This window comes from Lotus japonicus, chromosome 6, assembly GCF_012489685.1.
Source record: "Lotus japonicus ecotype B-129 chromosome 6, LjGifu_v1.2".
In the NCBI taxonomy this organism is placed as follows: domain Eukaryota; kingdom Viridiplantae; phylum Streptophyta; class Magnoliopsida; order Fabales; family Fabaceae; genus Lotus; species Lotus japonicus.
The window spans coordinates 8032521-8083409 of record NC_080046.1 but is presented as its reverse complement, the minus strand read 5'-3'; the positions used below and the strand labels follow the sequence as shown (position 1 = coordinate 8083409).

The 50889-nt window shown below is 37.4% G+C and overlaps 4 protein-coding genes across 5 annotated transcripts; 2 read left to right on the top strand and 2 right to left on the bottom strand.

Annotated features, from left to right (window-relative positions):
* Positions 1 to 10080: 10080 nt before the first annotated feature.
* LOC130724826 (uncharacterized) lies at positions 10081 to 11271 on the bottom strand. Its single transcript, XM_057576098.1, has one exon. It carries the CDS (start codon positions 11269 to 11271, stop codon positions 10081 to 10083), a length of 1191 nt encoding a protein of 396 aa, XP_057432081.1.
* Positions 11272 to 14283: 3012 nt separating this feature from the next.
* Positions 14284 to 17565, top strand: LOC130726681 (uncharacterized). The gene is made up of 4 exons (XM_057577981.1): positions 14284 to 15394; positions 15497 to 15595; positions 16226 to 16860; positions 16966 to 17565. Exons 1-4 carry the CDS (start codon positions 14413 to 14415, stop codon positions 17476 to 17478), a joined length of 2229 nt encoding a protein of 742 aa, XP_057433964.1. The 5' UTR covers positions 14284 to 14412; the 3' UTR covers positions 17479 to 17565.
* Positions 17566 to 22097: 4532 nt separating this feature from the next.
* LOC130722500 (receptor-like kinase TMK4) lies at positions 22098 to 26174 on the top strand. Its single transcript, XM_057573244.1, has 2 exons — positions 22098 to 24511; positions 25402 to 26174. Exons 1-2 carry the CDS (start codon positions 22246 to 22248, stop codon positions 25914 to 25916), a joined length of 2781 nt encoding a protein of 926 aa, XP_057429227.1. The 5' UTR covers positions 22098 to 22245; the 3' UTR covers positions 25917 to 26174.
* A 3436-nt stretch (positions 26175 to 29610) lies between these two features.
* Positions 29611 to 43275, bottom strand: LOC130722236 (bifunctional aspartokinase/homoserine dehydrogenase 2, chloroplastic-like). 2 transcript variants are annotated; one of them, XM_057572908.1, is made up of 18 exons: positions 43070 to 43275; positions 41309 to 41370; positions 40818 to 41198; positions 37766 to 37854; positions 37379 to 37682; positions 36846 to 36898; positions 36547 to 36761; positions 36011 to 36098; positions 35808 to 35921; positions 34817 to 34927; positions 34391 to 34585; positions 33612 to 33694; positions 33033 to 33258; positions 31432 to 31577; positions 31112 to 31247; positions 30824 to 30907; positions 30634 to 30726; positions 29611 to 30118 (listed from the first exon to the last, which is right to left on the bottom strand). In XM_057572908.1, the coding sequence occupies exons 1-18, from the start codon at positions 43210 to 43212 to the stop codon at positions 29873 to 29875; spliced, it is 2769 nt and encodes a 922-aa protein (XP_057428891.1). In that variant the 5' UTR covers positions 43213 to 43275; the 3' UTR covers positions 29611 to 29872. The 2 variants fall into 2 exon arrangements, with proteins under 2 accessions (XP_057428891.1, XP_057428892.1); XM_057572909.1 differs by having other exon boundaries at positions 34817 to 34915.
* Between the last annotated feature and the right edge of the window lie 7614 nt (positions 43276 to 50889).

The window sequence follows — 50889 nt, the reverse complement described above, 5'->3', positions numbered from 1 at the left end:
ATTCCCAAGAGAGAGCCTCATTAAAACCTTGCTAGGAAAAACCCAAAGGGATAAAAACCTAGTAAGGAAAAAGAGTACCACAATCTTGGAAAAGTCATTTCACAACAAGATTCAAACTAAAATAGCCCCTACAAACATAAAAAGCTAACATAGCGTATCTGGGAGAAGTAGTGCAACAAACATCAGACAAGAAGAGCACCATAGTACATCAGCAACAACAACAAAACCGCCCCAACAAGCTTATTATTTTCGGACTTCAGCAACAGCAGCAGCACCAGCAATGGTATTATTTTCGCATTTCAGCAACAGGCATCAGCAACAGCAACAGCGCCAGCCAGCACCAGCAGCAACAGCAACAGCAGCAGCAACAGAAACAGCAACAGCCAACAGCAACAGCAACAGCACCAGGAATTTTAACAGCAACAGTAAAACAGAAACAGCAGCAATAGTGATAACAGCCAACCCAAACAGCAAAAACAGCAACAGCGTTGGTTACGTCAACAGCTACATCAATTACAAAAATTCCATTTGTGACACATCCAGCAATCTATAACTCAACATCAATTTCAGCACCCCAAGAATCTACAGCAACTACCAAATGCACCAATTTGCTCATCAGCTTTTAGTAGATTTCCTGCAGCAAAAAGAAAACTAAAACAGTGAATTGCACCAATGTATCTAGCACCCTGAGAATAGCCAAACCGGTTCCATACAAAAGCAACCTTGTTTGGCCAACTCATCTGCCTCCGCATTCCCTTCCCGTAATATATGATTCACTCCAATGCACTTGACCGGTGGCATCAAGTAATCAATCATGTTCAACTCATTTGTCAGCTTCCAAGGTCGCTGCTTTTCCCCTCTCACCCAACCAACTGCAAGAATAGAATCACTCTCCACTTCCACTGAAAGAATCATGTATTGCTGACAAAACAGGAGAGCATACAGAATGGCCAACACCTCAGCCTCATCCGCTCTCTGAACCTCAACTTTCCTTGAGAACTTACCTATCACACTTCCCCCACTATTCCTTAAAATTCCTCCAATTCTAGCACTACCAGATTGAAAAGACCCATCAACATTAAACTTTAAATTCATACCGTGAGGGGGTTTCCAAGGTACCACTTGACGAACCACAACCTTCCCTTGAATATCAATTTTTGTAAAACCTCTAGCAAATTGATCTGCCCCATATGGACACTCCTTCCACCATGCTTTTAGCCAGGTGAACAACAGAAATATATGAGACTCCCATGCTTCCTCTGCATCAAAAACTTTGTCATTAAAAATCACATTATTTCTAGCCAACCATAATACCCAACAAAGCGCATAGGGAATCAAATCCCACAAAACTCTTGAGGTTGTTCTCCGCATTGATACCCAAGCTTCCAACAGATCCGGAATCGATTCTGGCATCACCCCCCAGACTCCTTCCCTAAATAACACTGCTGTCCATAAAGGCCAAACCTTAGGACAATACATAAAAAGATGTGGCACAGTCTCAGGTGCAATCATGCAAAAAACACACTGCACCCCCCCCCCTCCAAAACTACACCACGACGCTGCAAATTCTCTTTGGTAGCAATTCTGTTCTTCTGGACCTGCCACAAAAATAAAGCAATTTTTGAAGGTAAAATAGGCCTTAATACTTTAGGAATTGACCAACCATCCTCTGTGAACCATCGTGCCTCAACTACAGAGCATAGAGATTTAACAGTAAACATCCCCATATTATCATGCTTCCATATCATGATGTCTGCTTCTGCTCGGGCTCCCTGCTTTGGAACCAACTGATTCAGGACACACTGTAACTCTTCATACTGTTGACGTTCCCAGCCAAAAAATTCCCTCAAAAAAACTATATTCCATACCCACTGAGACCCTGTAACCACCCCACACTCCCTGATCGTAGCTCTCTTGTTCGCTGCTAGAGCAAATAAACGAGGGAACACAAGCCTGAAAGGACCTGAGGCCGCCCAATGATCTATCCAGAATAAAACACCTGCCCCCCTTCCAACTTGACAAGCTAAACCATCTCTGAACACACTCCCAACCAGCCCACTTTCGCACCAAACTGCACACACATCAGCTAGAGGGATAGACATATTTGTAGATGCTAAAATATCCAAATTAAAAGATATTAATTCCGTAGGCAACCCATATTTCCCACAGAGCACCCTCCGCCACAAGGCATTCTTTTCCCTCCCAAAACGCCATATCCATTTCAATAACATTGCTTTATTTTTCCACTCTAAAAACCCCACCCCAAGACCACCATATCGAGATCCCTTACACAAATCCTCCCATGCTATCCACATAATTTTACTTTCGCCTGAAACACCTCCTGTTGAAAGATTTTTACCACAACTGCTTTCAAATCTCTTTCAAGATTCAATTGTAGTATAGTAAAGGGTTTTGTCGTATCTACAAGGAGGTGTAATATTTATGCCGTTCAATAGCTAACAGACTCAAATGATGGTTAACAGAGATATTAGGGGTTTGTTTAAGAACATGAAAATATAAAGAAAGCAGGTAAAGTAGTTGGATTCACCAAGGTAGATAGTTTTGCTGGGATTAGAGTTTCGTTGTTTGACCTCTATGTATTCTATTGATTCACATACAAATATCGTTCTATGAAATTGATTCCTCCCACCATTTCTTATCTTACTACCCAGTCCCCCGGTGTAGAAGATTATCAACTCCCTATATTAACCTTCAATCCCTTGATCGATTAACAATAGTGAGTAGCATTAAGCATAGATGTTTGAATAGACTAATGATCTAACCCTATCCCTAGACCTTAGAATCATTAGATGATTTTACCTAATTCAGATTTAAATAGTTAGTTCCCACCATCCTATTAAATCTAAATTCATGTTCTAGGTGATCAATCCAAAACAAGCATGAAGCACAAGGTAAAAATCAATGAATCATGGAAAAGAAACATATGATTAACTCTAGTTCAGACTCAAGAACGTGTGAGTTCCCTACACAAGTTTGAATCAATCAAAATACCCAAGGGGATCAAACCTAAGATGTAGCATGAAGCAAAAGAGAAAACCATTGATTCTTTAGCATAGAAACATGAAATTTGCATGAAAGGAAATCAAATAGATCACATGAGAATCAAAACAACTAGTTCTAATCCCAACAAATGAGAAATTAGCTATCCATTTCCATGGATAGCTTTACAATCATAAAAGAGAAGAAGAACGATGAAAAACCGAATACGTGACGGTTCCCCGGCGATGAAATCGGCTCCGAAGCCTTCTCTCTAGTCTCCTATACCTCCCTTGATGCTCTCCTTCGAGTTCTATCTTTCCCTAAGTGGTGGGTTTCAGTTATGATCCAAGAAGTTCTTGTCTGTTCTGATTTAAATTTTCCTTTTAAAATGGCAAATCTGGCACGACCGCTCAGCCCCTTTTCTTGCCGCTCAGCGCCCTGTTACTTTAGGGATGAGTTTTCTTTAACCGCCTTGAAGACGCTCAGCCCCTTTCATGGCCGCTCAGCCCTTTTCTGACAGGATAAAAGGAGCTCAGCTGGTTTTTAAAGGGCTTAGCTGATTTTTCCCAAACCTTCCAAAACTCTTTATCTTTTCACCAAATCTTCATCTCTTCACTAGATTCATGTCCCTACAACAACAATTGAGATTGGATCTCCATTTAAACACATTCTAATCAAAAGAGAGTCAATTTGCAAGATAATTTCCATAAATCACATAGATAAGTGCCTTAATAACAATGGAAAACTACGTAAAATTGGCACTTATCAACTCCCCCCAACTTAGCACTTTGTTTGTCCTCAAACAAAAGGTAATGACTTAAATCAAACAAGCATGACTTAAACTTTTTCAAAGCTCAATTTGCAAGATCTCACAAAGATTGAATCAATGATCCAAAACAGAAACATGATGCCCGCAAGAGAATGCATGACATTAATACAACTACTTATGCAACCTGAAACTCAATAGGCATGCAGTCAATTACTCTTGATCAGGGAACCACTCAATTGAGTCAGGATATCGCATGTAAATCAGGCAAGGTCTGTGTTTCGCTCATGTACATCACTGAATCACATAAGTCAAGATTGTTACTTGTCTCCTCAATCATCAAAACTACATGTGAAATCAAGGATCACTAAGGTCTTTACAGGGTTGTAATGAGGCTAGGCTTCAAAGAGTTTTGTTTTTCAGGATATGCAAAGAAACTCAACAAGGCAAGAGAGAAATCACACTTTACATTCATGATATTCACTCCCCTCAACTTGCTTTAAACCAACTCCCATTCACCATTCAGGCTCAAAGGGGTAACAAATGGACTTCAATTGAAATAGGAAGGCTATTTAGCTAAGTAGCTATATATACATAACAAAATATGCCTTGATCCTTTCCTATCAATTCCATGCAGCCAATGAAATCAGAGACTCAAACAAAATCAACCATGCAAAGAAGTGATGCTCTCTCATCTCACAGTGTATAGGAACACTCCCTCACAGGCTAAAAAGTTTCAAATAACCCTGATTTTCAAGTAATTTTCTTGTTATGCTTCAAGAATTCCAAGTGAACAATGCAATCATATCTAGTCATGACATCAATGAGTGCAAACACAACTTCTATCATAGAATCACTAAAATCAATTCATTTTAAGTACAGATCAAGGGATTCTCACAATAGTCATGCTAGTATTGAAAACAGTCAAAGAAACATGAAATCTAGGGCACAAGTGCTATCTATAGAAAAAAACTATACTATTAAAAAGAAACTGAAAACAATGTAAAGTGGACTCCCTCATGATGTGAATGCTTTGAATCCAAGATCACTACTCAAATCCTTGATGTCTCACTACCTCCTTGAGAAATGGACTGTCCTCAGGCCAAACTGTATGATTTTATTGTTAATCTGCCTTACAGTCACTTGAAACATGTTAGAATACAAGAGAGAAATGAGAAAATAAAAGTGTTATAATAGTTAAAACTCAAATTCATATGAAAATAGACTTCAAGATCTTTCCAAAGAGTGGTCATTTGCTTAAATCCGATAAGAAATGAAGAAGTTATGTACATTTGAAGTAAAGCATGTATTGCTGTTTCAGGGGTGGCGCTGAGCGCCCAAACCTAGCGCTGAGCGCTAAAATGGCAGTGAATCCATTATGCTTTGCAAAATTCAGGGCGCTAAGCACCCCAAATAACACGCTAAGCGTGTTTTGGACAGAAATAAGACCTGCATAATGGTGTTGCAGTTGAAAACTCTGGTTTTTCACAAGTGTTATATCCAATGCTTGTTCTAGACTAAGTTTTCACTCCTCACCTTCACTAGTACCCTCTAAACACTCATTTAAACTTGCTCAAATCTTTTTCAAACCAATTTTTCAATCACAAATCCAAAATCAAAAGATCAAATTAACAATTTTCACAAGAACTCAAAACTCTCTTAAATCACAAGTGGGTAGGTCAAATTTTGAGTTTTGAATTTTCAGAGCATGCCAATTGATTCTTTCACATCCATTCATCATATGAAACATGTCTAAGCCTTAAAAATCAACACTCAAGCTCAATTCATCAGTGATTTACAATCCAAGCTTCAAAGTCAAGTTTCATGCATTTCCACAACTCAATAGGCCAAATTTTGATTTAAACAATTTTAACACATGCCATTTGGTTCAAACACATTTATATACCCTATGAAACTTGTGCATAACTTAAGATTATAAATTGAAGCACATTTCGCACAAAAGTCACTCTAAGCTTCATTTAGGGTCAAATTTTACTTATTTCACAACTCAATACCTTATATTTTGAACTTCTTACATTTCCTTCATGCTAGGCCTCAAAACCATATATTAACATTATTTAAAACTTGTTGAGAGCTTTTAGATACACAATTGAAGCGCATGACATCATAACTCACTCCATGGACATGACAAGCACAAATAGACCTTCATTTTTGCAATTCCATCACACCATCAAGAAGTTCACTAAAACTTATCCTAAAACTTGAAAAACGACATTCAAAACACATTATGAGATGGTTCACAAGCAATAGGAAGAAACTTTGCACAGTTTATGAAGAAAATACCATAGTGGGACTTGTTTTTCACTTAAGACCACACAACCACATACCTCAGATTTTACAATTCATACAAACCTTGCATACCATCAATCCATATGCATGATAAACACTTAGTTGAACCTGTAGCAACCCCCAAACTCAAATTTTGAACAGAAATTTCACATGATCCAAATTCCATTCAAATTTCATGCATTTTCACAAGTCACCTCCTCAAATTCAAAGTTTATCATTTTCGTTGCTTCCAAAGCTTATGAACACACTCAATATATCTATCAAAACTTGTGAAGCACGTTAAAGCACACAATGAATCAAAGCTTCACAAAATCACATTACCACTTACTAAAACACATAAAAACATAAATATAACAAAAGCAATAAAAACACTAGGTTGCCTCCCAGGAAGCGCTTGTTTAACGTCATTAGCTTGACGCAAGCACTATCATGGTGACCACAAACAAGGATTATAGTATAACCCCTTCCCTTTTTTAGGCCTTTTGACTTGGATTTCACCTAGTTTTCTAACAAAGTTTTTCCAAGCCATCAGAAACTCATTCTTTTTCTTTCTTTTCTCAATCAAACTCAATTCACCTACATTCAACTCACATGCCAAGGTATTTACATGCATATGAATGAATGCAAATTTAAAGTTCTTTGAAGAATTTGATGGAACTTGTTCATCAAACCTATCACCAAATACAGAGTCTATATGCTCAACATTAATAATTTCATCATTGCATTGGTGATGTGATATGCTATCAAAATCTTCAACGCTTACCTCATCCTCATCATGTTTTACCTGTGGAGGGCTTGAAGGAATCGGTAAATGGTGAAAGGTTGGATCTATTTCTTCTTTTTTTGATTTTTCTTCTTCTTCCTCACTTTCTTCCACTTGTGCTTCAACCATTGCTCTTCCATGTTCAGCTACCATATTAGCTAGCTTTCCCAATTGATCCTCCAAGTTCTTGATGGAAGTCTCAGTATTCCTTTGATTAATCATTGACAATTGCATGAATTGCACCAAGGTATCCTCAAGCTTAGAAATCCTATCCTCTTCGGAGGGATAGTATGTTTGAGACGGTTGATACATTTTGAGAAGGTAGTGATTCAGAAGCTTCTTGTAGCTTCTCCTCTTGAACTAGCTAACTAACACAAGAGATTAGTAGCAACAAGGAAAATTAAACTGAAAACAAAGACTATACACTATATTCACGATCATTCAAGAATGAAAACTATTGCAATGCAATAAGTAATGACACACCTCCCCGGCAATGGCGCCATTTTGTTGAAAGATTTTTACCACAACTGCTTTCAAATCTCTTTCAAGATTCAATTGTAGTATAGTAAAGGGTTTTGTCGTATCCACAAGGAGGTGTAATATTTATGCCGTTCAATAGCTAACAGACTCAAATGATGGTTAACAGAGATATTAGGGGTTTGTTTAAGAACATGAAAATATAAAGAAAGCAGGTAAAGTAGTTGGATTCACCAAGGTAGATAGTTTTGCTGGGATTAGAGTTTCGTTGTTTGACCTCTATGTATTCTATTGATTCACATACAAATATCGTTCTATGAAATTGATTCCTCCCACCATTTCTTATCTTACTACCCAGTCCCCCGGTGTAGAAGATTATCAACTCCCTATATTAACCTTCAATCCCTTGATCGATTAACAATAGTGAGTAGCATTAAGCATAGATGTTTGAATAGACTAATGATCTAACCCTATCCCTAGACCTTAGAATCATTAGATGATTTTACCTAATTCAGATTTAAATAGTTAGTTCCCACCATCCTATTAAATCTAAATTCATGTTCTAGGTGATCAATCCAAAACAAGCATGAAGCACAAGGTAAAAATCAATGAATCATGGAAAAGAAACATATGATTAACTCTAGTTCAGACTCAAGAACGTGTGAGTTCCCTACACAAGTTTGAATCAATCAAAATACCCAAGGGGATCAAACCTAAGATGTAGCATGAAGCAAAAGAGAAAACCATTGATTCTTTAGCATAGAAACATGAAATTTGCATGAAAGGAAATCAAATAGATCACATGAGAATCAAAACAACTAGTTCTAATCCCAACAAATGAAAAATTAGCTATCCATTTCCATGGATAGCTTTACAATCATAAAAGAGAAGAAGAACGATGAAAACCGAATACTTGACGGTTCCCCGGCGATGAAATCGGCTCCGAAGCCTTCTCTCTAGTCTCCTATACCTCCCTTGATGCTCTCCTTCGAGTTCTATCTTTCCCTAAGTGGTGGGTTTCAGTTATGATCCAAGAAGTTCTTGTCTGTTCTGATTTAAATTTTCCTTTTAAAATGGCAAATCTGGCACGACCGCTCTGCCCCTTTTCTTGCCGCTCAGCGCCCTGTTACTTTAGGGATGGGTTTTCTTTAACCGCCTTGAAGACGCTCAGCCCCTTTCTTGGCCGCTCAGCCCTTTTCTGACAGGATAAAAGGAGCTCAGCTGGTTTTTAAAGGGCTCAGCTGATTTTTCCCAAACCTTCCAAAACTCTTTATCTTTTCACCAAATCTTCATCTCTTCACTAGATTCATGTCCCTACAACAACAATTGAGATTGGATCTCCATTTAAACACATTCTAATCAAAAGAGAGTCAATTTGCAAGATAATTTCCATAAATCACATAGATAAGTGCCTTAATAACAATGGAAAACTACGTAAAATTGGCACTTATCACCTCCCCACAGGAAACGACGCAGAATCCTCTCTATTCTCACTATAATCCCCTTTGGTGCTCTATAAAGTGCCATGTAATACAAGGGGATGGCATTCAAAACAGATTTAACAAGTACTAACCTGCCGCTTAGTGACAAATAGCGTGAATTCCAAGTGCCAAGCTTGGCCGCCAATCTATCCAGAACTGGGTTCCAAAACGACAATCTCCTAGGACTACCTCCTAGAGGCGAACCAAGGTACATAAAAGGTAATGATCCAACCTTGAAATTCCACCAATTTGCTGCTAATTGTACCGGTGTTGGGGGCGCTTTCACTCCATAAACTTCTGATTTTCTGAAATTTATTTTTAAACCTGAAACAAACAAAAAAGTTTCTACCACCAAAGCCAACTCCTCATACTGGTTCTGATCGCAATCTGTAAAAAGCAATGAATCATCAGCAAACTGTAAATGATTGAGACGAAGCCCTGGAGCTATTTCCACCCCACATGGGATATCCCTCCCTACTAGCTGATTTAACATGCAAGACATCCCATTTGCTACGATGTTAAAAAGAAGAGGAGAAAGAGGATCACCCTACCTCAAGCCCTTTTCTATTGAGAAGAAATCAGACGGTGAACCATTTACCAAAACCGCCAAAGTAGCTGAAGAAATACAACAGTGCATCCACCTAATCCATCTTTCCCCAAACCCCATCTCTTGTAAGAGGTCCAACAGAAAACCCCATTCAACACTATCATAAGCCTTTGCAAAATCAATTTTAAATAACAAACCTCCTTGCGGCCTCGAACTCATAGAATGGACAATCTCATTTGCAATCAAAGAACAATCAGCAATCTGGCGCCCTGCTATGAAAGCAAACTGATTCTGACTTAGCAGCCTGGGAAGGATTGAACTCAGACGTACAGATAACACCTTAGATAACAGTTTGTACACACTGCCAATCAAGCTGATGGGTCTGTAATCATAAATATGTTCCTGATGATCACCTTTTGGAATAAGCGCAATGAAAGTCGAGTTCAAGCCCTTAACAAGATGCCTTGTATGGTGAAAATCATTAAAAAATTTAATCAAATCTTCCTTCACTAGATTCCATAATTTTTTAAAAAAATCCATGCTAAATCCATCAGGTCCAGGAGCTCTATTTCCATCACAGTTTTTTATAGCCTCCCATATCTCATCAAGTGAAAAATCAGCTTCTAAGAATTGATTTTCTGATTCAGACACCTTTTTCAAGTTCTGATTCTGAAAACAAGGTCTAGTAATAGCTGTCATCCTGAAAAAATTCTGAAAGTGATCCCGCATAGCCTCTTTAATTTCCCTTGGGGTAGTTAAGTCTCTTCCCTGATAACTTAACTGGGTGATATTTTTTTTTTACTATTCTTGCTTTACAGATGCGATGAAAGTACTTTGTATTCCGATCACCCTCCTTCAACCACCGCACCCTTGATTTCTGACGCCAAGTTCTTTCCTCCTCGCGGTATGCTTTCCATAAAACTTCCAAAATCTCCCTCCTCTCCTTAGACAAAGCCTCCGCCCCCCCTTGCTCCTCCATTTCCCCCATCACTTCCTGCAATTTATTCTCTAAGCACATAATTTTTTCCACCCCCCACACCCCTTTCCCCTTGCGCCACTCTCTTATTTTCCCCTTCAGACCCTTTAATTTTTGCTGCAAAATATATCCCGACCAACCTTGGTAAACTGCAGACCTCCACCAGGTTTCGACCACCTCATAAAATCCATCATCATCCACCCAATGATTAAAATAGTGGAAAGGTTTAGGGCCAGAGTCAGGTTCACCAAACACCAAACCTACTGCTCTATGATCTGAAACATTCCATGCATACACAGATTGTGAAATATTCGAAAAAGATAACATCACCTCGTCCGACACAAGCCATCTGTCCAATCGACTCCATAGGCCATCGTTACGACTTGAGTACCACGTGAACTTGCCATTTAGCAGGGGCAGGTCTGATAAGTTGGTTTCAGTGACAAATTGTTGAAAAACCACATCGCCTACATCAAGAACTCCTCCTGAAGACCTCTCCGATCCTAGTAAAACAGCGTTAAAATCGCCCCCAAGAAACACCATTCCTGTATGACTTAGTACGTGTACTTTCAAAGCCTCAAAACATAGTCTACGTTCCGCCAAAGAATGGGGGCCATAAACATTCCCCACCAGAATTGGGTGCTCATAATTTGGTATTTTTACAGACAAAAAAATAAAATTAGTGTCTGTCACCACTGACTGAACTTGAAAGCTGCTTTCCTTCCACAGACACATGAGGCCACCTGCTGCTCCCACTGACTGAACCTCGACATGATTCATCTGCAAACTTTGAGTCCACTGTTCAACTGTCCGTTTCCTCTGTTCATTCAATTTTGTTTCTTGTAATAGAATCAATTCTGGTTTCAATTGCTGAAGTGCTTTTTTGACAGCCTCTCTTTTCATAGTTCCACCTAGCCCACGCACATTCCATGTGAGCCAAGGCCCCGGCATATCAATTGAGGTGGGGGTGATTTTCACGGATTTGAGCTTCTAAACCTCTCAACATCAAAGCTTCTGATCCGCGTGGTTTTAGTCCCAACTCCTTTCCGATCAACCATTCTCTCTGCGAACGCGTTGTCACCCCATCTTCACCTGGAATTGGCTCGAGAAAACCTTTCGGCAATGCTATGGGTTTATTCTTACTCCCTTTTGGACGACCCCTCTGCGAACTTTTTTGAGATGAATTTGTATTTGGAGAATTGAGGGGGGTTGGAGCGCTTGATACTGTAGGTATGATCGACAAGGATTTCTTTGGCGTCTGTGGTTCCTTGCTCTCACGTAACAGCACCTTACTTGATGAGGGGGAAGAAACTCGCCGAACAATTTGATGAGAAGAGGTTCTGATAAAAGTTTCACGTGTTACGTGATTTTCATCTTCTAGTGCAGAAGTTGGCGTGTTTGTGTTGGCTGTACAAAGTCCCAATAAGTTGTTTTTGCTGCTTAGGAAGGGAGCCAAACATGACCTTCTTGTTTGTTGTTGCTGAATATGTTGTGGGTCCCAATAAGTTGCATAAAAAGGCCAACTATAATTCTGACCCAAATCCTGTGAGTTAAAAGAGTATCCTGTAACAGAAAATTTGTTATTAATATTGGTAACAGAATTTTGAAAATCATTAATACAGATTTGATTTTCTTTTAACAGGATTCCTTCTGAATTTAAGTTGCTCCTCCATCCCTCTAACTCCTTCAGCGTATAACCTGATGCCAATAAAACCTGTAACTCCTCCTTGACCTTCTCTTCTGAATTGAATGGAGCATTGATGTCTTTTGAATTTAAATTCACGGTTGTTCCTCCTTGCTGTTCTGTTTCCAGCCGCTGCTGCTCAGCCACTGCCACCGCCGATGAAGAAAGTTGAACGTTCCCCTTCGCCTCGCCAACATCTTGTTGAGAAAATTGCTCTTCATCGTCCAGTTCTGCACCCATACCTGCGTACCTTGTTTGAAGCCCTTCCAATTTGTCTTGCCTATAGAATTCATCTTCTTCATCTGTTTCAACTTTTTGAGCAGATTCAAAGTCTTTTTCTGGCGAAAGTTGAGGGTCAATTGCTTCAAAAGCGTCTCTATCACCATCATCCACAGGATCCTCTTCTGAACTCAGATCGTCCTCCGAATTATATATCTTCACCGGCGTAGACGGCATGCCCTCAACCATTCCATAATCATAAGCAACCTCATCCTTCTCTATCAGGATAATGCTCGAAGTGTCATCCACATCTACTGTCATAGTAAAGCATTGCAGTAACGGGTGGTGCATTCGGATTAGTATACGTGCGAAATCAAACCGATGATGCAATTTTGTTGTTGTATCCTGGTTAACATAAGTTCCCAATCTATTACCCACTGCTGCAAAAAAAGTCTCAGACCATAGCCCCATCGGAACTTGCCATAAACGAACCCATACCATATGTTCCACACCAAAAGTGGACTTGGTGCATGGTTTTAAGTCCCGTAATTTCTGTTCGAGGAAGAATCTGCACTCTGTTAACGTATCCTCCATCTCTGCCTTATTTTCAAATTCTAACAGGACTTCATTGGCTCCAAGCGGAATGAAGCGAAAATTGTACATACCAATCTGTGCAAGTTCATCTTGTATAATGTCAATTGGCTTTGTTTCTAGTGTGCGAGCATGAGCACAGCGTTGATACCATATATCTTTTAATTCAACAGCCGTCAAACGCAATTGACATCCTCCTATGGTGCGTGCAGCCTCCTCTGTTTCACCAACATCAACCTTCTTGGCCTGTGTTTCTCCATGCTCAACATTCTGGACCTGTTCTTCATTATCCTGGTTGATTTGCTTCAACTTAGGCCGCCAAACTTTGCGTTTTTTCTGCAGTAGCTGATCTCTATCCTTCGTGGGGGCTTTCCGTATGTTGGCACCTTTCACCACAAGATAATTTCCATCAAGTTGCATCCCATTGAACCTGCGTATAGCCTCCCTTGCCTCATCGTCAGTTTGAAATCGGACAAATCCGTATCGAAAACGGCGCTGGAATTTCGTTTTGAATTGGATGAAAACGTCTCTCACCCTCCCCACCTTGCCGAAGATTGTTCGCAGCTTCTAAAGAGTGATTCGATCACTCAAGCCGTCCACAAACACTGATACGATCTCCCCTCCTACCTTTTGACCGTGATGCACCCTGTTTTTAGTTTCCTGTGTGACTCTGGAATTGAATTGACCCTTTCCCACCCTTGGCCGAAGATGATGAACGGGATGCTCTGTCACCTGCTGCTGCAATCTTGCATCCACCAGGTTCTGTCTAAGGTGTTCAGTCCACCACGGCCGTGCCATCCACCGGGCTCCTCTGAAGTTGGATTCATTCCTCCACCATTGTTGTCCTACATCCCGTCCTCTGAAATTGGAGTCAGTCCTCCCCCATTGTTGTACAGCACCCTGATGCAAATCTTGTCCCAGCGTTGCCGTCAGTGACCGCTGCTGCGGCCGGCGCCACCGTAACAGTGTTTGCCAACCACTCTCTCTCTCTCTCATTACCGTAACGGTCTCTCTCTCTCGGCTCTGCTAATTAAGTGATTTCATAATCAGTTATTCATCGCTTGGTACAAACTACCGCAATGAGAGAATTAGTTTCTTGCTTTGAGATACCTAAGACCATGTACAATGGTCTGTTGAAACTGATGTTGAATGTTGTTGAAACATGTTTAGCCCTTGCATTGGTCTGTTGAATGTTGTTGAAGTTGGGAAAATGTTGAAACCGTTCAACATTGTTGAGAGGAGCATCCGGAGCCACGTGGCAGCTCCGGATTGGAGAACGCTAGGCGCGTGCAGGACACGCGCCGACAACGCGCGTGGCGTGTCAGTGGGAGAGGAGAGAGAAGACCGAGTGGGTGAGGATGGGACGCGTGGCAGCGTCCCATTGGCCAGCCGGATTTTTTTTTTTAAAAAACTTTAAACTGAATTATCTTGTTGAAATTTTTTTTTTTTTTTTTTTTACCAAAATTCATAACTTTTTTTTCTCTATAAATAGAGACTTGGTTTGATAGATTTGGACACAGAAAAAAAAACCAAGTTTTTCCCCATCTTTATTATCTCTCTCACCATCTTATTATCCTTCTATTAGCATTTGTTTTGAAATGGATCCCAACAATCACCATTACAACACCCAGAATTCTTCAAGCTACCCAATTTCCAACCAAAATCCCAACAACTATGAAGATCCAAATCAATTTTCTTACCCACGTCCTCAAAATCCCACCAATTATCAAGTCCCACATCAATTCTCCAACCAACGTCCTCAAAATCCAAACTATTTTCAAGTCCCACATCAATTCTCCAACCAACATCCTCAAAATCCAAACTATTATCCAGATCCAAATCAGTATTCGAACCAGTCATCATTTGTTCCAAACTTTCATCCATCTTATGGATCTGTGAGATATCCATCTCAAACACCCCAGTCTAGTGGTTATATGCCAATGGTTAGTGCAAATTTTCCTAGTGTTGATGGACCGGAATTTCCGGAATTTTCAACACAAGTCAATCTTGGTGACGGGTCAGCTGATAATGAAGTCAATGAAGTCACTCCTAAGAGCAAAAAAACGCATGCACCCGCATGGAACACTGCACAAAATATGGTGCTAATTAGTGGGTGGATTAACTGTGGAACAAGCAGTGTTGTGGGGAAAAACCAGAAAGGAGAAACATTTTGGAGAGATATTGCTGAGTATTGTAATGAGCATTGCTCATTCGATCCTCCGCGTGATGGAATTGCATGTCGAAACCGTTGGAATTATATGAACAAAATACTGGGTAAATGGATTGGCGCTTATGATGCCGCTAAGCGTCAACAAGGAAGCGGTTGGTCGGATAATGATGTTTTGGCAAAAGCGCAGGAATTATTCGCATGTGGGAAGAATGTTCAATTTACTTTGATGGAAGAATGGATCGCTCTCCGTGATCTACCACGTTTTTGTAGTCAAGTAGGAGGAAATGGTGGCTCAGCAAGTAGTGGATCTAAGAGATCTCACGACAGTGATGCATGTGGCTCAACCACTATAGGATCAATTCCTCGTCCAATAGGTAGGGAGGCAGCTAAAAGAAAGAATAAAAAGAAAAGTAAAGAACCTGTCGTTGAGGAGAAGGGGAAAGTTTGGGTTGAATACAAAGATTTGAAGGCTCAAGAGATTGCACGAATTGATAAGCTAACAATGGTGCAAGAACAAACTAACCAATTGATGAAAACCAATTTGTATCTCAAGCTAAGTTCTGAAGAGGATCTCGATGACCGTAAGAAAGAGCTGTTGAGTAAGTTGGCCCAAGACCTATTTGGTAATTAATTTCAATCGAGTATTTGTCTGTATTCGGTCAAACCCGCCAGTGGTGTCAAGTCTGTGGTGTTTGCTTTAACCATTTGTCAGTGTTGTCGTCAAGTATGTTGTGTTTGCTTTAATAATTTGTCAGTGATGGCAAGTCTGTAATGTTCGGCTTTAATGTATGAGTTATTGTGTTTGAATATGTTCCACTCAATTCGAATCTACTCCTTTTCCGATTATTAACTCTAGTGGGTAACTTGTTTCGAATCTGTCAGTGGTGTCAAGTCGGTGGGGTTTGCTTTAATAATTTGCCAGTGGTGTCAAGTCGGTGGGGTTTGCTTTAATAATTTGCCAGTGGTGTCAAGTCTGCAGTGTTCGGCTTTAGTGTATGGGTTATTGGGTTTGAATATGCTCCACTCAATTCGAATCTAGTCCTTTTCCGATTATTAACTCTAGTGGGTAACTTGTTTTGAATCCGTCAGTGTCCACCATTCAATTTACTTATATATATGGATTCATAGATCAATTTATGTACTAATATCCAAAACCTCTTACTTTCTACTTCGAATTTCACAACAAATGGATCCTTTTGATCCTTTTGAGAATCCTTGTGAAAATCCTTTTGATATTGCAACATACCTTCAAAATTCTCAACTTGAAGAAGCTTTTATACTCAACCAATTAGGGTTGGGTCCAAACCAAAATTTGGAAGATAGTGCACCTCGTAGAAAGTATGTCCGTAGAGATCATGCAGCAGCAAACCGAAGGCTAATTGACGACTACTTTGTCAATGAGCCTACATATGACGATTCAATGTTTCGTCGTCGGTACCGGATGCAAAAACACGTTTTCCTTCGAATCGTTGGGGACCTTTCAAGTAGTGATAACTACTTCACCCAGCGAGTTGATGCAGCCAAGAAAGAAGGTATATCACCCTTAGCAAAATGTACCACAGCAATGCGAATGTTAGCATATGGTGTGGCAGCAGATGCAGTCGATGAGTACATCAAAATAGGAGGTACTACAGCACTGGAGTGTTTACGTAGATTCTGTAATGGAATCATACGATTGTATGAGCACGAGTACCTGAGAGCACCAACTCAAGAGGACCTGCAAAGAATACTACAGGTTAGTGAACAAAGGGGGTTCCCAGGCATGATCGGGAGTATTGACTGCATGCACTGGGAGTGGAAAAATTGTCCTAAAGCATGGGAAGGTCAATTTACTAGAGGGGATAAGGGAACCACTACAGTTATTCTTGAAGCAGTTGCATCTCATGATCTATGGATCTGGCATGCCTTTTTTGGATGTCCGGGAACGTTGAACGACATAAACGTTCTAGATCGATCACCAGTGTTTGATGATGTGGAACAGGGAAAGGCTCCAACTGTGAGTTTCATTGTGAATCAACGTCCCTATAATATGGCATACTATCTAGCTGATGGTATCTACCCTTCTTATCCAACTTTCGTCAAATCGATCAGACTTCCTCAAAGTGAACCGGATAAGTTGTTTGCACAAGTTCAGGAGAGATGTCGGAAGGACATCGAACGTGCATTTGGAGTTCTTCAAGCTCGTTTTAAAATCATCCGTGAACCAGCTCGTTTGTGGGACATAGCTGATTTGGGTATCATTATGAGGTCATGCATCATATTACATAATATGATTGTTGAGGATGAACGAGATACATTTGCTCAACGTTGGACCGATTTTGAGCAATCTGGAGAAGGTGGATCTAGTACACCGCAACCATACTCGACCGAGGTGTTACCCGCTTTTGCAAATCATGTGCGTGCTAGATCCGAGTTGCGTGATTCGAACGTTCATCACGAACTGCAAGCAGATCTAGTGAAGCACATATGGACAAAGTTTGCAAATGCTTCGTGATGGAAGATGATTTGTATCGTACTAATTACGTTATTTGTGTGTTGTGTGCTTAGTTTGTTGTCTTGCATTTTAAGTTAAGAAAATAAAATAAATTATTGTGTGCTTCGTTTATCGTCTTCCATTTTTTAGTTAAGGAAATAAAATAAATTATTATCTATATTAAAAAAAATTAATTCGTTAAGTGTTTATTATTTAATTTAATTTAAAATAATAATTGTAATTTTATGTAAATAAAAAAAACAAAAACATAAAATTAAATAAAAATATGAAATAAAAAGTGGTGGGGTAGGGTGAGTGGTGGGGTAGGGTGTTGAGAGAGAAAACCATTGGAGTGGGTATTTGTTGAAAGTGTGTTGAATTGGAGAGAGAAGATGATGTGGAGTGTTGGGAAGATAAAAAGTGGTGTTGAATGGGAAAAACTTGTTTACACCATTGTACATGGTCTAACAAGCTAAAAAATATAAAATAGTTGATTAAGAATGTAAATAAGAATCTTAGACAACGCGCTAGTGGAGGGTCTCTTTCTAGTCTGAACTGAAGTGTCAAAGGGAAGAAGAAATCTAGTAAGCAACAGTTGGCATTCGTGGGGCCACAAGCCTGTCGAAGCCACGTTTACATTTATTCGGTCGTTGCCTTCAAAACTGATTCAAATCCAGCAGTTTTCTCCAATTACTACTCTGGAGGTGGGGCCTTCACTCGCACAGTTCATTTCCCACGGTTTTCTTCCTTTTCCATAATCATGTCATCACCAAAATGCACCAAACAATTAACAAACACACAGAAATTGTGTACTAAAATAACATTACTATACCTTTCAAATTAAAGAAAAGAAAAATATCACTAGTAATCATGAGTGTTGACAGCCCGATTCCTCCCATGCATTATCCCACCTATTCAGTTTGTTTATTTTAGCTCTAATATCTATTCAAGATACAGAAGCTCTCTCTCTCTCTCTATATATATATATATATATATATATATATATATATATATAATTGCACTTTTGGTCCCCACGAATAACAAATGTGCATTTTTTGTCCTAAACGTTTGAAAATAGCAGAATCAGTCACACACGTTTGTCTCCGTTAGCGTTTTTGGTCCCTCCGAAAATTCTAACAAAAGTTACTTATTGCATCCCCATTTTACTATTCTCACCCCTCACTAGGACCAGAAATGCACATTTATCATTTGTGGGGACCAAAAGTGCAATTAAGTTTAAAAAATAAAAAAACCAAGAAACCCATCAACCACTTCTTTTTATTCTTCTTCTCCCAATTCCCATCTCTCCTTATGCTATGTTACCTGTCCATACCCAGGTGTAGTTTCATCATTAACTTCCAATGAGAACCTGTAAGAAAAAATAAGTATAAGTTTGAAAACTAACACTGCGTATCTCACATGTTTGTGCATGATGAGTACTTGCAGGCCCTGGCAATAAAGACTTGCAACCATGTGTGTGAATGGATAAAAGATGTGGAAAATGAAATATTTTTGCTAGGAGCTAGCCCTTTTTCATGGTGATTCCCATACAAATATTGTAAGCATGTACAATAATTTTAATTTAATACAATGATGCCAACAAGAAGTGGAAACCATTGTGGATCATTAAAAGGAAATATTTCTCTAATCATTTAAGAACTTGATGGAGAAGAAGAAGTGGTTGGTGGGTTTCTTGGTTTTTTTATTTTTTAGACTTAATTGCATTTTTGGTCCCCCACGAATGATAAATGTGCATTTATAGTCCCAGTGAGGGTGAGAATAGTAAAATGGGGTGTAATAAGCAACTTCTGTTAGAATTTTAACGAAGGGGACAAAAAAGGCTAACGGAAACAAACGTGTGGGACTGATTCTGCTATTTTCAAACGTTTAGGACAAAAAATGCACATTTATCATTCGTGGGGGACCAAAAATGCAATTAAGCCATATATATATATATAAATCAAGGGAGATCAATGCATTTTACAAGTTAGAGGGAAGGTCAGTATAATAATGTTAAACTACTGGGAAGGTGAGTGAAATATCCCAAAAAAATTATAATTACATTGAAATATAATGAGTTTCAAAATAATCATACTAGAAAGTCTCCTATTTGTTGTTTGTCGCTTGAATGGACGTTTAAGCTTTAAGAGTTTTTTCGAGTAGAAAAACGGGAACCCTCTTTACATACAAGGCCTTATTTATAGACTAAATAATCTAACTATTTACAACAGTCAACTAACTATGTTACATCACATGTTTTTAACATGTCTTCAATGTTTCCTGAAGTTTCCATACGTTTTTTGGCTCGTTCTTCTTTTCACATGTATGGTATGTATATTATTATTTTCCCGCTTCAAGCAATTCAAATTCAAATATCTTTGACTCGTTTTTTAAGAAAATAAAAAAATGACTGTCTTAATTCGTAAACTCATGTATTTAAACTAAGTTATACATTGGATCGAAGTCCATAAATTATGCTCTCAATTCAACCCTAAGATATTTTGGCCACTCTTCTGAGTACAGTTTATTTCACATGACTTAACCAAATTCTATATTTCTTAGTCTTTACTATTTCTCAAATTTAGATTGAAATAATCATCTTTAAAATCTTTCGATCTCAAATCAAGATTTGGTGAAATTTTATGCTAACACTAGTTCACTCTCTCTTTCCTCCTCCATTTTTGCCTCATCACCTATACTAGCTAGAAGGCTGAATAGCTTCAAAGCCATCGTTTGTACTCTATCTCATATTCCACTTTCCATCGGAGTTCGATCACACCCAAGCCACACATAAAACCAAAACTTAACAAAGGTTATGATTTTTTTTTTTGATCTTGTATGTGCTATTTTCACAATGGATCTAGAGAAATTTCGATACACTAACTGTTTTTTATATTTTTATATATACATGAAAAAAATTTAATTTTAATTTTAGTGTATGTAAACATAAATCTTATAACAACCATCCTATTTATACTTTATGATGACATTATATTTACGAATTTTAAATATATTAACATTTATGGTGAAATGTCAAATAAAATATAAAATGTAAAATATTTTATAGTCAATCATATTTTTAACATATTCATTCTGAAAAAACAGAAATCAAAGCAAACATAATAACATATTCTTGAAATCTTAAAATTGAAAATGGAAAAAATATTATATTGTGCAAATAAATCCTCTGTCAAATGAGCTGACGGTTCACGCCCATGATTACACATCTAATAAAGACGAATAATGTTACTCACACACCTCTCTTTTGAGGTGTGTGAGGTGGAATGATGAGAAAGATAGGAAGAAAAGAAAAAGTAAGGGAGAGAAAATATGAGATGTGATAGATGGTAAGAGGAGAGAGATAGAAACAAAAAGAGGTGGAAATGAAGTGTTTTAAAAATGAGGTGTGTATATATCATTACTCAATAAAGACACCTTTATTAATGTTTAAAATAATGCATAATAAATATTTAGATTTTCTTTATCTAAACATTCTGACCTCATTTAACGGCGAATTCTCTGGTGCCCCAACTTTTTTTATGGGTATGGTACTTGAGTGATGTGGAATACTCAAATATCTACATCTCTAATAATTATTGTTATTATTGTTATTAATATTAATAAGAAATAAAATTTAATTTAATTATACAAAAGCCCCTGAAACTTATGGTGTAAAATTTTAGCCCCATAACATCTTAACATTTGGGTTTCTATCTCTTCCCCAAACACGCATCTGAAACCTGCAGAAACCATAATTCGATTCTAGATCTCCTTCTTCCATTCCCAAACAGCAAAATCAACATCAACTCTCGCCTCCACAGCCCTACCTCGCCTCGCAATAACACCCAACCCCTACGTACCAACTCCTCGTATGGATGCAGCGTGCTTCAACTGGCTTCCCCGTTCCCTCTTCGACGAGATCTCGCGCGGCGATTTCTTCCGAGAGGTTCGTTCATGAAAAAAAAAATCACTTTTGTTCCTCATTTTTATCCGCCTGATTCTTTTCTCTGTGTTGCGGCTGTGGCGGCGATCGTGCGGAAGCATGGGTAGTCTGATGTGATTGATGTCTCGGTGTTGCATATCCCTGTCTAGAAGGCAGCTATTGCACTTGTTCCGTCTTTCTTTGTGTCTTATTTCCTGCTGATTTTGGTTCTGAAGGGTGGGTTTTAGGGTTTGAATGGTTGAAGGGGCTTTTGGGTTTTCATAGATTCTGGTTTATGGGATTTTAGTGTGAAGGGTTTCTCAGTTCTGTTCTGTTTTAGGTTTGGAAGAAAGAAGAAGATGAAGAAGATTGAAAAATTGAAAACGAGTGAGACTTGTGTGTTGTGGTTCTTGTAAAGAGTTCTGGAGAATATGAAGATATTTTTGATACAATTAAGGAGAATATGAAGATGAACAACACTTAGTGATTGAAATTAAAAGAAGCACGTCATTACAGAAAAAACTGGGGTCTTTACATAATTAGTTAAAGATTAAGGATATATTAGAACACAAAATAAATGTATCTAAGGTGTCTTCATATTATTGGTACAAATCACTCCTATACATACACTCATTTAAAATTTTGGGTACTAGAGCATGCACCTCATTTAACAACCCATTTTAAAAAATCAAAAAGACAAAAAAAAGACCATAACTGCCACATGGAGTTAGCTTAGTTTTGTTGTCAACCAAACCCTGTCTTCTTCTTCTTCTTTCCATTCTTTCTTCATTCATTCACTTCTCTAACAAACTCTCTCTGTGTTCTGTTGTGTTGTGTAACTGTGTTCCTCATTCCCCCAAATCTAAATGAAAACCCTACTTTCTCTCTCTACCCTCCTCCTATGGTTCTCTCTCCTCTCCCCCACCACCACCGCAGACGACGGCGCGTTCATGTCAAACCTTGCAAAAGCGCTGACTCCAACTCCCTCAGGGTGGTCGTCGTCGAGCTCATTCTGCGACTGGTCCGGCGTGAAATGCGACTCCGGCCGCGTCACCGTCATCGACCTCCGCTCCAACTCACTCACCGGAACACTCCCTACCGATCTGAACTCGCTCACTCAGCTCAACACGCTCTCTCTCAGAAACAATCTCCTCACCGGCGCGTTTCCCTCACTCGCCAACCTCACACTCCTCAAAACTGTTTACCTCGACACCAACAACTTCACCTCCGTCCCTGATGGTTGCTTCTTCGGTCTCACGAGCTTGCAGCAGCTCAGCATGACCGACAACATCAACCTCAAGCCATGGACGATTCCTGCTGAGTTGACTCAGTCCACCAACCTCGTTGAACTGGATCTCGGAAATGCCAACCTCGTTGGTTCGTTACCGGACATTTTCAGCTCCTTGGTCAGCTTGCAGAGTCTCCGCCTCTCCTACAACAACCTCACCGGCGAGTTGCCGCAATCGTTATCCGGATCCGGGGTTCAGTTCGTGTGGCTCAACAACCAGAACGATGGGTTTGGGTTTACTGGTTCGATTGACGTGCTTGGTTCAATGACCCATTTGACTCAGGTGTGGCTACAGAAGAATCAGTTCACTGGTGCGATTCCTGATCTCACGAACTGCACTGGTTTGTTTGATCTGCAGCTCCGGGATAACAAGCTGACAGGTGTGGTTCCGTCTTCGTTGATGGGTCTTGCTAGCTTGAAGAATGTTTCGTTGGATAACAACAAGCTTCAGGGTCCTTTTCCTTCGTTTGGGAAAGGAGTGAAGAACACTCTTGATGGGATTAACAGCTTCTGTCAATCTAGTCCTGGACCTTGTGACCCACGGGTTACGACTTTGCTTGATGTTGCTGCGGGTTTTGGGTATCCGTATCGGTTGGCGAGTTCATGGGGTGGGAATGATCCTTGTAAGGATTGGAGCTTTGTGGTGTGTGCTGGGGGGAAGATTGTTACGGTGAATTTGGAGAAGCAGAACTTGACAGGGATTATTTCACCTGCATTTGCCAAGTTAACTGATCTGAGGAAATTGTATCTTGGTGGTAACAATTTGAGTGGCTCCATACCTGGAAGCTTGACGGGTTTAGCTCAGCTCGAGGTTCTGGATGTGTCTGATAACAATCTCTCTGGAGAGATTCCCGAGTTCCCGGGTGACAAGGTGAAGTTCAATTATGCAGGGAATGTTTTGCTTAGGAGTTCTGGAGGCAGTGGTGGTGGTGCAGGCGGTGGAACCACTCCCTCCGCTGATGCACCAAGTGGAAGTCGGTCTGGAAAGGCAAGTGGGTCTTCCCTCTCACCGGCGTGGATCGCGGGTATTGCCATTATTGCAGTGTTCTTTGTTGCGGTTGTGTTGTTTGTGTTTTGTAAGTGTTATGCCAGAAACCGGCATGGGAAATTCGGTAGGGTTGATAATCTTGAAAATGGAAAAGGCAACGTGAAAATTGATATGGTGAGTGTCTCGAATTCCAATGGATATGGCGGAGGTGGGGTTGCGAGTGAGTTACAGAGCCAGGCCAGTGAGCCTAGTGACCGTCAATTTTTTGAGGGTGGAAATGTTACTATTTCAATCCAAGTTCTCCGGCAAGTTACCGATAATTTCAGCCAAGATAACATTTTAGGGAGGGGAGGATTTGGAGTTGTTTATAAAGGGGAATTGCATGACGGAACTCAAATTGCTGTGAAGAGGATGGAATCTGGTCCAATGGGAAGTAAGGGAATGAATGAGTTCCAAGCAGAGATTGCGGTGCTGACTAAAGTTAGGCATAGACATTTGGTTGCTCTGTTAGGATACTGCGTGAATGGCAATGAAAGGCTTTTGGTGTATGAGTACATGCCACAAGGGACTTTAACACAACATCTGTTTGATTGGGGTGAAAATGGCTGTGCTCCTTTGACTTGGAAGCAAAGGGTAGCAATAGCTTTGGATGTTGCAAGGGGAGTGGAATACTTGCACAGCTTAGCTCAGCAGAGCTTCATTCACAGGGACTTGAAGCCCTCAAACATCCTATTGGGTGATGACATGAGAGCAAAGGTTGCAGATTTTGGGTTGGTTAAAAATGCACCTGATGGAAAGTATTCGGTCGAGACACGTTTAGCTGGAACATTTGGATATCTGGCACCTGAATATGCAGGTATTGAAAGCCTTTGATCATAAACTTGTCTTAATTTTAAAGCTCTTATCTATTTCCTTATTGCATTGCACCTTAATATAATTGGTTCCGATTCCTATCTGTTTTTGAACTAGCTGTGTTGTTTTCTATTCTTCTGTTGCAGTTAGTTATGCATTGTTATTTTTCCTGCAAAATTTGTCGTTTCCTTATAAATCTCCATGGTGGATTGTTTCATGGAACATAATGAGTTTTGCCATTTATTGATAGACTACAAGTTAATGCGGTCAATTGTCCTTTTTGATTTCTGGTTGCTTTAAATCTTGGATTACTGTGTGAGATTTTGCTATATCTTATATAAAGAAAGTATTTAAGACAACCTATATGCATTTTCTTTTTTGATAAGCCAAAATTGAATTATAGGAAGCAAAAAGGGTGCTTCAACCCTTACAAATAAAGCTAGATGATAAAGGGGCTAGCTTGAAAAATTACCACCATCTACCATTAGGTATCATCTATCAATAGGCAGTAATATATATCAGCATACATTTAATATCTTAGGAACTTAAGAAGTATTTAGTACTTTCATTATTTAGTAATTAAGAGGACTAATTTGGAAGATTTAGAATAGTTCCTGTATTTTGTTGCTGATTGATGTTGATTCCCTTGTGCCCTGACTTGTCTTTTGTTACAATCATGCAGTGACTTCGACATTCCCACTAGCATACATTTTTTCATTTTTAAAATCATGCCCTGAAATTTTGCTCTTTCATGACCTGAATATTTTTTTTTCTGTAGAACTAAATAGGTTTAGCTGAGCCAGATTATTTTGGCATCAAATGTGATAGGTTGCATTTGCTTTTGTGCTAGCCTATTCCTTGACTTATAATTAATGTAATCTTGTTTCTTGCCAGCTACGGGAAGAGTGACAACCAAAGTAGATGTTTACGCATTCGGAGTAGTTCTGATGGAACTAATCACTGGTAGAAAGGCATTGGATGATACTGTGCCTGATGAAAGGTCACACCTGGTTTCATGGTTCCGAAGGGTGCTAGTTAACAAGGAGAACATCCCTAAGGCAATTGATCAAACACTGAACCCGGATGAAGAAACCATGGAGAGCATATACAAAGTGGCTGAGCTAGCAGGCCATTGCACTGCTCGGGAACCATACCAAAGGCCAGATATGGGTCATGCAGTGAATGTCCTGGTTCCTATGGTAGAGCAATGGAAGCCTACAAGCCATGAAGAAGAAGAAGGTGATGGCATTGACCTTCACATGAGCCTTCCTCAAGCTCTGAGAAGATGGCAAGCCAATGAAGGCACTTCCACAATGTTTGATGACATGTCCTTCTCACAAACTCAATCTAGCATTCCTGCTAAACCTTCAGGATTTTCAGACTCCTTTGATTCACTGGATTGCCGGTAATAAAAACCAAATAAAATAGAGACCACGTTTAATTGTATCACAAGTTAATTTTTTTTTTTTTAAATGATGATTTTTTGTGTTCTTGCAATTTCTTGTTGTACAAGTCTGATGTCATTTATTGATTTTTTAAAGCTAGTGTATTGGTTTAGTGGATGGTTGGGTTCTTAGATGGGGAAATTATAGTGTAAATACATACATTCCTTTGAGCATTGTTTGTGCTGTTGTCTAATTAAAAATTTAGTTATGCACTTTCAGACACTTTTTTAATATTTAATTAATGTGATAACTTCCTCAACTCTCCATTTCCAGCAGCTCAAGTGTCATGCTGTTAATTGGGAAAAAGTATAAACTGCATGTGTGGAATTGTATTTATTTTGTCTAAATGTTGAAGGACAAACACTTAGATAATAGTAATACTACTTTAGATAATGTTTTGTGTTGGCTAATATTATGACTTTCGTAATATTGATATGACAACTGTCCTAACTCAGCTCCAATTTGTTTCAAAAAAAAAAAGCTCCAATTATATGAAACGATAGCCCATTGTTTACGTGGAAAATTGCACAACGTAATTCCTACACAAATAAATAAATTCAAAGAGCAATATAGATAGGACTTTGATGAGGTCCCAAGGATGTGGATTTTTTTAATAACTAAATGAACTTAAAGAGCAATATACTTGTTTTTTGGTTGGTTTATATATTACTATGGTGCTTATAAAAAAAATATATATATTACTATGGTGCAGATTTTCGTATGGTCCTTATAAAATGAACCAAATTAATATTAAGGACCCGGGGTGCATTAGTTGTCTTACTAAATTTTGTTCGTTCCAAATGCTTACTTCCGTTACCATCATGTCCCGACATCAATTAACTCCAATGATGCTTTACATTATTCCAGGAATTTATTCAAAGCTAACTATGGAATTTAGTACGCGTCGAGGGTCTCTTTTGCATCATTTAATTTTATCTTTATTTTATTATCGTTGATCCTCCTCTTATCCTCTTCTTTGGCACCGCCTTCATGGGCATGATAGAGTGACATCTCATATCTTTTTTATTCATCAATGATTCATTATATTATTCTGATTTCTACTTCCTAGCTATTTCTTTCTGTCCGTGAATATATTACTATTTGTTGTGGCGGTGGCTGACCTAACCTTAATCTCAGTTGATGATCGATGATTAGCATAAAAGTTGGCGCATGTTACGGTATTTTACAAACTGTATATGCTAAGCTGAAAGGTACTTGGTAACGAAAGCACATGCTGCGGGGTCTATTTGCGAACCTCACATGCCATGATTTGACCTTATAGTATAGTAGAGAATCTAGTTTGTTATTATCATGAGGTATAGAGAATAGACAAGTGAGATGATGCTCTAATCTTGTGTTGCCTCCAAATGGATAGTGTGGGGACGAAAGGTCAAAGAGAATAGAAGAAACGGCAATGAAAACAAATCCGTTATGATTGACTTTGTGGTAATTGCCAATTGGTTTGTAAGAGATTTTGTGTGTATTAAAAAAACTTAAATATATTTTTACATTAATAGACAAGTGATTCTAAAAGAATGAATTCTCTTTCTTAGGTAACCAAAAAATACCAAAAACTAGTGAATTATTATTTTGTGAAAGAGGATGTTATTCTAGAAAAAAAAAAAGTGAATGTCATTTGTTGCTTGATAGGGATATTACCCCCTTAGTCACTCTTTCTATGGGAGCGCCCCGCCTTAGTGTTTTCGTTTCTGGGGCATGTCTCCTCATTGTAACAAAAAAAAAACGGTAACACACGTTACCACTAATATTTAGAAAAATAATTTAAATTCAGTCAAGAATATATATTTCTTTTTTATTTGATATTCAAACAAAGGAACATTTTTCCTTTTTCTCAAACTAAATAATAAAATAACGTTGTTTTACACTTGTTGGCACTAAAATATTAATTACTTAATTTCACAATGTTTTTTCAGTAGATTTTTTGGTTACATGAGGAATTGGAAAACATAAACAAAACTACTCTACTTCATCTCGCAACAGCAAGGGAATCAAGTTGGAGGAGCAGAGGTGCCAAGTACGACACGACGAGCCATTCCTCACAGCCTGATGAGCCAATAAATCCGCTGCAGTGTTGGTTACTTGAGGAATCTGAACCATGAGCACCTTCTGGTCCCTCCGGAGAAGCGCGCGAACCCTAATTATAATCATCTCAATGAAATCTTATAATTAGGATTGAAGGAGTAATATAAGTTCACGTAACGCAAGCTCGTTGGTTTACTAACGTAACTTTGATCTAAGACCACGTGTTAATTACATTTACAAAATGCAAATCCTAATCTGAAATCTTTTGTGAAACATTCAAAAAAATTCCTGTCTGTGAGATGGCAGAAACCAAAAAGCTTTTTGCTTTTCTCAATGTACTTGAAGCCTTGAAAGGAAAGTAATACAACTGGCAGTAGCTGATTCCTTAACCAGTATGCACTGGATGTCTGGATGTGAGATTGCAGTATATTATTTTCGGTGACCCTCTCGCATTTTTTATAGAATAATAATTCGTGCACACACCTTTTTCACCTTATATTTGATAAAATAGAAAGAATAAAAAAGAAATAAATGATATGTGTGTTAGAAATAATAGGTGATATGATAGGTGTTAGGGGTGAGAATAGTTCAGGCCGTTCGTAGGGGCTTATGACCTAGCCTATCACAGTTCACAGGCCCAGGTCAGGCCAAACTGATAAAAAGGTAAGTAAGGCTTATGCTTTTGAAAAGTTTATTTAGTTAAAAAAGTCAGGCTCAGGTCATTCAACAAGTCTTATAGGCTAGCCTATTTAGGTAAATATGATTAGTATAAATATATTTTAGCATTGATAATGTTTATATATTAGAAATTTATCATAATATCTTTATATTATATATTTATTGACATTTTTATATATTTAAGAAAATTGACTTATATAATGATTTAAAGTTATAAGTCTACATAGAAATAGATATATGACGTATTTAAATACCTTACTATAAAGTAATTTTAAACTGACTCTCCGACTCTAAGAAACCAACATGATCTCGTTTAGTTTCATCTCTACTTAGTAGCTTATAATATTATAAGTCTGATTGTTGAAAAAATTATTTTAGTATAATTTAACTCATTAGCTTATAAGCTGGATAGTTTCTTTACAGATAAGTTTGTTAGCAAACGTAAAATTCTTGTTGTGATACGGGGTCTTTAAATAGGCTATCAGGCCAAACTAGGCTTTCGGGAAGGTCAGGTCAGACTCGAAAAAAGCCTTTAACATGCCGCAGGTCAGACTCTCAGGCCTTAAAATTTTTAAACAAGTTAGGCCTATTTACGCAAAGCTTACTTGGGTCCAGCCTATTCCCACCCTTAATAGGTGTTAGAAATAATAAATTTGAATTCCACACACCACAAAACCGGTTTAAAGCAATAGATGTGTGTTCTTTATTATATATATACTTGTACACTAGCCAATGTAAGACTTCTTTGACTCTCCGCTCAGTATTCTCTAATAAACCAATTTCATGTGGATCATACTATCATTATCATTGTAAATCCAAGTCACGATATGATGGCTGCCAAACAATGTGTTTGTAGTGACTTTAAAAAAATTTGACCGCAGGTAATCCGGATCCATTAATTTGTATTTCCTTTGTGGTAAACCTTCATAGCCTCTAATAACACACAAACACGATATTGAGTTCTCAATTCACATGCAAGTTCATTTGCTAACTTACAATTTGTACATGATTTATAAAGATTTCTCCAATAAGACATCAGATAAATAAATATTTAATACTAAGAGACATCAGTTTTCTAATAAAATAGTAATTTTCCTTATTTGTGGCATTTAATATCAGTAAATGAAAGCCATTATTTATTTATTTATTCACAACAAACCAATGCCACAAGAATGCATTTGCTGGCAAAATTGACAGATCTAAGATGGAGCACCAAGATAGGAGGCTAGTCGTAAAATGTCACTGAATATTCCTCCAGCTGTGACTTGTGCACCAGCTCCTGGTCCACGAACAATGAGAGGCTGATTCTGATACCTTCTTGTTGTGAATGCAATTATATTATCTGACCCGGATAGTTGTGCAAATGGATGATCCTTCTTGTATCTTCTCAGCTCTACCACCCCCTTTTCATTTCTCACGTCTACAACTCCCACGTATCTCAACACCTTCAAACATAAAGATACAACAAATGTTTATTTATACAATGAATAAAATGTCTTTATCATGGAAAAACTAATTAATCATGTAAACATATATGGCAAAACATACAAGAGCAGGAAATCCCACAATCACCTCCCCGCATTCTTGGGATACCAAGTGTGAGTAAGAAATCTCACATTTAATGAGAAAGGAAGTGAGTTTTAAGTGAAAGATATGGTGTCTGATTCACTAGTATAATTCGCTCTTAGCATGATATAGAGATCTTCTTGAATTTTAGGGGTCTCGCTGGGCGACACACTTTTTTAAAAATCCCTTAAAAAATTTATCTCTATTTGAATTCTGAGTAGAATAAGTTGAGCTTGTAGCTAGCCTAAAATTTTATATCAAATAAAAGGGAGCTTATGCTTTTTATTTTGAAATAATGTTGAATGATACTTAATGCGTGGGTGAAGACATAATGTAACTATTATTTCTTATAGTTTAATTTAGATTGCATGCAGAATGCGGTCTAGTTACTCACTTCCCCTGCACTCTCTGCATCTTCTTGTTTCTTTGTTAACTCCTTGTCAAATTTTGGTAATTGTTGGATAAAATCTTGAGCTGAGGCACAAACCTGCATGAGATCATCAAATTCAAAATAATCATTTTAAGGGTAACAATAGCACACACTAAAAATCAGAACTTTAAAATTAAAACATTTTGGTTCTTACTCTTAACGGTTCAGGGACAAGATTTTCAACAGGAATATCAGAAAACTCTAGCTTTAAGCCAGATTCCCTTGCAAGAATTATCACCTGTAAAGCCGCAGGATTTTAAATTTCAAATGATCACGACCAAGAAAGGACTAAATTAAGCATGTAAATCACTATATTCCCTTCTAATCATTCTCAAACCAAGCATATCTTAATACTGAAATTCATGAATGTTCACTGCAAAATGTTACTTTATTGAAATTTGACAAAAAATGTGGCAGATATGTTAAATACTGTGCATTGTACCTTTCTAGCAACATCAGTTCCAGATAGATCATCCCTTGGATCTGGCTCAGTATAACCTGCTTCCTTCGCTTCAGCAACTACCTCACTAAAAGCCCGACCATCTTTGAAGTTATTAAAGATGTAACTCAAAGTCCCACTACAAAAATAGAGGTAATAAGATCAGGTGAATCAATGTTTCTTGATTTAATTTTTCTATTCTGAGAGGGAGGGTATAGGTGGACAGTTGAAGTGCAACATCAGAAATATCAAAGTCTGAGATGTGAGGTTGTCTACTCCACAAAAAGAAACATGTTGAGAGAGATAACTAGTTTCAAATGAACCTGAAAATGCCTTCAATTTTCAATATTTTGTCACCGGTTTCAAGAAGGCCCTGTAAAGTGCTGATAATTGGAAGACCAGCTCCAACAGTAGCTTCATAGAAATAATGTGTGTATGATTGCCTCTGAAGAGCTCTTAATTTCAAATACTGGATGCAGAGAGAAAAGGTGAGAAAGCCCCAAAAGTAGTAAATTAAATATGAACCAAATAGTAAAAGATTGACATGTATTGTAGCAACAGGGAATTAGAGAAAGGAAGTATTTTGGAAACACCAAATTTCTGAATGATTTGGCAAATATGCTCATTCCCAATTGCTTTCTGAATGATTTGGCAAATAGGCTTAAACTCCGCATTGGACGAGTGTATGTTAGACGCAACCATAGGAGAAAAATAACTTAATGTGACTTACTTTTAGTTAATAAGTTGTCAACTATAAATAGAGGAATCATATAGCTTCAATTAGTAGTTTTGGAGATTAGGAATTGGGCTGGTTTATTGGGAACCGTAGTTGTTCTTCCAGGATCACATTGACTCTGGAGTTGGGTATTTGTTCTTCTGCCTGCAATTTCTTCTATTAATAATTATCAGTTCTAAAACTCATTATCATCAATTTTCCCATACTGTGATATGAAAGATCTCACAGCCAAGACTTGTGGTTACAAGCTTCTCAGGTCTTCATCCTCTCAATAGCAACCTATATCCAATCTCAGCCAACAAACCATGTCCTTTGAACCGTCATGGCTGATGGATTCTGGTGCATCTCATCACATAACCAATGATCTGTACAGTCTGCAACCGAAAGACATGTATGATCAAGTTTTTTGTTTCCAATGGTAAGAGTCTCCCCATATCAACCACTTCCAACCCCCTAAACATTTTTCTTCCCAATTTTTCACACAATGTGCTCTCAGTTTCACAATTATAACACACTAATAATGTCTCCATTGAATTTCCCCCTATATTATGTGGAAAGGGATTTGATCACGAGGCAGTGCTGTGAAGAAGTCTGAACGACAACTGCATGTACAAGTTATCTTCTAATTGATCCTCCTCAAAGGTTTCTTGTGTTGAAACCAACCCTTTATGGCACAGTTGGCTAGGTCAAGTATCTTTTCTCACTCTTGATCATGCTCTCAAGCCTCAACACATTCCTATCATTGTCTCCAGAAATAAGTGTCATGACTGTTTATCTAATAAAAGCCACAATCTTTCATTTTGTAGGACTAGTGTTGTTAGTCATTTGCCTTAGAAATAAGTGCTTTGTTATCTTTTTCAATTGTTAGTTTTGATTGATTATGAAGTTTATCTAATGTATTATGAAGTTTTGATTGATTATGCCTGTAACATACTCACACAGTCACACTTTGCAATGATGTGCTAATATGCGAGAGTGTAATGTAAGCAATTGTGGTTACCTGTAATGTACTCCTCATTAATTAAACAAAACAAACATAAACCAACATTTGGGGATCTTTAGTTTCTGCAGAGGACTATTACTATTCGTTGAAAAAGGAAATTATCCAAAACTTACATGTATACATGAGAAATATAATACTTGACGATAAAGAAGTATACACCAGCAAAATGACAAGTGGTGGGTTACCTGATTTAGAGGTCCTGAATTAGCCTTCTTATTAGGGGTGATAATATGCATTCCTTTGCGCAGCCAGTCATCATATTGGCTTGCTATGACAGAGTCAGATGTGCAGTCGACTATTACAGTGTTTGGTATAAAATGATTTCCTTGTACATGTTGAACAAACTTTTCCAAATTAGATGCTTCTCCTTTTTCCTCTTGAAGTTCTCTCCATTTAACTAAGTTGATCCCTCTGCAATCAAATTATAATTCATCATTGCTGAATGAAATCCAACTTAATATGATTAATAGAGCATAGATAATCAAGGGCATTAGCTAGTAAACCCACGATGTGTGTAAACAATATCATTCATATTATGTAAAGAAAAAAATCAGAGGAAGTAAGAAATTATGGTTTTAAGAAAGGGAAAAGGTAGGAAAATAGGGTGAAATGAACTCCTCATTTTGACAGGAGAAGTTACTAATGTAGGAAAAAGAAAACAAAACTCAGTATCAACTTTCATTTGTCTGTCTTAATCACACAACATTAGAAAAAGGTTTAAGCTTGTAAAAGAAAGGAATTGAGCTCTATATAATTTGACTTACGCATCATCAAGAAGCATCAGCTTTGAACCCATGATGCCCATCACACGCAAGTCAATCTTTGATTCTTCTTTCAGAATTGCGGCCTGCATAAACACATGAATGTTAAATTATTACACACACAATATTTTTTTTTGAAAACGAAACAATTTATTAATGAAACAAACCCTTGATAACAACTAAGTACAATTATGCCACATACTCCCACAGAGGACGCACTATTTCACATCCTGTTTTAGCCAAAAAAATTAGCCACAGTATTTGATTCCCTATAAATATTCACTACCCCCATACAACTGACCTCTAGCAAAAGATAATCTATCAAATTCAGATCCCACCGCAAAGTGATAAATCACTCTCAAGCAAAAAGCCCTGCAATTGAAATTGTTGACAAAATAACAAAGCATTCAAGATAGCCTTAACCTCCTCTTCATATACCCACAACTCCCCAACAAATTTAGAAAAGAAACCACACACCTCCCCATCACTATCACGCACGAAACCTCCAACCCCACTCGGGCCCGGGTTACCTCTAGAAGACCCATCAACATTAAACTTCAACATACCCACCGGCGGCAGATTCCATGTATTTTCATTCAAGAAATTACTTATTATTATGATTTTTCAAACAATTTATATTTAAAAGTTATTTTTCCTGAAAAATATGTAGAGACTATACTCAATAAATTTCAATCTTAGGCATGATATACTTCTGAAAATTTACAAAGTGACGAAAGGGATGCATATATGCAATGTTGCAAACTTATCTTCAAAAACTGTACCTGATCCCTTAGCTGGTCAAGCAGGGTACTCCCTATTAATCCAGGTCCAATAATGCCCATTGATATGGTGGTTCTTGACAGATAAAATCTTGAATGCACAGCCCGTAAAGCCTTTATAGAATCCTCTCTCTTAACAACCACGGTAATGTTGTACTCGGAACAACCTTGTGCTATAGCACGAATATTTATGTTGGCCTGTTTTAATCAAAAGTTTGATCTTAAACCAGTTAAACAAATAAAATAAAAACATGTCAACATATTGCGACTAAAAGATGTGATTAAAAGGTAAAGCATCCATTAGGTCAATGTTACATTCAAAATTGTATGTCCATTTTCAGATTAGTTCATTGTTTAAATTAACTAGATATTAGATTGAAACCTCAACCATAACTATCCTCAGACTATAAGAAACTATAATTCAATTACCTTAGCCAATGCATTGAAGAGGGTGGCGCTAACTCCAGGAGTGCTTGCCATTTTCTGGCCAACAGCTGCCAAGATGCTGCAATCTGGAATCACCGAAACCTGAGAGGTTTGCTACATAATTTAGGCTGTGTTAAAATTCCAGGTTTTATCAAAGATAACAAATCATAACTTAACAAATCATGTATCAACAATATAAGGATGTGTATGGGTAAAACATTTACTTAAACATTTAAAACAATAAGCAAGTATTGCATAAGTTCTTTATTCATAAGCTATTTTGGGTAGATCTTCAAAATAAGGTAAAAAATCTGATAAGTATAAGCGCTAAATCTGAGCGGCTTATGAAAGTAAGCTCGAAACAGCTTTTAGTTAGGTTATAAGCTATTTAGATAAGTTCTCTAAAACATTTGCAAAAACATTTATTATATAAGATAAACTCAAATAAGCACTTCCAAAAGCGGCCTAAATATGCACAAAATTGAGGACAGACATAAGGCGTCCACATTAAGCATAATTGTGCAAAGGACATGAATTATGTAGCATATAATTCCTTTAATGAGTTTGCATTTAAAGTGAATAGTTAAGGCTACACACACGGTTTTTTAATTTACACCACAATCTTAAGTCTCAACATATAAAAACCTATGGTTGGATTGGATACACCCTTTATCACTTTATAGTTAAACTCATTCGAAGTAACATAAAAAGAGAATAACTCAGTTGGAGATTGTTAAGAGGTAGCCCATATATTCCTCTTTCACCTAGTAGTGTATAACTGTATATATCCCAAGGAGTATGAAAAGTCATTTTTGAATATAGAAACACACATTAAGCAAGATTATATCAGACTTCACTCTTTAGCTATAAACCTCTAAAAACGTTACGAACATAGACTAATGGTTTTCCCTGCTTCATATCAATTAAACAGCAGAAAATTTGTTGGAATCATATTGAAATTAGCATTTTGTCGTAGTAGAATTGAATTTGGCACCTGGGAAAGACGCTGTGCACCCAAAGCATTATGAAATACTGTCTGCAATGCCTCAGCAACAGCTTTTACTTCCTTCTCAGGCACCGCAAAGCACACAGAATGCTCACTACTAGCCTATTTAAACGAAGTTAATTTCTGTATCAGTTTCATAAGTGTAACTGAAAAACTAGTGAAAAACATTAAAAAAAAGATGACGAATGCACCTGAGATATCATGATAACATTAGCCCCAACTTCTTTTACGGCAGAAAAAATAGTACTGGCTGTACCTGGAACACCAGCCATTCCAGTTCTGCAAAAGGAAACAATGAGAAAACATTAGTCTACAACTTTGTGAGTAATATTTAAGCTAGATTGTGTATTCCAATAGAAAGTATCAAACAACAAGAAAACCAATCATTCATGATATTTATGGCTTGTCCCTTCTGAGATTTTTGAATTTAAAAATTGTTTTCATAGACAATTTGTAAATCCTACTTTTCAGAAGAACAAAAGAAAAAAAGAGTGTGGATGAGATGTTTTACGAAGCTGAAAAACCTATGACTCGAAAACTAAAATCAGAAGATGATCTGGGATTCCAGTTTTAAAAACTGAACATAAGAACTATTTTTGAAATCTGTTTTTCAAAACTATGCACATCTAATGAGTTTTTTTACTTTTTTTTGCGTAAAAAACTAAATTTGTTTTACAAAATAGTAATGAAACAGACCCTTTAAAACTGCAATACATGACTCACTTACCCCTCAACATTTACAAGTGCCAAGTTGTCTATTGTTGTGAAGCCTTTGACCAAGGTTTTTAATATCTTCTTATCTTCATCACCAATAAGAGAAGGATGGCAGATCTTTGTTCCAGGAGCAGAGGTGTTGAAAATATTCCTTATTATTATGGGTATGCCATATCGAATAACTGGCATTATTGTGCGCGGATGCAACACATTTGCTCCAAAATAAGACTGCACCAGAAACAGATTAAAATTTATTCTCCTTAATTTTTATAGGCATAAAGAGCTTTGACACTTTCCAAAGTGCAAACTCACCATTTCCCATGCCTCTTGATAAGACAATGTCTTCAAAATCACAGCATCACAAACTGTAAAATATATTGTTCATACAGAATTAAGCCCCTTGCTCAAGTAGTTGAACACAAGAGAAAAATATCCTCAATATGTAAAGTGTGAAGAAGTAAGTGCATAGTATGAATATGGACTAGCCTACTCTACCCTCAAAGCTAGCTTAGGGAGTTAGGGGTGATGGTTGCTCTACCCATTATAAGAACTGTTTTGCTCATATTTCTAGTCAATGTGGGACTTGTCAACACAAAATCAAAAATTTTCAAGTCCCACAAACAAACAGCAACCACAATTGTGGTTGCATCAACCGCATTTGTCGATAGTTTTTCAGCAATTTCAATTATCCCAATACAACAACAGAGACAGCAACCACAATTTAAAGCCATGAGTAACCTATGCCACAGTAATTAATATTAGAATTGAAATTCAATGAACATCATATAATACCCACCCACACATTGTTAAAATAGGACAAGAAATAAGGAGCAGAATCAACAAACCTTTTCTAGGATCTGCACTATACACACCATCAACATCTGTCCAAATTGTGACCTGACGAGCCCTGAGCAGAGCACCCATAATTGCAGCCGAGAAGTCACTTCCATCTCTCTTGAGAGTAGTAGGAATGTTTTGAGGAGTGCTTGCAATAAAACCAGTAGCAATGATAACCTTAGATGGATTCAAGGAGTACCATTTCTCAAGTCTTTGTTCAGATTGCAAATAGTCAGGATCAACTTGATCAGAACGAGTAGGATTTACAATGAGGACTTCCCTTGTGTCCATCCATTTGCAATCAATCCCATTCTGCAGAATGGACAGGAAGCTTGATGAAATGAGCACAATTCAAATAAATACAAAATTTAGATACTATTTATTAAACAACTGACCTTCCTTATAACATAAGACAGCATCTGTGCAGACCATAACTCCCCATGTCCCACAACAAAGTCAATAAAGGATTCTGTTGCATGACCAGCTGCAACAAAGTAATTGTGTTAGTAGAGATGTCAAGTCTAGCTCCTTAAACGACAAAATCTTTTTAAGTAACAAAACATATCTTAATTGTTATCCAAGATAAATGATAGAACTTTCTTAATTGTCATCCATGATAAATGATACAACATCCATGATAAAGTCAATTAAGTATAATTTTATTTGTTACAAAGAGAAAGCACCTCCAGACTACCTAGCAGGGCATCAGTGGCATGTTTGGGAGACCAGTAGAGACTAGAGACTCACTCCTTGGTAGGAGCTTTAGGGGATCTTCTCAAAGAGGTCCACTCCGTGGTAGGAGCATCAGGGGTCTCCTCGAGGGTTGCCCACCAACTAGGATTTTACTAGACATAGGGGGATTCGAACCCTCGACTTATGCGGAGACGAGGGTTAAACCCAGGACCACCAATTATGTCAATCCAAGTTGGAGTTGAGTATAAATTAATATCTCATGAGAGCATATAGATTCAAAGATTCAATTAGGGGCAATACTTTTTATACAGCCATAAATTACTAACCACACATTGTAAACATTTTTATAATGAAGAAAATTCACTCACACAAACAGTGAAACACACTTCTTCGGAAAAGAGTGTTCCTTCCCTAAACAACCTATTATAGCTCCGACTTCGTATGTCATCTTCCCCTTAATCTCGCTGGTTACTCTGCATACTCATTGTTTCTCCGTCCATAACTTTTTTCCCTTTCTCTCTCAAATGGAAGACGAAGTGAACAGGGAACTGAACCTTCTACCACCATCACGCGCCGTTTTCTTGCTGCTGCGCCAGCAATAGACGGTTGGACTTCCTTCTAGTTCAGGAACAAGAAAAGGAAAGAAAGAAAGAAGATGGTGGAAAATGAGGTGATTTTCTAGGATGTTTGGTTGGAAAGAAGATGAAAAGAAAATGGAAGAGAAAGAAAAGAAGTATGGTCTATAATTACTATTTTATCCTTATATAAACTTTTTACAGAAAATCAACATTTCACTATTTGTTTCAAAAAAAAAATTATCTTTTTAAATACTATGATATTTTTTATTTTATTATATTTGTATTATAAAAAGTTGTAATGATAATATTTACTTAAATTATTATCATACATATTTTATTTGTTGATATCTTATTATTTTTCCTTTCCGATGAATAAAAAAAGTATCTTATTATTTTTTGTAAATTATTATTATTATTTATTTATTTTGAAATTTTATTATTATTATTTATGCATCGGGAAATTTTTATTATTATTATTATTATTATTATTATTATTATTATTATTATACTGAACGAAACCTTTTCACTAAAAGGACCCTTAAAATGTATTTGAGTTAAAGATTTTAATTTTAGGTAAGCAACTAAGGGTATTTCAAACGATTTAGCCTAAAAATGTATTGATGGGAAAGCAAAAGATAATTTTAAAGACACTACTAAATGCTACCATGTTTATTAGATAATTTTAAAGTACCATGTTTTTTTACAAAAAGATATAAAATGATTTTTTCAAAATAAAATAATTTAAGTTGTGTTTTGTTTTACAAAAAAAAAAATCTATGTATCAAGTTAAGTTTGAACCTGGGTTTTAAGGCTATAACGGGTTTGTGTTAACCCGAAACCCATTGGATTTAGATTTGGGTTGGGTATGAGAGTTCGAGTTTGGGTTTGAAAAGGGCAAAACCCGAGTCTGACCCCGACTAGTTGTCATCCTAATCCTAGGCGAAATAAAAGAAATTAACTTATTCTTATATTGCATTCTTTGTGAATGTTTTTGAATTATTCAAACTTCACTTTCTCTTATATCATATTTTTCCACCCCCTTTATATTTTTTATCTTATTTTTATTTTTCTATCAAATCATTAATCACATTTCTCATTTTTTCACTTCTCTTCCGATTTTTGTAGATAAGCTTTGATTTCGGGTGTGAAAATGATAAATAACATTTTGAGTTATGAATATTCATACACATCTCCACTTTTTCTTCACTTCATTTCCTATTTTTTTTTTGTTTTTTCTCTATTAATCAAATCATCTATCACTTCTTTATATTTTCTCTCATTTCTTATCTCTTTCTTCTTCATCTTTTTACGTCAAAAAAAGATTACCCCTAATATTTTACTTGAGGAGATCTCAACATAGTGGCGGAAAAGTTTTATAGTATTATCGTCCAAGAAAGATATATAGCACCTATAAAAGTTAAGCTCCTCGTGGCGAAAAACTTTCTGTTTATATGTTATATAATTTGTATGATCAAAAAAAGACAAAAAATTTGTCCATTCCCGCATACATGAAATATTAAAAATAACATCAAACCGGTAATGTGTCAGTGTCAAATAATCAGAAATACATTGATGCACAATATCAATATGAATAAAATTAAATATTCTAGAGTAAGACAGGATTATCAAAGAAATAGATACCCACCATAACTGATAAAGGTAAAGAAAATTAAAGAACCAAATAGGTAGCTTTCACGTTCAGGAGAACACAAACACTATGTTTGGCATGAAGAAAAAAAAGTGAAAAGAGAGAGAAAGCAAAGAAAAAGAGTGAAGAAAATAAATAATTTTTAGGTTTATTTTTAGAGAAAGTGAAAAAAATTATGTTTATAAAATGAGATAAATATTATTGAAAAGTTAAAAAGTTTTATCATCATCATGATTAATATTCATTAATAATTTTTACGATTTTAATTTTGTATTATTTTAAAATATAAAAGGAGGATTACTTTGTCTTTTAATCTCATTTTCCGTCACTTTCTATTTCTATTACTCTTTTATGTTTCAATATCTATCACATCATCTATTATATCTCTCATTATTTTCTATTTTTTTTCTTATATCTCATTTGGTATAAAAGTGTTTTTAGTGTCGAACAAAATATTAACTAATTTTCACAGTCTCGCGCGCGGTAAAATTTTATTGATAATAGGATATTTTGCTGAGTTTGGTGTACCTATGCATATGGCTTGAAGCATTGCCTTGAGGTTACTGATGTCTTGATGCAAGTGCGATAAGAAAGCAACAAGATCATCTCCATCAAGCAAGTCACGTGCAGTTGAGCTGTGCTTCTCTGAAACAGCTTCCAGAGCAGATAAATATGCATCGTCTCGGGATTGAGCCTTATGAATCAGATCATACATCATGTCCGTCACTTTTGACATCGCAGAGACCACCACAAATTTCCTATCTGAGTAATCATTCATAATAACCTCCGCAACATTTCTGATTCTCACAGAGGTTCCCACACAAGTCCCTCCAAACTTGTGAACTGACCAAGTTTCTCCTTTCGGAAGCTGTAATTTTTCTTCTACCGATACATCTTCCACTGAAACACCTGCTAGTAAATAAAAACCATATGAAAACATGAATTAAAAAGTAACAAATTTGCAAAAACACCTTGCTTTTTTCCGATACAAAAAGTAATTAATTAATCAAAGCATCAACCTGCCAATGAAGCATGTATCCTGGTTCTTGGTGATTCCCTCCCCCATCGTAAACAAGCACCCCTTCACAGACAGAAAAACACTATTTTTTTTAAAAAAAATTCAAGAATAATCCCGCATATTAAATAACTTCCTGGAGTAAAGTTAGGTCATAAAAATATATTTTCATTTCTATAGTTTCTTTCTGAGAAATAATAATAAGTAAATCAATGAACACGTAAATTCATAAATAAAAAAAATTCAGATTGCGTGCGGTCAATGAATCTTGAATTTTTGTTAAAAAAAATGAATCTTGAATTTAGTGGACCACATGTGTGCAATCAAAGATAAGAGGGATCCAATTCAAAGGTTATGATTGGATAGAGAAGAAAGTGAGGGGATATAAAAATGTTTGGCAAATTCTGTGGTACCTTGAAATTCTTTTGGGTACGATACCCCGACTAGATGAAATTGTGAAATTGAAGGGCAGAAAAAAAGAGAAGATTAGACCTTTTAACTTTTGTTGGAATCTTAGACGTCATGCTGGTTGTTGCAGCTTTTTTTAAGTCAGAATCTAGTGGTGGAAGTGGAAATGTATGCGATGTAAAAACAAGAGAGTTATTGACCATAATAAGGGTGAGATATGGAATTTGGTGTCTGGCGAACGACAAAATAATGAGATAATCTACTAAAATGGTCATGAATGATGGTGCTAGAGGCTTTTAAAAGTTAAAAAATTGGAGATAAATAGGTTTTACATCATTAAAGATACCGTACCCTCATTTAAATTAAGGTACCACAACAAGCACCGAAAATAAAATGAAAGAAAGAGAATGTAAAGAAAAAACAAGGAAATTGAGAGAAGTGGAATGATAGAAAAAAAATGTGGTGAATAATAACGACTTTGTCCTTTATATATAAGATTGGAAGTTAATTTACATCTTGCTTTTTAAAGAGGTAATTTGTAATGGAAGGGCATAATGGCTAATTTGCTTGAAAAACAAGTCTTTTCTCTCCTATGCAAAAAAAACTCCCTTTTCCTTTTGATGAGTAACCAAACAATGGAAGGATGTTGGTTATGTGTTTTCTCTCCCTCAGTTATCTTTCCCCTATTTCCATCAAACCAAACAAAGTGAAAGTAACATGAGGACCTCTTTTATGAATTTGATCTTACTCAGTTTTAAAATACTCTTGTTCTTTTCTTATTTTCTAATATTATTTTAAACTTTAACACTACGATAACAATGGTGAATTAAATTAAACAAAAAAATGCTATTAATACTAAACTATGTTTGAACAGTATAAAACTTATCAATCAACCTTTCATGTTTTGCTTAAAAAAGTTGCTTGGACATTATCAAAAAAAAAAGTTGCTTGGCCAGAGTAAAACTCGTCAGAACATCATCCAATATGTTTACACGAAAACTTAAAAAAACAAAAATTCAAGAACAAGAGTAAAACTATTTTAAATTTACTAAAATGAAATATACTTTAAAAAAATAAAATATTAAAAATTTACGAGACTAAAAATATACTCTCTCCTCAATGGAAAGAGGGGAACAACTAATGTATAAATAAATAAAAAGAAAATGCAGGCAACGGCTCTTCTCGATCGTGTAGCAAGATCTTGTTTATCTTTTATCTAACTTGGTTAAAGTTTGGTGATACCATATATAATAGAGTCAAATAATAGGAAATTGCATTGCAGCCTAGTTGATTTCCCTTGGATCGATCAATGAAACAACTTTCAAAACGAGTTTTATGGTGAATAAATTGGACATACCTTTGGGAGGAGCATGAACGTTGGGGCAAGAGTGGGAGAGGGGCACAGTGAGATTGAACGGTGTCGTTGCAGCATGGAAAACGTGGTGTTGGAGAGGAAATGCAGAAGAAGGAGTGAGACATGACAGGGCAAAACGACGCCATGGGAGTGGAGAAATGACAGTGTGTGTTTGTGTGTGCATGTGACGCCTTGATCAAGTTTAATTATACCACACTCACTATTTATAATGAATGTCATAAAGTTTGGAACCCCACAAATAGACCACACAAAAGCAGTGACTTGCCACATTTTTGTAGTGTTTTTTACATCGTCATAATTTAAATTTTTTGAAAAATAAGAGACAAAAAATTAAAATTTCACATTATGGTAGTAAAAAATTATCGTCACAAAAGTAGGGTGAGAAAAATAAGTTAGTTACTTTGTGTAACAAAATATAGTCACAAAAGTAGTGTCTCGTGTGGTTCCGTATCTACGTATCTTTTTAGTAAAGATAGTGTCAAGTCTATTTAATCTTTAAATGTCCATATAGTCGACCAATCTGAGCCCTTCATTTCTACATGGGGACACCTTAGACAAGTGATACTCAATCATTGACTCATTGTAATCGAAATAAATCATTCCATTAAGTTATTTTATTCATAGATTAAAGTTATTACCACCGAAGTCCATTTCACTTTCAAATTGGAAACTTAATAAGTATTTTTTAATATTATATTATTACATTTTTCCAATCAATCAACATAAAATTGTTCAAATAAAAAAACACAAAAATGTTAAATTTATATTAAATTTATTATCAATCAATTTGGAGTGAGAAAAAGATGATGCATCGACAGTATAAAGTTTTTTTACACCGTCAACCAATCAGATTTTAAGGATGTGTCACGTCAATTAATGAAAATAAATAAAAAAAGAGATTTTCTCACATCCTTGAAATCTGATTGGTTGATGGTCAGTGCATAGAAATTAAACTTATTTGGAATTACTTTTATGAAAAAAAAAATTAGCAATCAAGCACACAATAAACATAGCATACAATACATTTCAAATGGCTAATAATCGGAAAATTGCCCTCACTTTGAACGTTTCCTCGGTTGCTTTCCTCGGACCGCAGCTCCATGCTCAAGTGCCCCAAACCTTAAGCAAAACGTAACTCAACTTAGTCACTAATCGACTCTTATAACCTCATACCAATTCAACAAGGTCAACACAAGGTTTCCTAGACTCTAAGGCTACTTTGACACTATTAACAACATATAACTTAGCCATAAAGACACTTAACCAAACTTACAAGTTCAAGTTATTGCTAAACAAGCCTATTAATGCATTAATGCTCTAAAACAAATTTAAGCATACATATGCAATTTTCCAAGGATTATCCCTAAGCATGTTTCTAAGTGAATTCAAGAAACTTTCTCTTCCATTTTCCTCTCTAGTGCTCTCGGCCCTAAGCCTCAATTCATGCCCAAATTTTTCTTTCAAATCATTTTAAGTTACAACTCATTTTTGCATTCATATAAGACTAATCATGCAACTTATACTTAGAATTTCTTCAATTACTTAAAATGCAAGAGAAACGTGTAATAATTAGCAATTTACTCCACAGTTTCAAACCCAAACTTTCCCATTTAGCAACCAAAGTATCATGCATCAATTCTAGGCTTCAAAAATGAGAATTTCACCCCCAAAACATAAGGTTAGGTCTCGACCATTTATGGTTCATGAGCAACCCAACTTTTTCTTCTAAAACTAATTAAATCTTAAGCATTTTCATGACATTTCTATGGCTAAAACATCGTAAAGCCACAAAACCCTCCATAAGGGTTGGACACATGCCCTAGGGGTGACCCACGTACGCCCCAAAAAAATCTCTTAAGCCCCAAAAAATATCTTGGGAAAACGTGTACTAAGATCGGCTCGTTTTTTACTCCAAACCTTTCGCCGACTGAATTTATTTATTTATTTAAATGGAATCGTTTTGTGGAAAATAGAATTTCAAAAATGGGGTCCCGAACATGCTCGTTCGTGACTCGGAAGTCCTCTACTAAAACCCTCGCAGGAGGTGAGAAAACTTCCCCAGGTTCCGAAAATAAAACCTATGAAATTTAAGTCAAAATTCATGAAATCAAACACACATTCTCAAATAGACCATCAGAAGTTTTTATTTTCGCTCTAATTAAAAATCAAGAATTATTTGCTATTTTTACGCGAGAGATCACCCTTCGAATATTTATGAATTGCAATTAGTCTCTGAGTACGATTCAGAATTTAACGTTCAAAATGTAAATAAAAATACATATATATACATATTGATTAATTAATTAATAATTCTTCAAAACTCTAGGTCTTACACCCAACAAGAGATTCAGGGACCTGACCTAAGGATCCTCCACTATGGGAGGACAAGTAGGAAATCGTTTTGGTTTAGCATCAAATCTGAGCAACCTAGACAAACTTTGCTCGGACAACCTTGGTTTCAAGCTTTCTGAGAATCTCACTTTGTTGTTGCTTTAGACTTAATGTAGGGATGAGAATGGGTAGGGTCTGGGTAGGGTACTATAGTACCCATCTCCATACCCGCGTTTTCAAAGTACTTGCACCCATTCTCATACCCTCGTGGTGGGTATCAACTTGAATACCCGTGTCCGTACCCTCTGGGTACCAATATACCTGTATCATGCCCGTTACCTGCAATTTAGTTAAGCAAATTTTAATTTTTTAATTTTCTAATTTTTTCAATAGAAAACAAAAATATAACTACTATTATAAAATCAAAAACATTAACTTAAAATAGAAAAGACCATCGAAATATTTAACAAGTAAAATCATTCAAATAATTATATATATATATATATTTTAAATTAAGCGATTTAGTTAAGCTTTAAATTTATAATTAACTAACTTATTTTGAAAGTAAGTGAGAATAAATTAACGATCATACATTAATATTAAGACTTAACTTATTTTTTTAAGGAAGTTAGAAAGTTATACTTCAAAATTATTAATATACTACCAATTATGTGTGTTAAGAACACATGAGGCGGGTTGGGTACCATTGTACTCATACCCGCACCCACTATTTTTTCGAGTATTTACCCATGTCCAACCCCACACCCATCTAATAGGTTTTTATCCTACCCGTTTGTTAGGAAATAACACAGCCGAAGAAGTAAAATAAACCAGGAGCTCAATCAATAACACAAGAATATAACGTGGAAACTCCAAACCGGAGAAAAAACAACGATCGTTGTCAAAACCGACAACCAAAGAATGAACAGTGTGTGAAAATTGTTAAAACACATAGACTTCACTCTCAACCACCCCATGACTCCAGTACACCCACACTCTCCAAAGTGAATTTTGAACTACATCTCACCATACTCTAAAACAAGAGCATAAGAGAAAAAGAAAACACAAATATAAACTTAAAGTGTTTTCAGGTGCTACTACTTTGGCGTTTTTGGTGCGTAGAAATACAAAGCTTGAGATCCCTATATATAGCCTTGGACTCCCTCATTCTTCATTATTCTAAGCAATGTGAGACTTCTCCAAAATGCATTCCTTGATCTTTTTTCTCCTTCATTTGTGAGACTTACATTGCAATCAACCCCAACACTGTTGTGGGTATTTTTTGCCGGTACTCAATGGGTCCAAGACCCATTGTCAACCCTAACTTAGTGTTTGTACAAACTTTGAACATGGTCTTATCTCGATTCATGATAAGTAATATCTTCCCACATGTCGAATAAGGTCTTTCTGAAAAATCTTCTCTATATTTTTAATGGATTGAGGAGTTACAAAAGCTCACTTTCCATCTTAATGACCTTAAAAGCGATAATGAGAAGATGAAGTTCGAGGTCAAGGCCTTCAAGTCTGAGGTAAATCCCCTGAAAACCTCTACTGACGAGTTAAAGCCTCAATGTGCTGAGGTGGAATAAAAATCCCTCACCCCTTTATAAAAACCAAGATTTGGGGGAATTTTGGAAAATTAGGTTTTGAAAAATAACAATAACTGATGATATAAAATCAAATAAATTCCGAAATTCAACAGCAACATGGAACCAAGAAACCAACAATTCTCGAATTCATCAACAATTAACACGATAACTATTAGTGGAGCTGTTGCAGTGTTGCTACAATTGGAGGGGAGTCACCGTCAAAGAAAATACAAAGGTAACCAGTAAAAGCAGGTAAGTGAGTGACGGAATGGGGTAACAGAGTGTTTACACGGATTTTTGGTAAACAAATATCCTCTTAGTTCGACTAAAGGAAGTTTAGATTTCAGGGTCCTTTTGAGAAAACGTTTTGCCAAAGTGTAGTGTGTGGACGGATGTGTTTTCGACAATAATAAACAATTTCAAACGAAACTGGATTTTATTGAATATGAGTCGATTACAAAATAGTCAAGCAAACCAAAATAACATGAAAGCAAATTTCGACAAAACAAGCTACACATAAAAACTGGAAATTAACGAACTGAAATGCAAGGAAATTAAAGCGTTGGTTCTGCAACATACTCCTCCATCATCACGTGCTGCTCTCGAAGTCTCATTGATGCGGACGTTTAGAGCTTTTAGTGAATTTTCAGAGTTTTTCAGTTGGGAACCCTCTTTCTGAATTGGATTCTCCTATTTATAGAGTTTCGTGTTCTGCGTGTTAGTGGGTCTGGTTTCTCCCACGATCTGATGCTTGCTCCGGAAGTTCTGCGCATGGTGGTGGAGATCGTGTGCTTCAACTGCTCCAACCGTTTCCTGGCCATGTTTTCGACCATCGTGGGGGGAATTTGACTTGGTCAGTGTGGCACGTGTTACATGTGCCTGTGTTTAGCAGTAATTGTTGTTGTCGAGTTTTGCCGCCCCATTAACTTGGTGCAACTTCCTCTTCCTTTCTTTAGTCAGAATTCGACTTCCTCGAGAGTTTTGGGCTGAATGCGTTTTTCTTTCTTGGGCCAAAATATTGGGCCAACAGATGCCCCCCAAAAATGTTGATTCTCGACTACCAGTCCTTGGAGAGATCAAGCATTTTTCGCTCGTGTATTTCGACGGAACTTGACGGCTGTTCGCGACTTTTCCTTTTCTGATTTCAAGTCCCATCAGAGATCCAATCGTTTGACTTTTGCTCCAATCAGAGGCTTTAGCGTCTGACCTCGTCTGCCGTGTGCCGTCTCTACTTTTAGAGTAATCATGGCCTTTTCCTAGCCTTTTCATTAGGGTTTGCGGTTATATAATAAAATAACCGTTGGATTTCAAAAATTTTATGCATCACCCTGTAATGCAGCTTCACGTCCGACTATTCGCTTGCCTATAAATACGCCATTGTTGGCCTTCTTCAAGCTTACCGTTCTTTCAGTCACTCACGCTTTCAAATCCTCAAGCTTTCGAACACTCAAACTTTTGCCTGATTTTGCTTGTGACCGCCTTCCATCGTTTGGTTTTTGTTTTCCCGGTGTATTCTCTGAACATTTCCATGGCTTCTGGTTCTGGTTCTGACCATGTCATCCCTTTGGCTGCTGCTTGTGAGGTGAATGAAGCCAAGCGCGCTCCCATTCCAGATCCGCCGTATGACGTGGAGAAACGGGCTATCTGGAAATCCCAGGTATTTATTCCTATTTCTGTGAATGGCAATTTACGTGCCATTTTGGGCCCTTTGAAGAAGGCGAAGAAGGGCAGGCCTAACAGTCTCCCTGAGGACTACGAGCATTTTCACCCCAGCATTCGTGGGGATGAGCTCATTCTTGCGTTCCAACCTTCTTACCGCTTCCCTTTTCTGAAAGATCCCAAAAGGGCTTTCAGGTCTGCGCCTCCTAACCCATCTGCTGGTGAAGGAGCCTATCTGAGATGGCTCAACAGGGTGGAGGCCAGTAAGTCTGGGCATTGGAAAGTGACTGGCATTTTCGACCTCATTCAGTTGTCGAGGTCGCCGATTTCTTACAACCCTGCCATGCTTCTGAGTTCTCTTTTCTTTTGGGAGCGGTCCACCAATAGCTTTCATGTCCCCTTTGGGATGCTTTCTCCTACTCTTCTCGATGTTGCTGCCATCACTGGCCTTTGGGTGGTGGGTGACGATTATCATTCTTCTGCTGCTCCCACTGATCCTATCGCCATTCCGACAGACAACATTGCTTTCAGTAAGTTTATTAAAGATCATTATGTCGAGGATGGTGAAGTATCCGATGCTGAGCATGTCGCGTTTCTACTGTATTGGCTTTCTGCCTATGTGTTCTGCACCAAACCTTTGAGAATCCCGGCTAAACTTCTTCCTTTAGCCAATCTGTTGCACGAGGGTCGAATTATCGCCATGGCTAGGCTCGTGCTCGGTAATCTCTACCAAATGATCAATGAAGCAATCGCCGATATTCGAGATCCTAAAGTGGCGTCTTTGAATGCAGCTGGTCCTTTCTGGCTTCTTCAGCTTTGGATGAATGCGGTTTTCGAACCATCTCTTCCAGCCAAGAACTCTCCTCCTGTGGTGTCTAACACAAGGATCGACGCTTTCAGGCTTGAAGCTCTCACCCCTCCTTATGATGCCTCCACGTTCGAGTTTGACTTTAAGAAGTATTTCACCATGTTTTTCGAGCTGAAACGCTTCCGCTCGAGCTTTGCACCGTATCACAAACCCTCTTATGGCCCTCGGTGGCTAAGGAATTCATATCCTAATCTTCCCGGTTCGGAGAACCTTTCTCAACACCAAGTCGAGCTTTGGCGGACTATATTGTCTCCCAGGGTGTTAACCATCAACTTCGCCAGTAATGATTTTACTCTTTACGGTTACAATCCTCAGCTTGTGTCTCGACAGTTTGGGCTGAGTCAAGATTTGCCCAATACCTTGTTCGACAAATCCCTCATCCTCTATCCTGGTACCATCACCAAACGTAGTGTTTTCGACACTACCATTGGTTACTATAACGATGAGGAGCTACTTGGTCTTAGTCCTTTCAGTTTCACTCCATCCTTTTACGTCACCCAGGCGTTTAAGGCGTGGTGGTCTGCTTATTGGCATGATATTTCGACGCCAATTGAGGATTGCTTCCAGCGCATAACAAACATTTTTCTTTTGCAGAGGCAGGCCCCAAAGAAAACCAAAGGTATGCATACATCTGAGATCAACGCTTTTCAACAATTCTTCGGTGTAGTGTACTTTCCGGGTCCTCGACTTCAGGAAACGGTTGCCAAAGCAGCTCAAGTTCTCAGGCAAATGTGGGAAGCTAAAGCCAAGAAAACCCGATTGAACCTTCCTTCTGATGAGGACGGTCTTTCTTTTATTATTCGAAAAACTGGCTTTAGGTTCCCACCACTGCCTACTTGTAAGTATGCTTTGGCTTTTCCGGTAGTGCTCCCTAAGTGGGTTGATCATGTAAGTATCAAAAACTTTTACCACAGTGCACTGCCCCCTCGGAAGCGGGTGACCTGGACCAAGCGTTACCTATGGAATTATCCTCTCCATGTGCCGGTTGAAATCTTCAACCACATATCGATAAAATCGCTTATTGGTCAAGGTAATCATTTCGACCTGGCATCTTTGCGATATTTATGGCTTAATTCTCCTTTGTTTTCTTTTTGTAGCTGAACCAATTCCTCGACCGACCCCTCAGGCTTCTCCTCGGGTGGCCTCTGCGATTGTCGAAGTGGAGGATGATGATGATGATGATGTTGCCTTGGCTGATAAGCTCAAGATTCCTAAGGTAATACTGAACCTTGTGAAACTCTGACTTTTACTCGACGTGTATATCTTTGTGATCATTTGCTTTTGTTTCAGAGTCGAAAACGGGGAGCCACCCCAACTACTTCTGCGAGCCAAAAAAGGGCTAAAGGCGCTGGTGA

Coding starts and splice junctions, on each gene's coding strand:
- LOC130724826 (XM_057576098.1), bottom strand. CDS start 11,271: ATGCCGGGGCCTTGGCTCACATGGAATGTGCGTGGGCTAGGTGGAACT.
- LOC130726681 (XM_057577981.1), top strand. CDS start 14,413: ATGGATCCCAACAATCACCATTACAACACCCAGAATTCTTCAAGCTAC. Junction 15,395..15,496: donor AAGAAAGAATAAAAAGAAAA/GTAAAGAACCTG, acceptor CAATGGTGCAAG/AACAAACTAACCAATTGATG. Junction 15,596..16,225: donor GCTGTTGAGTAAGTTGGCCC/AAGACCTATTTG, acceptor TTGATATTGCAA/CATACCTTCAAAATTCTCAA.
- LOC130722500 (XM_057573244.1), top strand. CDS start 22,246: ATGAAAACCCTACTTTCTCTCTCTACCCTCCTCCTATGGTTCTCTCTC. Junction 24,512..25,401: donor TCTGGCACCTGAATATGCAG/GTATTGAAAGCC, acceptor GTTTCTTGCCAG/CTACGGGAAGAGTGACAACC.
- LOC130722236 (XM_057572908.1), bottom strand. CDS start 43,212: ATGGCGTCGTTTTGCCCTGTCATGTCTCACTCCTTCTTCTGCATTTCC. Junction 37,855..40,817: donor GCTTCAAGCCATATGCATAG/GTACACCAAACT, acceptor ACTTTGTTGCAG/CTGGTCATGCAACAGAATCC. Junction 30,727..30,823: donor TTGTCCCTGAACCGTTAAGA/GTAAGAACCAAA, acceptor GATCTCATGCAG/GTTTGTGCCTCAGCTCAAGA.